This window comes from Trichosurus vulpecula, chromosome 6 (assembly GCF_011100635.1).
Source record: "Trichosurus vulpecula isolate mTriVul1 chromosome 6, mTriVul1.pri, whole genome shotgun sequence".
NCBI classification, from domain to species: Eukaryota; Metazoa; Chordata; class Mammalia; order Diprotodontia; family Phalangeridae; genus Trichosurus; species Trichosurus vulpecula.
Genome location: NC_050578.1, coordinates 90,624 through 162,128, shown reverse-complemented (window position 1 = coordinate 162,128; position 71,505 = coordinate 90,624). Strand labels below are relative to the sequence as shown.

At 47.8% G+C, this 71,505-nt stretch overlaps 1 protein-coding gene across 1 annotated transcript; it reads right to left on the bottom strand.

The window, feature by feature from the left end:
* Window positions 1-11,975: 11,975 nt before the first annotated feature.
* PRAG1 (PEAK1 related, kinase-activating pseudokinase 1) lies at window positions 11,976-61,510 on the bottom strand. The gene is made up of 6 exons (XM_036763962.1): window positions 61,227-61,510; window positions 57,268-57,635; window positions 54,099-55,711; window positions 33,310-33,470; window positions 19,217-19,842; window positions 11,976-13,412 (listed from the first exon to the last, which is right to left on the bottom strand). The coding sequence occupies exons 2-6, from the start codon at window positions 57,565-57,567 to the stop codon at window positions 12,450-12,452; spliced, it is 3,663 nt and encodes a 1,220-aa protein (XP_036619857.1). The 5' UTR covers window positions 57,568-57,635; window positions 61,227-61,510; the 3' UTR covers window positions 11,976-12,449.
* Between the last annotated feature and the right edge of the window lie 9,995 nt (window positions 61,511-71,505).

Genomic DNA, 71,505 nt, shown 5'->3' with positions numbered 1-71,505 from the left:
AACATGACCGGTGATGACCCAGAATGCAGTAAGTGACTTTGGAGTCTTTGACGTCTCACCAAGCTCTGGGCGCTCCACAGTGCCTGCTTCAGCCACCCATGGCCGTTGGAACAGATTGTTCTCATCGGACCATTCTTCAGGAGGAAGTCTTCACATGCTTGGGGTAAACACCCCCCCCCAACTCCCTGGTGGGTTTGAGGCCTGTCTCCCAGATGGTTTATTCCCTCTACCAAGGCAGGCCAGCACCTTCTCTGCAATTTAGAGTGTTGGAGAGCTGCCTCTTATCTTATAAATGTAAATGCACTGTGTGTAATGCAGTATAGGTGGCTATATAACATGTGAGTATCTCTAATACTACCCTATCTCCTCCTTCTGCCTAACTCTGATTCCAACTCTCCATTGCGCCTCTGCTGTCTTCTCACCCACCAAGTTCCCTGCCACTTCTGGCCACCTTACCTCAGAGCATCCTTCTCTGGTCCCTTTGTGCCATTATTGAGTCCTTCCTGGCACCCCCATTTCTTTATTTGGTTTTCAACATTCGCTTCCGTAAGATTTTGAGTTTTAAATTTTCTCTTCATTTCTCTTCCCTTCTTCCTTCCCCCACCCCAAGATGGCATAACCCTAAATGCGCTTTACGTATACATTCATATTAAACATATCTTCACATTAGTCATGTTGTAAACAAGAATTATAACCAATGGGAGAAACCATGAAAAAAAAGAAACAATAAGAACAGAAAGAGAGAACAAATAGACTGCCTTGATCTGCATTCAGACTCCATAGTTGTTTTTTTGTTGTTGTTGTTTTTTTTTTTTTTCTGGATGTGGACATTCTCCATCCTGAGTCTTTTGGAGTTGTCTTAGATCCTTGCATTTCTGAGAAGAGCTAAGTCTATCAAAGTTGGTCACTGCACAACATGGCTATTACTGTGTACAATGTTCTCTTGGTTCTGCTCACTTCATTCAGTATCAGTTCATATAAGTCTTCCATGGTTTTTCTGAAGTCCACCTGCTCATCATGTTATGCCCTGCCCCACCTCCAGTTTCTTCTTCTTGTCCCAGCTCACCCCACTGTTTTCTCTCCCATCTCCACGGACCCCACTGTTTGTGTTCCCTTCTCCACGGAAATAACCCTCCCTCAGCTTCTCCCACTGTTTGTGTTCCCATCTCCACGGAAATCAAATTGTGTTCTTTCCCTCTCTCTTCCCCTGCTCGGGGCTGTTCGATTTGAGTTATTACTCCAAACAGTCATGCACTTGAATAAATCCACATCTAAATTTATATCCGGGTCTGGGGGTGGGGCAGAGTATAACAATCAGTTTTTATGGAACAATAGCATTCCATTACATTTGTATACGACTTGTTCAGCTATTCCCCAGTGGATGGGCATCCCCTCAACTTCTGCTATAAATATTTTTGTGCATGTGGGTCCTTTTCCCATTTTTATGATCTCTTTGGGATACAGGCCTAGTAATGGTATTGCTGGGTCAAAGGGTATGCACCGTTTTGTAGCCCTTTGGACATAGTTCCAAACCACTCTGCAGTTTGGTTGGATCATTTCACAACTCCACCAACAATGCATTAGTGTTCCAATTTTCAGAGCCCCCATTTCTGAGGAAGGGCCCAGGTTAGCCATCCATAACTTCTACTCTGGGCTCGGATTCTGTCATTCTGGCCTTTGCTGGTGCAGCCCCACCCCCACATGAGGGAAAGCTCCTTGAGGACAGGGATGGTTTCTTTTTTGGCTTTTATGTCTATCCCCAGCACCTAGTACAGCAGCTGGCACATGGCAAGTGCTTAACAAATGCTTGTTGGCTTGACTTGACTGCCTGGTGCCTCCCACCCACAGGTGAACAGAGCCCAACTTTAACATAAAGTTCAAAGTCAAGAAATAGACTGGAAAAAATGAGCAAACAACAACAACAAAAAAAAAGAACCTGACTATAAAAAGCTACTAAGGTGGCAGGGAAGACCAAGACATAAACTCAGACAAAACAAATGTGAAAACAGCTACTAGCAAAGCCTCAAAGAAAAATGCAACTTGGGATAAAGTCCAGCAACAATTCCTGGAACAGTTTAAAAAAAAAGATAAGAATAGTAGAGGGAAAATTGGTGGTGGGGGGCAGGGATGATAGTGATGTAAGAAAATTACAGCTTGGTGAAAATTTTAAAGGCACAAAAATATTGTAGAAAGTAACACTTAAAAAAATAAAATTGGCTAATGGTAAAAGGGGCACAAAAATGCACTGAAGAAAAGAACTCCTTAAAAAGCAGATTAGGCCAAATGGAAAAAAGAGGCACAAAAGCTCACTGAAGAAAGTCAATCCTCAAAAATTAGAATTGGGCAACTGGAAGCTAATTACTTTATGAAATAACAATAAAACAAAGTCCAAAGAATGAAAAAAATAGAATAAAATGTGAAATATCTCATCAGAAAAACAATTGACCTGGAAAATATTTCAAGGAGAGACAACTTAAGAATCATCAGACCACCTGAAAGACTTACATGAAAGCCAGGATAAAAGAAGAGACTAGACATCATATTTCAAGAAATTAGAAAGGAAAACTGCCTCAAAAGATGCAGAGGGTAAAATAGAAATTGAAATAATCTACCATTAACCTGAAAGAGATCTCAAAATAAAAACTCCCAAGAATACTATAGCCAAACTCCAGAGCTCCCATGTCAGAGAGAATATATTGCAAGTAACCAAAAAGAAAAAAAAAACCACAATTCAAATATCATGGAGCCACAGTCAGGATCACACAAGATTTAGCAGCTTCCATGTAAAAGGAGTAAAGGGCTTGGAATTTGACATTCTGGAAAACAAAGGAGCTAGGATTATATCCTTGATGAAAAGACTAGAGCTGAATAGAAAATGTGACATTCCAATACCACACTAGAGGTAAACATGAAAGAATAAGGGATTCAATAAAGTTCAACTGTTTTCAGTCTTATATGGGGGAATGATACATGTAACTCCCAAGAACTTCATCATTTTGAGCACTGTTAGTAGGGGTCTACATAGACAGCACAAGTGTGAGTCAATTATGTTGGAAGTATCTCCCTCCCCCCAAAAATTAAGGGGTGAGAATGAGTGATGCACTGGGAAAAGAGGAAAGGGAGAGGTAGAAAAAATTTTATCACAAAAAAAGACATTCAAGGAAGAGCTTTTACAGTGGAGGATCAAATTGGAGGGGGGGGGGCAATACTTGAACTTCATTCTCATCAGAATTGGTTCAAAGAGGGAAGAATGCATATTTATACATTCAGTTGGGTATAGAAATCTACCTGGCTCAATAGGGAAAAAGGTGGGGAAGGGGGTAAGAGATTTGGGAGGGAGATGATGAAAGGGAGTCAATTATTAAGGGAGTCCATGGTTAGAAGCAACACAGACTTTTGAGGAGGGACAGAATAAAAAGAGAAGGATAAACATGAGAAAATAGGGTGGAGGGAAATACACAAGTAGAAACCATAACTGTGGGTAGGATGAGCTCCGCCATAAAACTCAAGCAGAGAGCAGAACGGATTAGAAACCAGAATCCAATAATACATTGTTTACAAGAGACACACTGGAAACAGAAACACAGAATTAAAATAAAGGGCCAGGGCAGAACCTAGCGTTTCAACTGAAATAAAGAAAAAATGGCACGGGTAGCAATAATGGCTTCAGGCAAAGCAAAAGCAAAAGTAGACCTAATTAAAAGGGATAATAAGAGAAATGACATTATGCTAAAAGGTACGGTGAAGTGATATAAAAAAATGCTTATAGCCAGTGTCTCTGATAAAGGCCTCACTTTGCAAATATATAGGGAACTGAGTCAAATGTATAAAAATAATAGCTATTCCCCAATTGATAAAAGGTCAAAGGATATGAATGGGCAGCATTCAGAAGAAATCAAAATTATCTATAGTCATGTGAAAAAACATGCTCTTAATAATTACTCAAAGAAATGCAAATTAAAACAACTCTGAGGGACCAAATCACATCTATCAGAAATGACAAATGCTGGAGGTAAAATAGATATGGTGATAAACTGGTGGAGTTATAAACTAGTCAAATCATTCTGGAGAACAATTTGGAACTATGCCCTGTAGAACTATACATACCTTTTGACTCATTAATATCATTACTAGATCTGTACTCCAAAGAGATCAAAGCAAAAAGAGCTATAGCCACAAAAAATATTTATAGCAACATTTTTTCCTGTGGTGGCAAAAAATTGGAAATTGAAGGGATGCCCATTGATTGGGGAATGGATGGACAAGTTGTGGTATATGACTGCAATGAAATACTACCGTGCTGTAGGAAATGATGGGGGCGGGGGCATGGTTTCAAAAAAACATGGCAAGACCTCTATGAACTGATGCAAAGTGAAGTGAGCAGAACTAGGAGATCATTATACACAGTAACAGCAATGTTGTTATGAGGATGAACTGTGAAAGACTTGCCTGTTCTGATCAATACAACAAGACAGTTCCCAAGGACTTATGATCTTTAAAAAAATGTTATCTGCCTTCAGAGAGGGAACTGATGAACTCTGCAAATGAAGTATAACTTTCTCACTTTTTTAGGCAATATGGTGACTGTGAAAATAGGTTTTGCATGATCTGACATGCATAATGAATATCATTTTGCTTGTTTTCTCAGTGGATTGGGGAGTTGCGGGAAGGAGGGAGAGAATTTAGAATTAAAAATGCAAAAAGAAAAGTATGTTAAAATAAATAATCAATTTCTAAAAAGAAAGGGGAAGAAAATAAACTTTCCAGTGAAGTAAAAGGATTAAATCAACCTGTGAAGGATATAAAGTACTGCCCCATTTATGTAAATGGTTTGATTGGGAAAAGAAACTTTTGCCTTTCCCCCAAGATGTCCTTGAAGGTGAAGAAGGAAGTGGTTGCCCCCCCTCCCCCACCCAGGACAGAAGCCAAGTCCAAGATGTTAGGCCAAGAAGGTGGTGTGGAAGGGTGTCTGTAGCCACAAAAAGATCAGAACATCCCCTGCCTTCTGGTGACCAAAGCACCAAGATTTTGCTGGCAGCTCAAATACCCTCAGAAAAGTGCCCCTCAGAGTAAGTTTCCCTTGCCCACTGAGTCTGTGATGAAGAAGATTGAGGACAACACCCTCATCCTCCTTGTGGATGTCAAGGCCAACAAGCAACAGATCAAGCAGGTAATAAAGAAGCTGTATGACATCATAGTGGCCAGGGTGAGCACATTGATCTGAGCCTGATGGAGAGAAGGCCTATGTCCAACTTGCTCCAGACTATAATGCTTTAGATGTTGCCAACAAAATTGGAATCATCTTAACTGTGTCCAGCTCTCCCACTGCACCTACGGTAAAAACATTTTCCAGTTAAAAAAAAGAAACTTTTGTGTGTGAAAAACTTAGAATCCATGTGTGAAGAAATACAAGTTTTCAGTTAAATGTGAGACCCAGACCAGTAGTAGGATGGTGTAGAGAACTGAGAGCATCTTTCTGAGAACAGAGAAGTGCTTGGAAGCTGAGTTATGGTGCCATAGCTCATTTGCATATGACTTTTTAGAACTTGAGAGGTTAAAACTCTTCCTTTTTCTTTAAAAAAAATCATTGTTTTAAGAGTAGAGGAATATGGGTGGAACTTTGATAATGTAGAAACTGAAGAAATCAGTAATTTACAAAATGTTCTTTGTTAGATTATAAGCTCTGTGAGGGCAGACCTCTTTGTCTTTCTTTGGATCCTCAGTTCATAAGACAGTCTCTAGCACATAATAGGCCTTCAATAAATGTTTATTGACTTGATTAAAAACTTACTTTCAAAAAGTGTGTTGTTGTAGTTGACTGATTCTATGGAAATGGAAAGAACATTAGAGGGGGCTAAGGAATTTCTGGTGAGGGTGAAGTTCATACTTCCCCCCAAGTCGGGTCACACCAAGCACTCTGAGAGAGTTTGAGCTAACGTTGAGTGGTAGATGTCCTTCTCTGGGGAGGTGGGTGGGAGGGGGGCAGAGGAACAAGGGAGTGAGCCCTCCCAGAGCCTCACCTATGCCCCAGGAAGGGTTACAGTGTGGCAGACACATCACACCACAATAAAATACAGGCATGATACAATGTGACTTCCCAAGAGCTGGGCAGTGGGGGCATCAGGAAAATACCTCTTGAAAGAGAGAGTACTTGAGTTGAGCTTCGAAAAGAGGTAGAGAGTTGTGGCATATGACTGTGAAGGGATACAATTATGTTGTAAAAAATGACAACGAGGATGGTTTCAGAGAAACCTGGTGCATTGGTAACTAAGGTGGGACTTTTCTTACTGTTTTAGAATGATAAATTAAGTGTCTTTGATTGAGCCTTACTAGGTGCAAAGCACCAGGCCGAAACCCTTATCTACTAGGTGCTAAGCCGATGTGGTCACGAAGCCCTCAGGGCCCTAAGGGGAGTTGCTAAGATGAGAGCCAATAGTATAAACCTAAGTTCTGGTCGTTCAGATGACATTTGATGATGTCCAAAGACTGTATAAAAAGAGAGAACAGAGCTATTTGCTTGGGGCTCTCACTCTTGGAGGAGTGTTGATGTGGAGACTCTGGGCAGCTGTAGTTAAGAGCCCCCCAGCTCGTGAACCCAGATGTTGATGCCTTCTTGGTAACTATGAATTGTATTTGGTCTGTTTATAATGTATATTTGTAATTTGTTTGTATTTGCTCTGAAGTTCGGGGTGTGGGCTTTTTCTCCTGAAATAAGTGAATGATATACTTGTATGTTGGATTGAAATAAGATTAACCTCTTAACGTTGCTTTCCTTAGTAAAGCAAATCAAAAGAATTTGTGCTGGCAGCATTCTTGTTGTTGGGATTGTGTTGGTCTTTCACCCCCACAGCAGCTGCTAGCTGAATTGTTGCAACACCTGGTAAGACTTGTAAGAACTAATGCAAAGCAAAGGGAGCAGGACCAGAACAATCCACATAGTCACAATGTTACTGTAATGATCATCAACTATGAAAGACTTGGTAACTCTAACCAAGCCAATGATCCACCACAATTCCACAGGACTCATGAAAAATAGTCTCCCGCTCCAGAGAGAGAATTGATGGATTGTAAGTGCAGATTGAAGCAATTTTTTCACTCCATTTTTCTTGCTCCCCTCCCCAACTCCCCCCCCATGACTAATGTGGAAATGTTTTAGATGACTGTATATGTATAACAGGAATCATATTTCTTGCTTTCTCAATGGGTGGGGGAGGAGATAGAGGGAGAGAATTTGGAACTGAAAACAATTTAAAAAAATTTTTTAAGTAAAAGACATAGGGACTCCAAGAGGCAGATGTGAAGAGCGAGGGCATTCCAGGAATGGGGGACAGCTTGGTATGGAGGCAGGATGTAGAGTGTTGTGTACCCAGAACAAGTTGGTTTAAACAAAAGAGGGTGTGATTGGGAGGCAGGTTTGGAAAGTCAGGCTGGAATACCAGATGGGCTGGGGCCTTAAATGCCAAACAGAGGAGTTTGAATTTGTATTGAAGAGGAAGATACGGGCTTCTTGAGTAGGGAAGTGACAAGTCAGTCTTGTCCTTTACTGAGGGCCTAAAGTAGCATGAGTCTTTGGACTGATACCTGAGAGCTTCCTATCAGTCACCCAATCAATCAAAAAGTACCTATTAAGCACGTGGAAGGGAAAATGCGGCTGGAGGAAGGTCATGACTTTGATGCTGTTTTTGTTCCTTTGGATGATTCGAGGTATGGAATCTAATTGGGGGTCTACAGAGCTGCTGCTGAACTGGGATCAGCCTTTGTCTAACCACATAGCCCTAGGAAGGGGCCAGGAACAGGGCTGAGCAGGGGGAGGAACAATGCCCAGATCTCCTGCTCTGATTTTTCCTCACCTTCTCATCATCTACGTGGGGGAATGGAAGAGCTATCCAATGCCTGCAGAAACCCCCACCTCCAGAGCTATTTGGTTATTACCAAAACAACCCGTACATGTCTTATGGTTTAGCTGTGACAGATGGGCTGGGATGTATGAGGAATGTGTACCATGAAATGGCCAGTGGAGGGCCTCTCAGCATTTCCTTGCTTCTCCCTACCCAAGAACCAAGGAGGCCTTTTGCCCAGCCCAGGACAACGGGGTTTCTGTCTTTTCTCTCACAGCTGGGTAAAACCCCGGGGCTGCCAGCTGCCAGTGTGGCCTTCCACACACAGATCCATGGCTCACATGCTGCTGTGGAAGGTCTCAGGTCAGGAGCACCAGTGCTGGGACCCTGCAGCAGACAGCCTCCTCCCTGAGAGGTCCAGCCAGACTTCCAGGTGCCTCAGCCCTAAAGGGAGGCAGCAGCCTCCCAGCTGAGCTTCTGCTCTCAGGTTTGCTCCTTTAGTCTGCATTAGTGCTGGCTGTGGACTTTTTAATTCTTGTGTTGGGGAGTTCAAAGGGTCTGATCCTGTTTGTCTCTTTCTGTCCCCTCCTCAATGAGCTGGGCCCTCCCTCCCCCAGGGGCACCCCAGCACTTCTCCATCTTCTCCCCCTGCATGACTGCTGTGGGTGTGAGTCGTTCCCAGGGGACTTCACCATCAGACTTGGGATTCCTGTGGACCTGACGTTCGATGACCTTCCTTTGCTGGTCAAGCTTCCTTTTGATGGTCCATCTTCTGCTGCTGGGGGCTGTGTAACTTACATGTAACTTACTGGGCTCATGCCCAGTATGTGGCTCTCCACTGACCTCATTCATGGTGCCTCATAGGTAGCATTGTCTCACTTGGCCACCATGCCTGGAGGTGTGACAGGGGTAGCTGCTTTGAGATGAGTTGGGCACATTCTAAAACTCCAGGGTCCCAACCCGATGACAGATGGGGCCTCCAGAGGTCGGGTCACCTGTGTGACTGCTAGAATGGTGTCTCCATGTGGCCTATGTCCTTGGAGACATGGAAGGATGTTTTGGCAGATCCCAGGACAATTAGGGTCTGTTTGTCCGTAGCTTATATGAGTCATTAGGGACCATAGCCTGAGTCAGCAGACCTGCCTGTGACAGTTTGGGCTTGTCTAATGAGCCTGAAACTTCAAGGGCCGCTTGGGTACTTTCTGACCTCCTGCCCCATGTGCTAACATATAAGGTCTGGGGAAAGGCATGTAGCAGACAACGTTTTCTTTGTTCTGATGTGGTTCTAGGAGCCTGGCCCTGGGGAGATGCCTACAAAAGGCTTATGCTTGGGAGCATACTGGATTGTCTACACGTGTACTATGGAGGAAAAGGATGGAGAGGAGAGTAGCAGGCCAGTATTGCAGAACAAAAGCCCTTATGCTGGAGACAAGCCCACAACAGGCTCTTGTGGGGAGGGAGATGCCAACCACCCTTCTGTCCCCAATGGCTGGTCACAACCCACCTTGGGTCAGGCCATGAGGCTTGATATGGATGTCTAAGGTCCCTATGAGGCTCTGCTGGGCTGAGTGACAAAGGGGCCTAGTGGACCACAGGGTGGCTGCCAAAGCTCAGAGCCCAAGAGGTCTAAGTCTGATGAGGGCGAGGACCCCACATTCAGATGAGCCATACCAGAGAGGGAAGAATGAAGCCTTTTTACCCAGGCTGGGGCAAGTGGGGAAGGCTCCCAGAGGCTTCTGGGAATTGCTCAAGCAGACAGGTGTGAGCAGCATAGCCATGATCCCAGGTGCTCAGGCTTAGGGCTAGGGGCAGGGGGTTTTCAGAGGTTCATGAGTGCACCCACCCCCTCACTTTACAGAGGAACTTAGTGGTCAGAAAGGACTTGTTCCTGGTCATCCAGCTACTGAATGTCTGAGGCCAGACTTGAATGCAGTTCTGGTTCTGAGGCAAGATCTGTACTCACCACTCCACGAGCAGAATCAAATGAAGTGAAAACAGCCCTTTAAATAACTCCAAAGAACTATGGTTTCTCCAACTCTTCCTCTGACCCAAACTACCCTTGAGGCACAGGGGCCTAGAAGCTTTTGGATGCCTGGTCACTCGGGCAGCCTGGCTCCTTTCTTTGGCCATCTGGTTGCCATGGTGCTGACTTCCTCCACAGCCCTGGCCCAGGAATATTAAGTATCCCATTCCAAGGACCACCAGGCTCGTAGAGTAGATGTGGGACTGGTCTGGCACTGGTAGCAACCTCAGTGGCCATTAAGGCAGGCCCTCACTGGGGCAGGAATCCCCTGGAGTGGGTCCCACAATGTCTGACTTCCTGGGGGCTTCGGGAAGGAGATCGAGGGGGTGGAGGCCATCTCTCTTTTGCTCTGATTACAAAGTGTTTCCCGGCAGAGCTGAAACCTGCCCTGCAATCTTGAAGAGGCACAAATGAGGACAATCTATGACTTCACTGGTATGGGATAAACTCCCAGATGAGAAAACAGCCAGAGGTACCTAGGGCACAGAGGGAAAAGGACATGCCCAGGGTCCTAGTGAGTTTGTGTTAGAGGCAGGGATTGAAAGCAGGTCTTTATGCTGAAGTGTAGGTGTGTGTTCTGGGAGTGGGGGAGAGAGGTACACATACCCCCACACACAGATGGCTTGGAGGAAGCAGCTGTCCTGGTTGCTTGGTGTGGATTGCAGTGTTAGAGAGAACATGGACATGTGTATGCTTTGGGGAAGGAGTTATGAGGGGAGAGATGTTTTCCCCACCCCACCACCAAGTCTCTGCCCACATTCTTGTCTGTGCTTACTGATCTGGGAACATTTTCATTTACCAATAGAAGGCAAGCACCTTAGGGGCACAGATTTTGCTTTGTACCCCTAGCATCTGGGACACAGTAGGTGCTTAATGAGTGGGTACTAGTTGATTCAATAGTTGATATAGCAGGATGATGTGGGAGGCTAGATGAGGAGCCAGGGACAGGGGACACCAATGGCTGGGAAGGTCTCAGAGGCTTTAAGGCTGGAAAGATGAGGAGCCTGGAGATGGAGGGCCCCCACCTTCTCTGGGAGGCAGCAGACTCCATTGCAGGTGGAGCATAGAACAGGGACCTAGGGCTAGGGCTAGGATTAGAGCAGCTGCTGTGGGGAATGTGGTAGGGAGTTAATCAGTGGCTTCTACAGCTCTTGCCACAGGTGAGGCCCAGCCCAAACTGGGAGTGGTTCCAGTCACTCCAGAGCACTGGGCTGCTTCTGGAGGTAGCAAACTTCCCAGCCTTTGGGGGGCGCTGGTGGTATTCAAGTAGAAGCTGGGGATCCTATAAGAAGGACTTGCCTGATCTTGCTGGTCCATCTTCTCCTTCAGAACTGGACTGTAAATAAAACTTTGCAAGGCTGTCGCCAGCCACTCCACTGGGTCTGGAGCTAGACGGACCCAGGAGGTCCTGTCTCACACATGAGGCCCTTCCTGAGGCTGCCCACCCATTTCTTAAACCAGGACACAGGTGGGGGGGGGAGGGGGCATCCAATCCTTTCATTGTGGAAATGAGGAAACACAGGTGACCCAGCCTTGAGCACAGGCTCAGAGAGAGCTGGGAAGGCAGTCAGAGAACACCTCATCCAAGCCCATATCTATTTTGAAGACAGAGAGGGGACACACACACAGGCTGCTGAGCCAGGATACAGGCCCATTGTTTCTGAAAGCACTTCTAATGTCTTCTGTCCCAACAGAATCAGGCAGAGGGACCCGGAGCTCCCGGAAGGGTAAGGGGCCCAGGTGCTCCTCGGAGCAGAACTTGCTGGGACCCCACCTTCTCCCCCTGCCTGACATCCAAGGCAGGGTAGTGTATTTGAAGTGGAACGGCTTGGGTTTGAATCCCAACTTTGGCCCTTATCACCTGACTGACCTGGGTAAGTCCTTGAAGTTCCCAGCCTCAGTAAAATGAGGGTTTTAATGACTCCAGAGGACCCCAAAGAAGCCCGCTACCCATCAACTCCCCCACCCCAACCTTCACAGAGGACAAAGGGTGATGAGCTAAGCAGAAGAAGCAGCCCCGCCTCCTGGACCCGGCCAATCCTGTTCTAGGCTCGGTCTGACCGTACAGAGTCTCTAGGATTTGGCTTCCTTTCTCTTTTCTCTCTTTTTTTTTTCAATGGGGCAGGAGCAGTGGGGAAAATAAAGGCTCATTAATTTTAAAAGGTAGAATCAAATAAAAGTTCCATTTAAAAACGAACCAACCAAATACTCAAAAGGAGGAGCTGGGCTAGGCCAGAGAGGTCCCTTCTGCTCTGGAAGTCTGCGAGGAGCCCGGCTCCAGCCCTGGCTCTTTGCCGCCCATGACAGACAGTAGGATGGGGTGTAGCCAATCCCAAACCCGCCGCTGGCTTGCTTTGCTGCTTCATGGTGGGCTTACGTGAGGAGAGAGGGCCTGCAGCCCCCAGAGTGGACATTACCTCCAACAGATGCCCCCACCTAGTGACTGACGGGAGGAGGGGCCCCGTGCGGGTCTCTGAGTGTGCATGTGTGTGTGTCCCTCCAGGCGCCCTCTGGCCCCATGCATACGTCTGGCCATGTGTGTCTCTCTATGTGTCCCCTGGCTCCAGGCGCCCTCCTGGCCAGGGTGCTCACAGCGGCTGCAGCAGCCTCAGCGTCTGCAGCAGAGCCGTGGGCTCCGCCGAGGCCAGGTACTGGCAGCAGAGCCAGTCCTCCAGCTCCACGGCAGCCTGGTCGTCCAGCGCCTTCTCCGCCAGCTTCATCATAAGCAGGGCTCGCTTCATGTGCAGCCAGTTCTGCAGTGGGCCCTGCAGCAGCTCGCGCCGAGGTCCCCACAAAAGGCACTGCAGCGCCCGCTTAGCCTCCGCGATGTGCAGCCGTTTGATGGGGTCGGCCTCCAGCAGCCGGTGGGCCAGCCGCTGCAGGCCGGCGGAGTAGAGGGACAGGGTGGGCACTGGGGGCAGGTCGTCAGCCCGGTAGTCCTGCTGCTGCAGCTGGGCCCGCTCCTCGAAAGGGTTGGGCCGGTGCAGCAGCTCGTAGATGAGGATACCCGTCTGGAACTCGTCGACCTTCTTGTACTGGGCGGCCACCAGGATCTCGGGCGCCAGGCGAGCCTGGGTTCTCCTCTGCTGCTCGTCCGCCCCACCGCCCCCACCGCCCCTCGCCTGCTGCTTGGCCTGGAGGAAGTTGCTGATGATGAGGCGGGGCAGTGGCTGGTCCCCCGGGGAGGTGCCCGGGCAGGGCGCCAGCAGCAGGTTCTCCAGGCACAGCGCCCGGTGCGTGATGCCGTGCTCCTTAAGGCTCTCCAGGCCCTGGCACAGCTGCAGCAGCAGCAGGCAGACCCGCCGCTCGTAGGCCTCAGGCTCGGCCCAGTGGCAGGATGCTGAGTCCCGCACGAAGTCGGCGGCCGTCTGGTGGGGCACTTCCCGCGTGATCACGACAGCGCAGTCCTGGTCCTGGGGCTCCTCGGGAGACAGAAGCATGCTGGAGGGCACCGAGGCCACGAAGTGGCCGCAGTCCTGCTGAAGGTTGAAGTGAATAGGCAACGACAGGTCGCAGTAAGATGCCCCCTTGGACACCGGCATTTTGCATATCTATGGGAAGAAGAGGGAGGTGTCAGGGTAGCCAGCTACAGCAGGAAGGGGAGCCAGTCCAGCCTTCAGGTCCTGGTTCTGCCACTGACCACTCCCACCACCTAGGGCAAGCTGCTGTAGGAATCTGTCACTCAGATTCCCCTTCTGAAAGACCCCAAGGTTGGCCTGGCCAACCTCTGAGGGCATTCCTGGCTCTCCCACAACACTTCTCCCAGGACAAATGTCTTCCCCCACCAGCCTTGGTTTGCCCATCACTAAAGGAGGTGCCTGATTTGATGGTCTCTAAACTCTAAGTCTGGGGTCCTAAGATCCTCCCTCCACAAAAATGGTTGTGCAGAGGTCCTCAATCACAATGATTGAGATTCCTGGTCAAATGGACCTCTATGGGCCACTGCCTTGCCTCACCTCCAGCCAGCTGGATCCTGACTCTGAATAGTAGGGCCCAGAGGCTGGACAGGAACCTGCCTCTGCAGCAGACCCCTGAGCATCTGAGGCAAGGGGTCCATCAACTAGGGTTAAGCACCTGCTGCCAATTTGGAGAATTCCTAGTCCCTGCAGCCTCAAGCAGACAGCAGCAGGGCCCCACTTCCCCGAGGCAAGTCTCTGGCTCCTCCTATAAAGCTGTATGCACCCTGTGGAACCTTCTGGGCCATTAGGGAAAAAACTCTAAACCATTTGGAGGCTCCCAATCTCCTCTAGGATAAAGTACAGATTTCTTATTCTGGCGTTCAAGGCCCTTGAATACAATCTGGCTCATGCTTCCTTTTTCAGAGGGATTTCACACTACTTCTTTTCTTGTCCTCTGGGGTCCAGCCAAATGGGTACTTTGGGATACTGGCTAGGTCTCAATGAGTGAAAACAATGGATCCCTTGACATAGTTACAAGTATTCAATTTTGTATTATTTGGATTGATGATTGTGTAAAGTATGGTAAATGGCTGCAGCCCAGTGGAACTAGGCAGTAAGAATCTGAAGAGTGTGACCACTTAGGGTGGGGGCTCAAGTGGGGGTGGCAGAATCCATACTTGTTGGGGCCTGGAGGTGCTGGATAGTCCCAGACTTTTCCTGACCTTTCCTGCCTCCGTTTGTTAGCATAGCATCTGCTAAAATCCTTCTCTAAGAAGGAAAAAGAAAGCCAGGTATAAGCCACCATGTGTAAGGGGCCAAGGGTCGGTGGGCCCCCACATGGAGCAGGATGAAAGATGGTAGTTGGTCCTGTGTGTGCACTCACTGGCACCCCTCCAAAGTAGCTACCGGCTCCCTTCTTTACTGGTTCTCATCCTGTATTCTAAGGCTACCAAGGAGCATGTTCTGATATTTCCCCATGTGTTCGTAGAAATACATAACTCTCAAAACTAATTGATTTGGGAATTGGAGAATGTGGAGAGATCTCTTTTCCCATAAGCTTATCTTGTCGATTCATGAGCAGATGGGTTGCTCCATCTGCCTTGTTCAGTCGTTCAGCTGTGTCTGACTCTGTGACCCCCCTGATTAAAGCCCCCTTTTCCACTTGGTGTTCTTGCCCTTGGAGGTGGAGGCCACTAATGAACAGTATTTGTTTCCTCCTTCTAAACAGGAAGTTGTAGCCAGAAGCCTTCTCCCATGAAACCTAGACTGGGAATGAGGAGAGAAGGGAGACGTCTGGAAGAGACAGAGGCCTGTCACCGAGGCTGTGGAAAGGAGGGATTTGGAATCAAGAGAAAGTCTAGCTTGCCACTCACTGTGTGACCCTGGGCAAGCTGTGCCAGATCTCTGAGCCCGAGTTCTTCTGTAAAGTGCAAATAATAATAACAGCTATATTACCCAGCTATATGGAGGGTTAGGGACAGCGGCGAAACAAATCCTCCTAGAGCGCTTGCTACCAGGCTTACCTGAGATCATGAACGTTAAGTGTTTTGCAAACATTCAAGTATTATGTAAATGTTAATACAGAGACTGTTGTCTCAAGTTTACTAGTCCTAGCCAGCACCATCATTTCCCTAAATGTCCTTGGATCCCTTTGGGAAGCATGCAGGATTTTAGCTGTGCTCATGTTTATGCCTCCTTAACTAACCTCAAAGAGAACCCCGGAAATGGGCCAGCAACAGCCACCCTGGCTATTCCCTTCCAGTTCTCAGGCAGGGGTTGTCCTCTCTCCTTGGGGTGAGGGTGGGGGCTGATGGGCTGCTATGGCAGCTGAGGCTCCTTCCTGTTTGGAGCATCGCTCTGTCCCTTGGAGAGAAGCTGGCCCGGGATGCCTAGGTTCTGTCATTTAAGCCAATAGTAAGTATGTCAGTGATTCCCAATTCAGGTTTTCTGACACACTAACTAGGCTGTCTCTCATTTCTCCAAGGCCTTCATGAGTGTCTCAAAAAAATTACTGGGGAGACAGGAGTCAGAAGAACCTCTCTTCTCAGTATCCCCCTCAAATATGCAACAGAAACATCCAAGAGAAGCCAAACTACCAGAAAGGATGAGAGCTGAAGAGCCAGAGATTTGCATGCCTTATGGATGCTAGAGTTTCCCTTCTCTCACCTTCTTGTTTTACAGATGGGGAATCCAAGGCCCGGGAGGCTAAGTGCTGCCTGCCCAGGGTCACACAGAGAGGTCCCCAGAGGCAAAATTCTGCATTCTTTTTATTACATTCTATTCTTTCTATCACATTCCTTTAAAAATGCTTTTTAAGAAATGAGCAAAAGAATTCTGACCCAATGAAAAAATATGGCTGTGAAGGAGCTGAGGAGAAAATAATGGAAGAAAACCAACAGCAACAACAGAAGTGAGACCAGGACTTTCTCCCAACAAAACCATGGGGAGTCAACCCATGGAAGTGATGAAAGGGAGAAATGGTATCTGCCCAAATGTCCCAAGCACATCCCAAAGAAGGAATGGAGCACGATGAAGAATCAAACGCCGTTTAGACAGATCGATGGAAAAGAGAGAACGATGGACTCGATGAAAACCAGAACTCTTTCCCTAGAAGACTGGCTGAAACAAGAGGCAGAAGATGAACGCCACAGGTTGGAAAATACTTGGCGTGGATAAAGATTAAAAAATGACAGGTCTGGAAGGGAGAGCCCGAATGGGAAATGGACAAACTTCAGGCCTTGCTCCAAACCACACACAAGGATCTAACTATTCTATTTCAGGAAATCAGATAAGAAACATTCCTAGAGATAGTGAAAAATTTCTGAAGTCAGCCCCCCTCAGTTTGGAAGGCAGAGAGGTGGGGTGAGCAGGGCTAGAGATGGTGCTGACCTTCTATCCCCCACCAAAAGAAGAAGAAACAATCAAGGCATTTAATGGGAAAAGCACAAGAGAGAATGCAGGGGATTCAGGAAGGAAGAGGACAGGCAGGAGCAGGCTGAAATTTAACCACTATTAAAGGGGAAAAGACTTGGTGTGCACTATCACTAAGGGCTGCTCTGCTGTTTCCTGTAAATCCTTTCTGTTTTACTCTGGATATGGAAAATCCATTTGTCTGGCTTTGAATACAATTGTTTTTTAAACAAAGAGAGGTCAGGGCCTCCTCACAATGCTTCCCTCTCTCTCATTTTTTTGACAAACACATCCATCCCTTAGAGATCATATGGCAGTGAAAACTGTTACCCACGTAGAGGTACCAAAGCCTGACTTCAATGGTGCCTAATAGATGGGTAGCGGGCCAAAGAACATCAAGAAAAGCAATACAAAATCATATATTTCAAAAACAAAGGAGAGCTGCTGAGTGCCATGAGGGCAGAGGCTGTTGTTGGCTTTTATTCATAGCCCCAGCACCAAGCACAGGGCTTGGCACACAGTGGGGGCTTACTAAATGCAGCTTGACTGGTGAGAAATGCAGAAGGAGACATACACCTTTGGACATGGCCATGAAGGGATGATGTGTATGTCAGCTGGCTGGGAAGCCTCCTTCCCTCCTTTCTCTTTTTCTTGCTCAGTAGAGGTGGGTAGTAGTGGGGAGAAAGAATCAGTACTGGCCAAACCAAACCCTAAATGGCAGGGAATCCAGAACTGAGAGCAGAATCTGAGACTGGTGCTTTTGTCTACAATGTGGGCACTGTTGGCAGGTACCCATGGACCACTGCTCTGTGTGACTTATAGTCCTAGCAAGTGGCCTGGGCCCTGAGATAATGGACCTTGATCAAGGTCACCCTTGGGGTACCGGGAACAAAGGCAGGACTCGAAGGTGTCAGGCTGCCTGTATATTCACTATGTCTGGCTACCTCAAAGGTAAACAATTTCTAAACCAAACAAACCTAAGAGAGAGAGAGAGAGAGGGAGAGAGAGAGAGAGAGAGAGAGAGAGGGAGGGAGGGAGGGAGGGAGGGAGAGAGAGAGAGAGTGAGAGAGAGAGAGAGAGAGAGAGAGAGAGAGAGAGAGGAAGAGAAAGAAAGAGAAAGTTTTGGGTTTCACATAAAATCACCTGGTGAAGGTTTCTCATTTGTTCATTTCAGAAAGCATGCCTGCTGGCTACTACTCTATCATAAATCCTGAATAAGTACATGTCATTTTTTGGTTTTTGGTGACAAGGCGGAAAGTACACCAGGCTGGGGTGAGGGGGCAGCGTGCCTATTCCAGTCCTCCCTTCTCTTGCTTACTCACTGTGTAAGTTGTCATCTCCCTGACTCAGTTTCTCTGTCTGTAAAATCAGGAGTTTAGATGGGATATTTCCTGCAGTCCAGTCATGCTGTGGCATTCTGGAGCTCGGGGGGACATCAGAAAATCAAATCAGTCCCGGCAGTTCAGTGTCACAGAACCTCCCCAGAAATACCACGCCTGCTCTCAGAGCAAGGGTAAGGGCCCTGGGCCAGGGCAGGGAGGGGATGTCTGGAGATGACCTGTCTTCTGAACAAGCCCATTCCTAGCTACAGCATTCAGGGAGACCCTGGGGCATTGCAGGGAGAACCTGGTTCTCACACTCCAGATACAAAGACTCTTTCTCCTGCCAGCTCTAACCTGGCCAGATTCCATGACTCTGGGCAAGGCACTGAAACCCCCTTGTAGAGGCATCTTGGTGCTGTAGGGGAATGTTAGGAAACCCGAAAGCCTGGATTCAAATTGTAGCTTCAACATATCTCAAGAGGCCCTTGGGAAATCCCTAGAGTTAGTTCTTGAAAATGGGGCTGACAATGTTTGCAATGGATCCTGGGATTCCAGATTAGAGCTGAAGAGGACTTCAGAAGCCATCGATTCTAACCCCTTCGTTTAGCAGCAGAGGAAACAGCTCAGGGAGGAGAAGGAACTACCTAGGACACTTACGTGGAAGACCCTAGACCCTGAGTTGTTGGGTTCTCTGAAGTTGGGGAGGGGGCAGATGATCTCAGAGATCCTCGCTTCATGATGAGGATTGGCCTTTTGCCTTTCTTGATCTCAGCTACAGCATAAGCTTCCGGTGGGCAGGAACATGCTTAGTGTAACTTTTCTTCTGCCCCTCTTCCCCCAGGTCCTAAGATTGCCCCCTCCCCTTGCTCCCTCCCTCCCTCCCTCCTAGGCCAGCAGGGACCAGTACCTGGCACCTGTACCTCCACTGCCACTCTCAGGCTCAGGCCCTGGTCCCTTCTGCCCTCTCATGGCCTCTCCTCCCTCCACATGGTCGGTCCTTCATGGCCCTGCCCAAAGGGCTTCCTTTCCTATCTTTTCATTGGCTCCTGATTCCCCAGTACCTACGCCCCACCCTCTCTGTACCCCCTACCAGCACCACCTCTAGCCTTCCTGGACCAGGAAGACTCTAAATTTAGAGCTGAATGGAGCGGCCTCAGAACCAGAGTCCTATCCCTCATTTGATAGGATCCTTGCGTGGTCCCAAGGGAGCACAAGGGAAGGTACCTTCACCGCATAAGGCCGGGAGGGATCCTCCGAGCAGGTGGCGCAGTAGTAGATGGCATCTCCAGCCTCACAGCAAGGTTTGTTGCATGTCAGCTTGAAGAGAGACCAGCTGTTCTCACTGAAGTGTGGCTCTGATCCCTGGCTGCCCATGAAGTGGCGCTCACACCTGGCAGCCAGGCGCACCAGAGACTGGGCATAGAGGCCACTGAGCTTGGCATACGTGGCCTCCTTGCTGGTGATGCTGGTGAGGAGGCTGGGGAGCTGCTGCTGGCTGCTGGAGGCAGAAGTCTGGCTGGATACACTCAGCTGAGAAGAAGATGGGGAGAAGCCCTGGAACTCTTGCAGCTGGGCCTCAGGGACCCTAGTGCGGCCCCCCAGCCTGGGCCCAGGGAAGCGAGAGTCCTCAGGATGGCAGATATTTGTTTCAGAGTGGCTGGGGTTCAGCCGGGGGCTTGAGGCTCGGCGGCCAGAGGAGCCCTGGGCCAGAAAGAGGCCGTCGGGAGAAGATGCGGCTCGGCTAACAGTCTTCTTCTGGGGCAGCGGAGGGGGCTGCAGGGGCCCGCATGGAGAGCCATGGTCTGAAGGGCACCCAGGGGAGGGGCAGGGGGCTGGCTCGCAGGCAAGCCCTGAAACAGAAGAGCAAAGCATCAACCTGAGTACCTACTGGCTTTCCAGGGCTGACCCTGCTGAGTCCTGGCACTGGGCACCAGGTCACCAGGCAGTCAGCAGGGAGGGGTTGGCAGGGTTCAAGCTGAACTAGAATCAACCAGTCATGGGCTCTGGCAGTGGGAGGGGGGCCCTGCCTCTCTCTCTACCTCCCTAACAAGGGAAAGGACTGGGAGGGAGCACAGAGGACTTAGTCGAACCCTCTCATTTTCCACAGGAGAAGACCTGGGGAGGGAAGTGACTTCAACAGGTCACAAATAGGATCTCAGGTCTTAGGCAGAAAGGGATCTTGGGAGCCATCTCAAGCCATCCCTTCTTCACTGATGAGGACACAGGAAGTATGTAACTTACCTAAGGTCAAACAGTAGGAATGGGAGGCTGGATTTGAACTCAGGTCCTCCAATGTCAGAGCCCCGGGGAGGGGGGCTAGGTGCCCCTCAAGATCCCTGCCTAGGGAGGGGACCCAACTAGGGAGCTAGAGGAGAGGATGCCCCAGGAAGAGAACAGGGACCCCCGACTGCCAAAGACCACTAGTGTCCTAGCTGTAAGAAACTTCCTGCTCAGCTGGGGTTCAGAAAACCTTCCTCCCCTTAACCCCCACCAGCTACTGTAAGCTCCCTGAGGGCAGCGCACTTGGATTTGGATGCCCTCCCTTGGCACAGAGCCTGGCACAAACAAGTTGCCTACTAAAAGTTTGTGGTCTGGCTGGGTGGCATTCAGACAAGGAGGGGTTTGGATTTGATTCCAAAGGTGAGGGACCACTGAATTTCCTGGGGGGGGCAGGGGGGTGACTTGGTCGTACCTCTTGGGGAGGATGGATTGGAGAGGGGAGAGATGCACGTGAAGGGGACTGTGAGCACTGCCATGCCAGGGTAAGGTGGTGGTCATGGGCATGGAGTGAGGACCAAGGGGCAGGTGAGAAATGTTGGGAAATAGAACCTCAAGGCTTGATGACTGGACAGAGTGGGGAGAAATCAGGGATGATGCGTCTGAGCTTGTGCTCTTGGTTGGCAGCAAAGGATGGTGAAAGAAATAGGGCAGTAAGGAAGAAGGGTTTGTGATTTAAACAATTAACACATTTTGGGACAGGGTGAGTTGGAGACCTTTGGGAGACAACCACTGAAATCTATGGGGCAGGTGATGCTGCAGGCCCGGAGAGAGGGAGTAGGGAGCTGGGAGTCAGCCACCTGAGGAATATGGAGCAGAGGAGGGGGACTAAGACTGATCATATTGTTCATAAAAAATATCATACTGGTTCAGTCCAACCCTGGGTGATTAAAGGTGTTATTGTCCACACTTAAAATGTTGCCTGACCCCAGGAACTCCCTAGGGATGCTGGGGAAGGCTACAAGGTATTCTAGGTTCCCCCTGGTCCTGGATGCACCCAAATCCTTCTGGTTTGGGGTTACCTCACCCAGAACTTGTGACGCACCCACATTTGGGTTTTGGGTCTCCTTGTGCTTTGGTCAAGTTGCCCTCTTGGCAACTTTGCTTACCTGGGTAAATCCTATATGCTGTAGACATTCCAAAGGCACACCCCCTTTCCTTTCTCGTGGGTTCACTAATGAACTCGTAAATTCCTTTCCAAAACTATTTCAGATTTTGGGGTCTCTTCTCATGAACAACAGTATCAAGGAAGGTTAGGGCGGGGAGCAGGCCCTTTGGAGGAAGAGTCAGAAGGGCAAAGTAGAAAAGCAGTTAACAAGATGAGGCAAAGGAAGTCAGAGAAGGGACGTGATGCTGCCAGAGGGTAGGCAAACCAGGCCAATGGATGGGGGCTGCTGAATGATGAAGGTTGTGAAGCAGCAGAGAAGGAAGAGAGGTGACTGAGACTCTTGGGAAGTAATAATTGGCTCTAAAGGACTTAATCAGGGGGCTGGGTCACAAAGACAGCACAAGGCTGAGAATTTCAACCATATAGAAAATACTATGTCTGCTAATTATCTGTTTATGTTCAAGGTCTTTGAGATTTCTTCTTCCAGAAGAAGAAGTGGTGCTTTCTATCCCACCCCCCCCCCCACTTCTTATCACTCACTTCTAAACTCCTTCCCCTCTGATTGTGGTTTCCTTGGGGGCTGGATTTCAAAGCATCAGAGCCAGAGGCAAGTGACAAGGAAAGGTGGAAGAAAGTGAAGAGACTCTGAGGATGGCTCTTCACTCTCAACATTGTTAGGGGAAATGAAGGATCCCTAAAACAAACAGAGATGGGCTGGGGTGGGAAAAGAAAGGACAGAGAGTAGAGGAAGGGAGGCCTGGACTTTGCTGTTCATAGGAGAAAGGGAAGGAAAGGTCAGCTGGACACTCAGAGCTGACAGAGAGATCTAAAGCCCAGTTCTGAAGAGGAGAAAGCAGGATTTGCTGAGGAGGAGGAAGCAGCTGGGAGAGGCCCCCCCCCCCAAAGGACAGAGGAGGAAGAGGAGAGCCTTGGCAGGTAGCCCAGCTCCTGTTCTAGAAGCAACTCCTGGTGACCTGCTAACAACACCAGAGGAAAGAGCCTCACAGGTCTACACACAAATGCCTGAAGTTTAGGCATAAATAAGAACTGGAGATCCTAATCCTAACGCATAGAGTAAAGTTTGGCCCTGTGAGGTCTCCCTGAGAATTAGTAGAATGAAAACTATGACTGGAACATGGCACACTACATAGGCACATGCTCTTCAAAATAATCAGAATGACTACAAAGAGGTGGGAGCTGGACATCACTGTGTATGAAGAGGAGCTCATGAGAGGAGATCCAGGACCCTGAAGAGGGAAGCAGGCAGGAGATCAGTGAACAAAGTGATTGGTCAAGGGAGTGCACTACAGATCCCCCAGGCAAAAAGAAGAAAGAGAAGAGATATTTGGGTAAAAAGATTATAAGACTAGCACAGACAGTGATGTAATAGAGATAGGGGCCTCAATTATCTAGACATTGGCTGGACATTTCTCTTTATCGAAAACGAATTATGTATTATGTATCCCTAGCACCTAACACAGTGTCTGGCAAATAGTAGGTGCTTAATAAATGTTTGTTGGATAACTAATAACTTCTTGACTTGTCTTAAGGATAACTTCATCCTTCAAATGGTGGAGGAACCTACAATGAGAGATTTTCTTCAGGATCTGATTCTCATTAACAGGAAGGAGTTGGTTACTATAGTAGAAAGAACAGGAACCAACTTCCAGGTCACATGAGCAATGAGATGGAGGACTAGATATTTTCTCTGATCTCTTCAACCTCTCAGACCTCTCCAAAATTGAAATTATGAGCCAAAGATAAGGCAACTTTAGTTGTCTCCATGGTCTAGGATATCCAGAAGGCTTAAAAAAAAGGACAAATCCTAAACCTTGAACGAATACTGACCCTGAGTTCATGGGTAGAAAGGCTGTACTAGCAGATCCAAGGACCCAAACCATGGGTAAGAGCTTTTAGCGAAACCTACTCCCAAACCCTGATCACCTCTGCTTCCTTCCAGTGCCATGGAGACCTGGCTTAAAGTAATCAGTCTGCTCAGGTTGTGGCAGAGAGCCAGCATAAGCCCTGCAGCAATCTGAACTGTCAGTTCTGGGATGGGCAACCCTGTGATGACAGTGCTGCAAAGCTACCAGGGCCAGGTATATCATGTGTGTGTCTGTGCATCTGTGTGTCTGTGTGTGTTCAGCCTGAGGGAAGAGCACAGTACAGCTAGGGCCATTTCTGACCACAAAAAAAGTCAGTTGGGGCAATGAGGTAGGCTGGTGAACCATGAATCTCCCAATGTGGGGGGAAGAGGCTCAGATGCTTTAAGATCCAGCCCCCAAGGAAACCATAATCAGAGGGAAGGGAGTTAAGAAGTGAGTGATAAGGAATATAAGGAGGGGGGGGTGAGGAGAGATGGAAAGCACCACAAATTCCAGGAAGAAATCTCAAAGACCTTGAACATAAACAGGTAATTAACAAGTCATGATAGAAGGAAATATGCCTGATAAACAAGTCCAGGTATCTATAAATAAATACTGAAATAAAAGAAAAGTAATCCAACACTCACCAAGACAGAAGACCTGTGAGATTTGAGAAGAACATGGAAAACACACTTTTTCTGAGTGTTTTAAAAGACAAATGGGAATCATGACAGCAGAATTTGTCTTGCACCAGTAAAAATAATGGGCAGAGTAGAAAAACTTCACTCTTTAATGGTAAGCCTCACCAAAGAAAGAAAAGAGAGAATAAGAGGTTGGGAATGAAAATGTAAAAAGTGAAGCAGGAAAGAAGGGAAGCAAAAACAATATTAAAAAAAAATCTGTTCACTAAGCAAGTTAAATATTCTGATCTCAAAGATAAGATGTGCAGAGACAACCTAAGGGGTCGTAGGTCTCCAAGAAGAACAAGATAAAAAAACCTTAATTCCACACAGCAGGAAATAATGCAAGAGAACTGCCCCGAACTTCTGAACATAGAAAATGAAATTCCAACTGAAAAAATTTGCAGATTCCCCCACCCCCAAACAAAGAAAAGAAAACAAAACCCCAAGGCTGCAAAACTCCAAGACACATAGTGAATAGATTAAACAATTAATTCAGAAATAAGGTCTATAGGCCACCAGGAGAAAGATCTTCAAATATAAAGGAAAGGAAATTTGAATGACACAAGCCTATTCTGAACCCACCAGAAAATGCAGGAGGGAAAGGAAGAAGGTGTTGAAGAGGAATAAAGCTCAAGATGCAGCCCAGGGTGACCAGATAAAAGCAGAAGACAGAAAACAAAATCCCAAAGGCAAAGAGGCAACAAATGAGAATAGGGAGTTAGCGGTGAAGAAGAAGCATGCTGGGGAGCAGGAAGGCAGCAGTCAAAAGCAAAACTTTGTTGAGGAGTGGAAGGGGAAAGGGAGAAATAAAAGCATAAACTGGGGAAATAGGATGGAGTAAAAGACACAGAGAGTAATCATAACTGTGAATGTGAATGAGATGAACTCTCCCATAAAACAGAAGTGGATAGCAGAATGGATTAAAAACCATAATCCTACAATATGCTGTTTACAAGAAACACATTTGAAATAGGGGAATACACACAGGGTAAAGGAAAAAGACTGGAGTAAAATATATTGCACTTCAGCTGAAGTAAAAAAAAAAAAAGTAGGGGTAGCAATCCTAATCTCAGACAAAGCAAAAGTAAAGATAGATCTAATTAAAAGAGATAAAGAAGGATGCTATATCCTGCTAAAAGGCACCATAAACAATGAAGCAATATCATTGTTTAACATATATGCATCAAGTGGTATAGCATGCAAATTCCTAGAGGAGAGGTTAAGGGAGTTATAGGAAGAAATAGACAGCAAAACTATAATAATGGGAGACCTCAACCTTCCCCTCTCTGAACTTGATAAATCTAACCTCAAAATAAACAAGAAAGAAGTTAAGGAGGTAAACAAAATTTTAGAAAAGGCAGATATGATAGCCCTCTGGAGAAAACTGAATGGGGATAAAAAGGAATATACTTTTTTATCAGCAGTACATGGCATGTACTCAAAAACTGACCATGTACTAGGGCATAAAAACCTCACAATCCAGTGCAGAAAGGCAGAAGTAGTCAAAGCATCCTTTTCAGATCATGATGCAATAAAAATTATTTGTAATAAAGAACCATGGAAAAATAAGCTAAAAATTAATTGGAAACTAAATAATCTAATTCTAAAGAATGAGTGGGCCAAAGAACAAATCACAGAAACAATTAATAACTTCATTCAAGAGAACAACAATAACGAGACAATATACCAAAACTTATGGGATGGACCAAAAGCAGTACTTAGGGGAAGTTTTATATCTCTAAATGCTTACATGAATAAAACAGAGAGAAAGGAGATCAACGAAATGGGCATGCAACTGAAAAAGCTAGAAAAAGAACAAATTGAACATCCCCAATTAGATACCAAATTAGAAATACTGAAAATCAAAGGAGAGATTAATAAAATTGAAATCAAGAAAACTATTGAATTTAGAAATAAAACCAAGGGCTGGCTTTATGAAAAAACCAATAAAATTGATAAACCTTTGGTCAATTTGATTAAAAAAAAGAAAAAAGAAAATCAAATCACCAGTTTCAAAAACAAAAAGGGTGAATTCACCTCCAATGTAGAGGAAATTAAAACAATAATTAAGAATTATTTTGCCCAATTGTATGCCCATAAATTTGACAACCTTAGGGATATGGATGAATATCTACAGGAATATAAATTGCCCAGGTTAACAGAAGAGGAAGTATAATTCCTAAATAACCCCATCTCAGAAAAAGAAATTGAGCAAGCTATCAATGAACTCCCTAGGAAAAAATCTCCAGGGCCAAATTGTTTTACATGTGAATTTTATCAAACATTTAAAGAACAATTAAGTCCTACACTTTATAGACTATTTGGGAAAATGGGTGAAGGAGTCCTACCAAATTCTTTTTATGACACAAATATGGTACTAATACCCAAACCAGGAAGAGTCAAAACAGAGAAAGAACATTATAGACCAATTTCCCTAATGAATATTGGTGCAAAAATTTTAAATAAAATATTAGCAAAAAGATTGCAGCAACTTATCACAAGAATAATAAATGACAACCAGGTAAGATTTACTCCAGGAATGCAAGGCTGGTTCAATATTAGAAAAACTATCAGCATAATTGATCATATCAACCACAAAACTAGAAGAAACCATATGATCATCTCAATAGATGCAGAAAAAGCCTTTGACAAAATACAACACCCATTCCTATTAAAAAACACTAGAAAACATAGGAATAAATGGAGCCTTCCTTAAAATTATAAATAGCATCTACTTAAAACCATCAGCAAGCATTATATGTAATGGGGATAAGCTAGATGCATTACCAATAAGATCAGGGGTGAAACAAGGATGTCCATTATCACCCCTATTATTCATTTTGGTACTAAAAATGTCAGCTGTGGCAATAAGAGAAGAAAAAGAAATTGAAGGAATTGGAATAGGCAAAGAAGAAACTAAATGATCACTTTTTGCAGGTGATATGATGATTTCCTTAGAGAATCCTAAAGAATCAAGTAAAAAACTACTTAATAAACAATTTTAGCAAAGTTGCAGGATATAACGTAAACCCACATAAATTCTCAGCATTCCTATAAATTACTAACAAAGCCCAACAGCAAGAGATAGAAAGAGAAATTCCATTCAAAGTTACTGTAGATGCCATAAAATATTTGGGAGTCTATCTGCCAAGACAAGCTCAGGGCCTACGTGAACATAATTATGAAACACTTTTCACGTGAATAAAGTCAGATCTAAATAAATGGAAAAAATATCAGTCGCTCATGGTTAGGCCGAGCTAGTATAATAAAAATGACAACTTTACCTAAATTTACTTATTCAGTGCGATACCAATCTAACTACCAAAAAATTATTTTACAGAGCTGGATAAAATAATAAAGGTCCAGAATATTAAGGGAATTAATGAAAAGACATGCTAGGGATACCAGACATGCTAGCCATACCAGATATCAAACTGTACTACAAAGCAGCAGTCATCAAAACTACCTGTTACTGGCTAAGAAACAGAGGGGTAGATCAATGGAATAGGATAGGTACACAAGACGCAGAGGTCAAAGCCTATAGCAATCTACTCTTTGATAAACCCAAAGAATCCAGGTTCTGGGCTAAGAATTCACTCTTCCACACAAACTGCTGGGAAAATTGGAAAATGGTAGGGCAGAAACTGGACATAGACCAATATCTTACACTGTATATCAAAATAAAGTCAGAAGGAGTTCACGATTTAGAAATAAAGGCTGATACTGTAAGCAATTTGGGAGAACAGGGAATAGTTTACCTATCAGATCTATAGGAAAGGGAAGAATTCATGACCGAATAAGAGATAGAGAGCATTACAAAATGCAAAATGGATAATTTGATTATGTTAAACTGAAAAGTTTTTGTATAAACAAAGCCAATGCAACAAAGATTAGTAGGGAAAAATTGGGAGAAAATCTTTATATCCAAAGTCTCTGATAAAGGCCTCATATCTAAAATATACAGGGAACTGAGCCAAATTTAGAGGAGTAAAAGCCATTCCCCAATTGAGAAATGGTCAAAGGATATGAACAGGCAGTTGTCAGAGGAAGAAATTAAAGATATCTATAGGCATATGAAAAAATGCTCTAAATCACTACTGATTAGAGAAATGCAAATCAAAACAACTCTTAGGTACCACGTCTCTCCTGTCAGATTGGCTAAAATGACAAAACAGGAAAATGATAAACGCTGGAGAGGATGTGGGAAAATTGGAACATTGTTACATTGCTAGTTGAGTTGTAAACTGATCCAACCATTCTGGAGAGCAATTTGGAACTATGCCCAAAGGGCTATAAATACATCCATACCCTTTAACCCAGCAATACCACTCCTAGGGCTATATCCCAAAGGGATCACACAAGTGGGAAAGGGACCTGTATGTGCAAAAATATTTATAGTAGCTCTTTTTGTGGTGGCAAAGAATTGGAAATCAAGGGGATGCCCATCAATTGGGGATTGACTGAAAAAGTTGTGGCATATGAAGGTAACGGAATACTATCGTGCTATAAGAAATGGGAGAGATATGGACTTCATAACAACTTAAAAGACCTACAATGATATGATGCTGAGCGATAGGAGCAGAACCAGGAGAACATTATACACAACCACAGACATATTGATTCTGTAATAACTAACTTTGATAGACTTGGTTCTCCTCAGCAATACAAGGCTCGAAGATGGCTCCAAAGGACCCTTGATGGAAAAAACTAGCTACATCCAGAGAAAGAGCTGTCGAGTCTGAATGCAGATTGAGGCACACTATTTGCTCTCTTTTTTTCCTCATGACTCATTCCATTGGTCATCATTCTTCTTTGTACCTTGACTATTGTATAAATAAGTTTAATGCGAAAGTTTATGTAGAATCTATATTGGATTGCATGCCATCTTGGGGAGAGGGGGGAGGGGAGGGAAGGGAAGAAAATTTGAAACTCAAGAACATGTAGAACTGAGTGTTGTAAACTAAAAATAAAAAATCTAATTAAAAAAAAGATTTAAAGAAAGTGTATGGGAAAGTTAACTGGGGGAAAAAATCTTTGCTGCATGTTTCTGTGATAAAGGTCTCATTTCCAGGAGGCACTGGCTCAAATACATAAGCCTGAAAACTATTGTTCCAATTGGTAAATAAATAGGATGATATGAAAGGCAGCTCCCAAAGGAAGAAATCCAAGCTCTCAACAACTGTAAGAAAAAACAAGCTTTTTTAAAAAAAAGGATAGAGGAGGGACTATGGATAGTGTTGCCAAAATACATTTAAAAAAAGGAAGATAAGGGAGTGATTGAAATATTTTTACAAATGAATTGAAGAGAACAGACGGAAAGTGAATAAAAACCAGTCCCGCCACACAGGACAGCTGTAAAATATCATGTTGATTTTGTTGTCTGTTTGGAGGGTGCAGAAGAGGGACAGACCATCTGTCCTCTGTTCTGGCTCTGCTTTTTATGTGGAGATCCTTATCCTATTTGGCATTTGATATTTGGAATTTTTAAAGGAAATTAAACCAAAAGATCGAGGGTGTTAAATTTGGGGAGTCTGGAGGCTTTGCACAGGAGCCTGAACTTTGCTCATTCAGGAGATCTACATACATGCCAGCTCTGTGCCCTCCAGCCCAGAGTGAGCCCCCAAGGAGCCTGGATGCCAGCTCCTCCCCCCTTCCCCTTTCAGCTGGAAGTCACACAATGTCCTGCATTGTTACTCAGCTATTTCCTGTGTATAGGTCGTCCCTCTCCCAATAGAGGGGACCAAGGGTGTACAGTTCTTCTGTATCACCCTCCAAGATTTTCACAGTCCTATGGGCCAGCAGGCATTTGTAATTACATATTCACCTAAATAAATACTTGAAGTGAATGAATGAATGAGAGTATGGATGAACAACTGAACAAATGTGTGAGTGGAGTCATGATCTGGAGGGAAAATGTTTAATTGGCTAATTAACCAACTTGCAAAGCTGCTACCAAAGGAGACAGAAGCAAGGCCAGGTAAGAGAGGGAATGGGTGAGCATGGTCCTGCTGCGTAGAGAAGCCAATGGCAGGGAATGGTATTTCCCAGTTATGCTGGGGCCAGAGGAGGAACAAGGAAGGGCCAGGAGCTGGGCTTTGGCCTGCTGCGATAGATGACAATTTACTAACTGGCCAAAGGGAGAAGGCCAAGCCGCTCAACTCGAACATGGCCCCTGAAGCAGCCCTGATGGGAGCTGATGCCCAGTGGGGAGCCCTCAGAGCTGCCCGTCCTTTCTGGCCCTGATGACCCACATTCTTGGGCTCTGAAAGAATTGGGATGGCTGATTCACTCTCAGGGACCTGCGAAAAGTCATGGAAAAAGGAAAAGACACCATGGGCCTGCTGAAGGGCAAATGTGGCCCTTTTCAGAAAAGGAAGAGAAGGAGACAGTCTTTGAAAAGCACTTAGCCCAGTGCCTGGTACCTAGGAGGCTCGATATGAATGTTATTGAGTGGAGTCTGCAAAGGACAGGCCAGTGAGCTTGTCTGGGAATAGAGGCAACATTCCAGATCAATCACTAAAGAAATTACTGGAGAAGATCTATGAAAGAAATGGGGATGACCAGGGGCCAGTCTGCCTTCATCAAGCATGTGGCATGCCACCCAGATGCCTCTCCTTCCTGGGCCAGGATTAAAAATAGCTAATGTTAATAGCTAGCATTTCTATAGCACTTAAAAGGTTTGCAAAACTCGTGTGTGGTGTGTGTGTGTGTGTGTGTGTGTGTGTGTGTGTGTGTTCATTCTCATTTGGTCCTCACAATACACTCTGGAAGGGAAGTGCTATCATTAAACCCATTTTAGAGAAAAGGAAACTGAGGCAAACAATAGTGAAATGATTTACCCAAGGTCACACAGCTTGTAAATATCTAAGGCAGGATCTGAACTTGGGTTTTCCTGACTCCAAGAGTGATGCTCCACCTAGTATGCCACTCAGATGTTAAATTTATTATACCTGGATTACTCAATGAGTAGTTGAGGGGAATGCTGTGGATAAGATGACCTAGAATTTAGTAAAGCTTTTGATAAGAACCTTATGTGACCCTTACAGAGAAGGGGGTTAGAAGACAGAACAATTAGAAGGGTCCAGAGGTCTGTGTTAAGGCTTCCATGTTATTGAGGCAAGAAGTCTCCAACAGAGTGCCCCAGGGATCTGTACTTGCTCCTTTCTAGTCTGAGGCTTTTTCTCAATGGCTTGGTTAAGGGACAGAGTGGCATGCCTGTGGGATGTGTGGATGACACGAGGTTAGTAAGGTGAGCTAACAAAGTAGATGGAAGAAGCAGGAGAGAAAATGATCTTACTTGATAGGCAAGTACATTGAGCTGAAACTAAGAAGATGAAATTAAATTGGGAAAAATGTAAAGTTTCCCACTTGGATTCAAAAATTTAAGAACACAAAATATAAGATGGCGGCGGTGTGGACAGACGTATGGTTCTGAAAAAGATTTGGGACAATTCTGGAGAGCAATGTGGAACTCGGCTCCAAGGGCTATAAAACTCTGTGTACCCAATGCCACAGCAATACCAGTACGCAGTCTATATCCCAAAGAGAACAAGGAAAGGGGAAAAGAACCTATTTGTACAAAAATATCTGTAGCAGCTCTTTCTGGCATGGCAAAGAACCGGAAATTTAGAGGATGCCCATTAATTGAGGAATGACCGAACAAGTTACGGAACATGATTGTGATGGAATACTGCTGTACTATAAGAAATGACAAGCAGGATGATTTCAGAAAAACCTGGAGGGACTTACATATGAACAGATGCAAAGTGAAGTGAGCAGAACCAGGAAAACATTGTACACAGCAACAGCAGTAATACCCAGTGATCAACTGTGAAGGTCTTAACTACTATTCTCATCCAGAGAGAAGCCTGTAGAATGCTGAGTACAGACTGAAACACATTTTTTTTTGCTTTCTTTATTTTTCTTGCCTTTTTTTGGGGGGGGGCAACATGGCTAATATGAAAATATGTATTTTCACATCTACAATTGATATCATATTCCTTGCCTTCTCAATAGACTGGGGAGGGGCAAGAGGGAATTTGGAATTCAAAATTTAAAAAAAAATTAATGCTAAAATTATTAAATTAGAATTTTTAAAAATTTGAGACTTTTAGCAGACTGCAGTCTTAAAGTGAATCAGCTGTCTGAATGTGATTTGGCAGCCCCCCCAAAAAATGTATTAAGGGAGGTCTCCCAGGAATGGGGATGTGACAATCGTGCTGTCCTTTGCCCTCATCAGATCTTATCTGGAGAATGGGTTCAGTTCTGTGTGCCACCTGTCAGGCAAAGCTGCTGGGGGGGTTGAGTCCACTTCAAGTGAGTGACTGGGCATGTTTAGCCGAAGAAGAGACATCATGGGGAGGAGGGACCAGCCTGGCTACAGAGAACAGAGCTAGGAGCAGTGGGGACAAGTCACAAAGACGCCAATGTAGGCCAGATGTCAGGAAAACCTTTATAGCTTAGAGTCGGCCCAATGTGGAGTGGGCCACCAGAGGAGGGGGAGGAGGGATCCCCATACTTGGGGGATTTTAAGCAGTCATTTGTCAGGTGTGTTCTCCCTCCTCTCCTCCATTGCTAGCTGGACATTATAAGGCAGTCCCTTTTCCAGACAGAGTTGGCTGCTGTCAGGGGGAACCCTTTTTTTCCTTCTTCCTTGGAACCCGTGATAAGATGGGCCAGTAAGGCCAGACCACTTTGCTTCCTCTACCTACCATCCCACAAGCAGCCAAGGGCACATTGGTCAAGCTTGTTCTGGGAGCAGCCAGTCTGTCCACTCTGGAGGGCTGCCTGGCCTAGGAGGAAGTGAGGGGCTGATCAGGACCCAGCCAACTGGCCTCTTCGTGAGCAACCACCAAAACCTTATTGGTGTTTGGAGGGGAACAGCTGAGCCTGGTGCCCTTCTCAGCTCCGGCTTGGCCCACTGGCCTGTTTTCTTTAAGCCTGACCATTCTCTGACCACCTTCCCCACAACCTCTCTAGGACATAAGCAGCATTATATATGTTTTATACAGAAAGAAACAAGCCCAGAGAAGACAAGTGACTTATCCAGTCGCCCAGGTGGTAAACATCAAGGGAGGATTTGAACTCAGGTTCTTGGACTCCAGAAACAGAGCTTCCCAGACCTTTCCTAAGTGTCCTCAGAGGCCCTTGAGTCCTACCCTGCACTTGCAGAGGCAGACCCTGACTCTCAGATAGGGAGAGGCGGTTAAGTAAACCCACCCAGCCATCATGCCACAGGGCTCCCACTTCTCCTGTGCGCTTCCTGTCCTCTGGAAGTGCGCTGCAAAGGCCAGCTTCCCATGCCTCCTTCCTCCCTCTGTAAGGCACAGTGCAGTCAGAGGTGCCCCCCGTGGAGGAGAGAACCAAGCCCGTGTAGACACTCACCTCCGTCGCTGCAGGTCTGGGAGTCAGAGGTCAGGCTGTCCGTGGAGCCAGCGCTGAAGTGAACGCGAATGCCGCTGAACCCAGTGGGGCTGAGGCTTTCTGCCAAGCTGAGGCTGGCCCGTTCCAGATCAGAACTACTTTTGTTCATTCTTAGAAGATGCCTGAAAAGGAAAAGCCGGTGGAATGAGTCTGAGAAGAAGGAGCCGGGATGGAATCATGGAATCAGAGTGGAAGAAGGGACTTATGCCCACTCACATTGTCCGTCCCCACAAGTGGACCGTCACCCGGTCTCTATCTGGAGACCTCCCCTCCCGAGGCAGCCCCCTCCCCACTCCAGGCAGCCCCTCCCCACCCGAGGCAGCCCCCTCCCCACTCCAGGCAGCCCCCTCCCCTCCTGAGGCAGCCCCCTCCCCACTCCAGGCAGCCCCTTCCCTCCTGAAGCAGCCCCCTCCCCACCCGAGGCACCTCCTTCCCCTCCTGAGAAAGCCTCCTTGTTGGGAACTTGTTAGGGTTTTTTCCCTGGGCATCAGACCCAAGCTTACCCCTTGGCCACTCTAAGCTATTGTTCTAGATGCTGCCAAACAGAACAAGTGAAACCCCTTCTCTGCATGACAGCCCTCCAGACATCTGAAGACAGCTCCCCTTCTACAAGAATCCTGAAATATCCAAAGCTTTGCTGAAACAGGCAAGCTTTCTTCACAGCAGCCCTCCCCTCTAAGAGCAGGAACACTGTCCTCAAAAGAAACTGAGGTGAATTTGGCATGACCTGTGCCAGACTAAGCCAGGTCAGCTCTTTGGAAGTGCTGCTTCCCTTTCTCAATACTAATGAAGCATTCCTATAATGATCCTTCCTAGAATTCTGCCAGGAATCAAAGTTAAGCTCACTGGCTCCTGGTCACCAAACTCCGCTTTCTTCCCTTTTCTGAAAAGTGAGCTTCCATTTGCCTTCTTCCCATGTGTGTGCTACTGTTCCCATGTTCAGGTATCCCTGGTGGCGGTAGGGCAACCACACTGGCTAATTCGTTCAGGACAGAGTCCATGGGGGCCAATTTCTCAGGCTGCCTGTTTCACTGTTACACGCTTGCATTGGTCTGACTGGGTTGGGCCCTGAACAGTCAGCCTCCAAGGCTCTGGACCCTGAATTGTTCTGTTTGAAGTCCTATGGGTCTTAGCAGTATAGGGAGAAAAAGTCAGGAAGTGTGTGACCATTCCAGGGCAATCACTTTAAGTCCCTCATCTATATAAAGGGGGAATAACCAGGGCGCCCAGGCCCCAGACTTTGCTATGTGACTGTCAGTCCTTGTGATCATCATTATCTCGATCATCTGGTCCTCCCAAGCTATGCTGGTGGAGTGTTAGACTGGTAGGTGCCAGCAGCTTAGGAAGCCAGGGTCCAGTTAGTGGCAGTAAATTGAGCCAGTTTGCTTAGGGTCATCCTCACAAGTGACTGGGAAGCTGGCCCTTGGGTGATAAGCTCCCTACCCACCAAAGCCCATGGTCCAAAGACAAATACCAGCCGGCCCTCAAGCCTGAGACCCCGCTCCTCCAGGCAAAAGATGCTAAGAGCCACAAGATGGACAACATCAATGACAGATCCTTGTCTAACAGCCCCCCAAGTGACTAGAGAAGGAGATCACTGATTGAGGGCTAGAGGCAACTGAGTCTAACCTCCACATCTTAATGATGAGAAAGCAGGCTTGGCGCGGTGAACAAGCTGGATTCAAACCCAGGACTTTCTGAGGCCAGTGCCCTGTCGATGCCTCCAAGGGACATCCTGGGGTAGGAACTACATCATGTCCTTGACATTTTAACAATAAACCATATCAGAAGAAAGGAGCTGGAGGAAGTGGACACAGGACTCACAGAAGGACTTGGGCATCCCCTCTGGCCACCCCCATGCCTGGAGCGCTCTCCTCCTTCACATCTCAGCCCTCAACTCCCTTCACATCCACCTTCTAGAAGGAGCCTTTCCTGATCCTGGCCCCCCACCCCACTGAGACCCTCCTGTTTCTCCTGTACTTGGCTGGTTCATACATAGCTGTTGACATGTTTCCTCCCTGTTAGTCTGTTAAAACAAAGACCAAAACTACTACAAATCTCACAGAAAGAATTAAAAAATGAAGACAAGTTCCAGCATGCCGCTAAAGCAGCTGCACCTGACCTATTGGAACAAGAAATTGGATGTGGATGCAGAAAGGATATCAATGCCAAACAACAGTTCCATACAGAAGTTTAAACTGACAGACATGCTCTGGAGACCCAAGATCCTCGAATGTGCGCTACCCAGCAGACACTTGGCTCACTTTCCAGGTGGAAAGAGATGACCTCCAGAGGCATCACTGGTTTAGAACAGACACATTTGTGAGGTCTTCTTGTGAAGGATGGTGAGGGATTCTGAGAAGCATCACCTCTTAAAGCAGATGGGAGCAGCAGAAGCAGAGGAGAAAATGAGTTTCCAGAAGTCCTGAGGAGAGACCCAGATCTGTCTTCAAAGGTGGTGGTGGAAGGAGGACATCAAACCGAAGAGAAATGGAAAGATCTGGAAAAACTTTTCCCAAAAACAATGTCTGTTTCCCCACCCAGGAGAAGACAGGCATCATCCCTTGTATGACCCCTGGGGTTGACCCTGCCTGGCATTATCCTTGGTGTTTGCCCCTTGTCATCATCCCTGGTATCACACCTGGCATTGACCATTGGCCATCACCCTGCCTGGCATCACCCCTGGTGCTGCCTGTCGGCTTCACCTCTGATATCACCCAACACTGACCACCTGGAAACAGTTGCAAAGGTAGCAGTGAGCACCTCAGAGGGGAGGCAGCCAGATGAGGCTTTAACTCAGCCCCAACAAAAAGCAAATAAACCAAAAGGAATCAAACTCAACTGAAACCAAGTAACTGACCCAACGATGGAATGGCCAGGAATGCAGCAGGAAACTCACTGGTGTCTCTCTGAAGGAGTCATTCCAATAGCGGTCTCTGGCCAGTCACACAGCTTCCCTCTTGGGATGGGCCCTGACAACAGAGGAAGGGCCTCCTCCAGCCTCCCACCACTTCCCTGGCTCTCACCTATACTTCCTTCCCTGCCTCTCAGCCACTAGTCGGACCTTAGAACAAGTGAGAGGTAGAAATCCCCTGGCCCAGGCAGCCAGCATCCTCTTCCTCTGGGCTACTTGCTGCAGCTGCTATGTCGATGCCTTGAATGGGGTTTTCCCCCATTGTGCTTCGGAGGGATGGCTCTGAGCTGCCCGCCCCCAGACTGGAAGCTGGCTGCTGAGAAAACCAGAAAAAGCTGAGGCCGGCAGGAAGAAGGGCCATCTGCTCCACTTCCTCATTCATTCTCAGGAACAAACCACAGCTAAAAATACTGCTGAGCCTGGGGAGGGACCCAGGCTCCAGTGAACAGGGCTTTCCAGTCCCATCTGAGAATGCTGGGCATGCACCCTAAAGCTGGGCTGGGGCCATGGGGCACCGCCTTCTCAGGGCACATTCTCCCCCTCACTGTCCACCTCCTGCTTCTCTCCCGCATGTTGGGCTGATGCTTCCTGCCTCTAGGGGCAGAGCCAGGAGCCCCAAATCAAGATCACAGGATTCACACCACATCCATGCCCATGGGCGCACAGCCTCAGTCTCAGCGTGTGTGTGTGCATGCATGTGTGCGCACATGGCCAAAGAAAGTCTGGTGCCAAGCAAGAAGTCTTTTTTTTTCCCTTTGTATTTATGAAAGAGGAACCAGCCATGCCAGCACCCAGCCCCTTCCCCCATAGGAGCCACAGTGCCCCCCTCCCCCAGGAGCTGCAGCCCGCTTACCATCCTAGCCCAGAGGGCTCCAGGCAGCTCTGCTCTCCCGCCCCTGCTGCACCCCAGCCACCAGCCCAGAGTGGGGGGCACAGGGCTGCCTGGCCAGCCCTCCCACTGCCTCTCGGGTCCGTTCGCTGCCAGCCACTGGAAGGTGACAAGTAATTCCTATGCTGGCTCTTTCTATAGAATGCACTTCCTTTGCCTGAGTGACCCACGCAGCTCCCTATGGGGCTGGTGCACTCAGCTAAGCCTGCCTGACACTCCCCCCATCGTCATCATCTGCCCCAGACATCCTTGCTCCTCAACCAGTGAACAAGGAAGGCCACCCCATCTGACAGGGGCTGAATGCTTACGGATGCTATTCATTCATTCATTCATTCTTAGCTCATCTTCTGCCTGGTTTAGTGGGACTGCCTCCAGACCCTCCCCCTCCAGGATAATTCTAGGCGTGCTCAGTGCCTACCCTGTGCCATGCCCTTCAGTTAAAGGCCACAACCTGCCGTCCCTCCCCTGCTCTAGACTCTGCAACAGCTGCCTGTGGGGAAGCTCTGGGAGGCTGTATAGAATCTCTGCCATCCCTCATCATTTAATTCCATCCTTTTATTCAAATACCCTACTGATCCCAAAGCTCTTCAGCTCCATTCACTCTGGCCAACACAGTTTAAATGCTCACTCCCCTCATCCCAGGTGGAGCTCTCAGCTCAGTCTTCCTTTCCTTCTAGCAGCTTCTTAGAGGGGTGTTCCTCATCTGCCTTAACTATAGTCATGTCCAGGCCAGATTAGGGTGAAATTTGGACAGCATTGTTTCCAAAAAGATTCCTGACTTGGCCTCCATAAGCTGCAGGGCTGAGAAAGCATCATCTTCTCCACTTGTGCACTGAAAGTGATTGGAGGCCTGAGATTGCCTGGGGTGGGGGTGGGGGCTGTCTTGGTTTCACCCTCTGGGAATGTCCATGCTCCTTTCCCTCCTTGGGCCATATCTATTCTTTCCGGCTCAGCTCAACTATCTCCTCCTTCCCTCATCTTTCTTAGACCTTGGTCTGGGCCTATCAGATCTCTGCAACCCTTCGATGGCTGCCAATGATGGGCCTCTACCAGTGAGGGCCCTCTACCTCTCCAGTCTTATCTTGGCTTCCTCCCCAACACAAACTGGACAAAGCTAACCCCAAAGTGCTTGCTTGCCCACTACTGTGCATGCCTCTCTTCATACTTTCTGAGAATGCCTTTCTTTCCCTGCTCTGATGCCCCAATTCCCACCCATCCTCTGGGGAACTCTGGCTGGCCTTCCCCTTTGGGCTGCTACTGTTCTCAGCATGGAGTTCTGCGTGTCCCACATCTGGGGCTCTGTCCAGGACCTGGCACAGTTCCTACCACAGGATAAGTGCTTAATAATGCTTATCTACCAATTGGTAGGCCCATGACTTAGCTCACAAATGAACCAGGCCTCATAGGTAGACAGCATGACCACCCTGGGGCATCTCGGCACATACATGTGTGCCAGACTTTGCTAAGTCATTGCTACCATCCATGTGACCTCCTCCAACTCCCCCTTGTCTAGGCCACTTTGTATTTACTCTGAATGATACATTGTATCACTGCCAAACTGCTATTCTTAAAACATATTTTGGACTGGGTCACACCTCAAGAAGTTTCAAGATGGTGAACTGGGAGCAACCTAGTTCCCACCACTTCTCTCCAAACAACTTTAACACCTCAAATCAAATTTTGGAATGGCAGAGCCAACAAATGGTCCAAGTGAGACATTTTCCAAACTTAGGAGCTCAATAGGAGACATCTGTGATACTGGGTTTGGGGCTGGCCTAGAGCATACCCACAGCACCACTGTGGCCTTGGAGACAGTAGCCACATAAGCTTTGGGAGCTGCTAGCCCAGAGATGGTGAGGGGACTGGACAACTGGTCAGAAAGAGATTACAAGGGACCTTTTGCTGGCACTGGGTGCAGCTGGCACTGATTGGCAACTCTGTGGCCCACAAGTGAGTCCAGGTCACAGTTCCAGGGTGGAGAGGAACCCTGGGGTTAGTTATAAGAGAGCAGAGACCCTGGTCACAGTTCCATGGCTAAGGCAGCAGAGGATCTTCCTGGGTAAAGACCAGAGCACAGACCAGGAGAGCAGGGACAACACTTCTCCCAGGACCACATCACCCTGGAAGTACCAAAAAACTTGCAGATCCTCAGACCTAGCTCTGAAAACATCAGCATGATAAAGCCTGAAGCTTGGGACAGTGCCTCCCCACCCCCAGGTAAGCAGAGCCCAGCTTTAATATAAAGCTAAAGTAAAAGAATAGATTAAAACAACAACAAAAAAGAATTTTCAATAAAAAGTTACTAAGGTAGCAGGGAAGACAAAGACACAAACTCAAAAGACAATGTGAAAACTGTTACATATAAAGCCTCAAAGAAAAAATGCTAATTGGACCAAACCCAATAAGAATTCCTGGAAGAGTAAAAGAAAGAAGAATGGTGGAGGAAAAATTGGGAAAATATGTGAGTCATGCAAGGAAATTATGAAAAGAGAACTAAGAGCTTACTTTAAAAAAAAGGCCCCAAAAATACTGTAGAAAAGAACTCCTTAAAGAGTAGAATAGGCCAAATGGAAAAAGGTACAAAAGCTCACCAAAGAAAATAATTCCTTAAAAGTTAGAATTGGGCAACTGGAAGCTAATGATTTCACAAAACGTAAATAAACAATAAAACAAAATCAAAAGAGAAAATGTGAACTACCTCAGCAGGAAAACAGTTGACCAGGAAAATAGACCAAGAGGGGATAATTAAAAAATTACTGGATTACCTGAAAGCCATGATCAAAGAAAGAGCATAGACATCATATTTCAAGAAACCATACAGGAAAACTAACCTGATATCTTGGATGCAGAGGGTAAAATAGAAGTTGAAAGAATCCACTGCTCACCACTTGAAAGAGATCTCAAAATGAAAACTCTCAGGAATATCATAGTCAAATTTCATAGCCCCTAGGTCAGAGAGAAAATATCGCAAACAACCAGAAAGAAACAATTCAAATATTATGGAGCTACAGGCAAGATCACACAAGATTTAGTGGCTTCCATGTTAAAGGAGTGGAGGACTTGAAATATGATATTTCAGAAGGCAAAGGTGCTAGGATTACAGTCAAGAATAACCAACTCAGCAAAACTAAATAAAATCCTTTGGGGGAAAAATAGACATTTAACGAAAGAGAGGACTTTCCAACATGCCTGACGAAAAGAGCAGAGCTGAATAAAAAAATCTGACATTCAAACATGAGACTCAAGAGAAGCAAAAAAAGGAAAAAGGAAAGAGAAATCACAGGGGACTTAATATATCCAAACTGCTTATATTCCCACAGGGGATGTGACTCCTAAGAATGTTCTCATTATTAGGGTAGTTAGGAGTCTACATAAATAGAGGGCATAAGTAAGCCAACTATGTTGGAATGATCTCCAGAAAAAAAGTGAAGGGGTGAGAAAGAGGAATGTACTGGGAGAAGGGGGAAGAGAGAGGTAGAATGGGGAAAATTTTCTCACAGGAAAGAGGCTTACAAGGAAGACCATTTACAGTCAAGGGGAAATGGTGGGTGGTTTAAACCTCACTCTCATTAGAATTGGCTCAAAGAGGGAAGACTATATACACACTCAGTTGGATATAGAAGTCTATCTTACCCAATAGGGAGATAAGAGGGAAAGGAGATAAGAGAAGAGGGGTGTGGAGTATCAGTGACAAAGGGGAAGGTGGATTGAGGGAGGCAGTGGTCAGAAGCAAAACAGACTTTTGAGGAGGGACAGGATAAAAAGAGAAAGAGAGAAGAAACAGAAGAAAATGGGATGGAGGGAAATATACAGTAATCATAACCGTGAATGTAAAGGGGATAAACTCACTCATTAAATGGAAGCAGAGAGCAGAATGGATTAGGAACCAGAATCCTACAATATGTTATTTGCAAGAGACACACTTGAAACAGAAAGACACACAGAGTTAAAATAAGGGGCTAGCGCAGAATCTAATTAATATACTTCAGCTGACCTAAAAAGACAGGAGTAGCAACACGATCTTAGATAAAGCAAAAGCAAAAATGGACCTAATTAAAAGAGATAATCAGGGAAACTGTATTTTACCACAAGGTGCCATAGACAATGAAGTAATATGAAAATTTTTTTACAGAAGTATCTCTGGTAAGGGCCTCACTTTTCAAATATATAGGAATCTGAGTCAAATTTATAAAAATAATAGCCATTCCCCAATTGATAAATGTTCAAAGGATATGAACAGGCAGCTTTCAGAAGAAGAAATCAAAGCTATCTATAGTAATTTGAAAAAATACTCTAAGTCACTATTGATTAGAGAAATGCAAATTAAAATAACTCTGAGATACCATCTCAGACCTTTCAGACTGGCTAAAATGACAGAAAAAGAAAATGACAAATGTTGAAGGGGATGTAGGAAAATTGAGACACTGATGCATTGTTGACTAGAGTTGAGAACTGATCCAGCCATTCTGGAGAGCAATTTGTAACTATGCCCAAAAGGCTATAAAAATGTGCCTGCTCTTTGACCCAGCAATACCACTACTAGGTCTGTATCCCAAAGAAATTAAAATAAACAAAGGAAAAGGAAAAAAGACCTATATGTACAAAAATATTCATAGCATTTCTGTGGTGGCAAAGAATTAGAAATTGAGGAGGTTCCATCAACTGGAGAATGGCTGAAGAAGTTGTGATATATGATTCTGATGGAATATTACTGGGCCATAAGAAATGATGAGGGGGATGGTTCTAGAAAAAAAAAACATGGCAAGACCTATACGAACTGATGCAAAGTGAAGTGAGAAGAACCAGGAGATCATTATACACAGTAACAGCAATGTTGTCATGAGTATGAACTGTGAAAGACTTGGCTGTTCTGATCAATACAATGATTTGAGACAACTCCAAAAGACTCATGAAAAATGTCATCCACCTCCAGAGAGAGAACTGATGGACTCTGAGAGAAAATCAAAATGCAATTTTCTTACTTTCTTTTTTTTAATTTTTTGCAACATAGATAATATAGAAATGTTTTACATGATTTCACATGTATAATTAGTTATCATATTGCTTGCCTTCTTAGTGGGTGAGGAAGGGGAAGGAAGGAGAGAGAATTTAGAACTCAAAATTTAAAAAGAAAAGAATGTTTAAAATAATTTTTTTTAAAGTTAAAAACAAAAGTCATTTCAAGAGCTTCCTGTTATCTTTAGGATTAAATACAAAGCCATCAGTCAGTGAGCATGTATTTAGGTCTTACTGTGTGCAGACACAATGTTGGGCTAAGACACAAATGCCCCAGCCTCTGCTGTCAGGGAGCTTATGTTCAAAGGGGGCGTTGACATGAAGGCACATCCAGACAAGACAAGATAAATGAGGGTAGGTATAGAGGTTGAGAGTAGGGTAAGGATAGGCTCCATGTAGAAGGTAGTGTTTGAGTGAAGGAAATAAGGGAGCCCATAAGGTAGATACACAAGGAGTGTATTTTAGGCATGGGGGTAGGGACAGCCAATACAAAAGCACCGAGGCAGGAGATGAGTGTCATGTGGGAAGAATAGCAAATTGTCAGTCTGGCTGGACTGTGGAGCACAGAAGTGGGAGGAGGTGGAGAATGTGTGGCAAGGCAGGGTTATAATGGTTAGAAAGGACTTTAAAGGCCAAACAAAGTAGTGTGTATTTCATCCATAAGGTAATAGGGAGCTATTGATTAGGGGAGTGATGTCAGACTGGTGCTTTGAGAAAATGACTTTGGTAGACAGGTGGAGGATGCAGGGGAGAGGGGACATACTAGAGTCAGGGAGACCCGATTAGGAGGCCACTGCAAGAAAGCTATCTATAGTCATATAAAAAAATGCTCTAAATCACTATTGATTAGAGAAATGAAAACTAAAACAACTCTGAGGTACCACATCACACCTATCAGAGTAGTTAACATGACAAAACAGGAAAATGATAAATATTGGAGAAGATGTGGGAAAATTGGAAAACTAATACAGTGTTGGTGGAGTTGTGAACTGATTCAACCATTCTGGAGGGCAATTTGGAGCTATGTCCAAAGAGCTCTAAAACCAAAAAGAGCTCTAAACCCTAACCCTTTGATCTAGCAATACCACTACCAGGTCTGTATCCCAAAGAGATTATAAAAGAGGGGAATGGATCCACATGTATGAAAAAAAAAATTATAGCAGTTCCTTCTGTGGTGGCAAAGAAGTGGAAATTGAGGGGATACCCATCAATTGAGGTGTGGCTGAACAAGTTGTGGTATATGAATGTAATGGAACAGTATTGTTCCATAAGAAATGACGAGCAAGCAGATTTTAGAAAAACTTGGAAAGACTTCCATGAACTGATGATGAGTGAAGTGAGCAGAACCAGGAGAATATCGTACACAGTTACAGCTATATCGTGTGATGAGCAATTTTGATAGACTTATCTCTTGTCAGCAATGCAAGGATCAATCAACTCCAAAAGACTCAGGATGGAAAATGTGATCCACATCCAGAGAAAGAACTATGGAGTCTCAATGCAGATTGAAGCAGACTATTTTCTCTTTTTTGTTTGTGCTTTTTTCTTTCGTGTGGTTTTTCCATTTTGTTCTGATTCTTCTTCACAACATGACTAAAGCGGAAATATGTTTAATGTGATTGTACATGTATGGCCTATATCAGATTGCATGCCATCTTGGAGAGGTGGGGGGTATGTAGAATTCAAAATCTTATAAAAGCATATGTTGAAAACTAAAAATAAATTAATCTAAGAAAAAAGAAGCCTCTGCAAGAGTTCAGGCCAGAGGGGATCAGTGAGAGCCAGAGCAAGGGGAAAGCCTGGGGAAATACTGAGGAGTGAGGAACTGGAGGGCACCATGAGGGCAAAGAGCAGGGTGAAGAGTGGAGACCTAGGCAGAGGGGGAGAAGGAGCAGGAATGGTCAGAGATCTGATCAAAGATGTGGAACCCTCGTGGATGACAGTGAGACCTAGGGTGGGGCAAGGGGGTTATAAACCCTGTGTGGGGTGAAAATGGAAGTGAAGGATGCAGAAGTCAGATCATCTGAGGAGCTGGGGCAGGGGGGGGCAGTGGTCAGGGGATCTTAGGCAGCACCCACATGAATGGTAAAGGGTCATCTGGGGGAAACTAGGCAGCTCTGCGAAGGCCAGAAACCCAAAGGATCGCGAAGAACATGAAAGGAAAAAGTCTGAAGAAAAGGGGAAAAATGATGGATGAATAACTAATGAACTTAATAAGAACCACATACATCATCAGCGTCTCCATATCTTACTAATAAAACCCAGCAGCAGGAGAAGGAAAGAACAGTTCAATTTAAAGTAACTACAGGCAGTATAAAACACTTGGGCATCTACCTGAGGATATACACACAGGAACTATATGAACACAATTACAGAGCGCTCTTTACACAAATAAAGTCAGAACTACATTACTGGAGAAATATTCATTGTTTATGGGTAGGTTAAGCCAACATGATAAAATGACATTATCAAAACTAATTTACTTATTGACTGACAGAGATGGAGCCAGAAAAAATAATTACAAAATTCATCTATGGGAACCAAAGGTCAAGAATCTCAAGAGAAATAATGAAAAAGTGGGCAGTACCAGCTTTCCAATGATAACACAAAGCAATAATCATCAAAATGTGACTTGGTTCCTGGGGTGGCTCAGCAGAACAGACTGGGCACACAACATAAACAAATGAATCTAGTCGCCTAATGTTTGATAAGCCCAAAGGACTCAGGTCCTGGGGTCAAAACTTACCACCTGATAAAACCTGTAGAGAGAACTGGAAAACAGTCTGGCAGAAATCACATTCAGACCAGCCACTCCCACCACACACCAGATAAACTCCAAATGATACATGACGGATATAAAAAAGGTCACGTCCTAAACAAATTAGAGGAATAAGGAAGAAAATACCTTTCACATCTATGGACAAGGGAAGAGTTCTTGACCAATCAAGGGATGTAAAGGCTTAAAAAAGATGATAAGGACAATTTTGATTACATAAAATCAAAAAGGTTTTGAATAAAAAAATCCACTCCACAAAATTAGAAGGGAAGCAGTTAATGGGGGAGGGGGGAGAGGGGAAGGGCAATCTCATTTTCAAGTAATACAAGGACTTGATTCAAATGTATAAGAACAAGAGTTTTTTCCCAATTGATAAATGCTCTAAGGATATAAACAGGCAGTTCTCAAGGGATGTAACCCAGGCTATCTAAAACCTAAAAAGAAGGGTAAGAATCACTAATAATTGAAGATAAAAACGAAGCAACTCTCAGACTCTACCTCACACTCTTCAGTTTGGCAAAGATGACAAAAAGGAAAAAGATAAATGTCAGTGTTGGAGTAGCCATGACCAGGTCCGGTCATTCTGGAAAGCAATTGAGAATACCACCAAAGCTACTGTGCATGCCTCTGGATCCAGGGAAGCCACTACAAGGTTTACGCCACAAAGAAATCAAAGAAAGAAGAGGTCCTGTATGTACAAAAATATTTATAGAAGCTCATTTTGTGGTGGCAAAAAACTGGAAGCTAAGGGGCATGCATCATTTGAGGACTGACTGAACAAACTGTGGTGTATAAATATAACTGAATACTCTTGTGCTATAAGAAATGGTGAAGGCGAAGGTTTCAGAGCAACCTGGGGAAGATTTGTATGAACTGATGCAGACAGAAGTGAGAAGCAGAAGAACCATTACACCAGTATTGTAAAAACAGCTTTGAAAAACTTAAGAACTCAGATTAACACGACAACCAACCACGATTGGTATTCATCAAGACTGGTAAAGAGCACTGCCTGCCTCATGCCAGGTAGGTTTTATGCAGGAGAATTGCATTTTTGAACATGGTCAGCATGGCCATTGGCTTTGCTTGGCTAGGCTTATATCATAAAATGGGTCTTGCATTTCTTCTGTTCTTTTTTTCCCCCCAGTGAAGGGGATGGGGTGAGGTTGAAGGGGGAAAATAAATGCTTGATAATGAAAAAGAAGATAGAAATGTGTTTTAAAAATAAGCAAAATAAAAGGAAGTATATTAGTTATGAAAGAGAAATTACAGAGGGCACAGTGGAAGGGGTGTACAGAGTTGTAGTGTCACATGAGAGGGGTAGGGATGAGGAAGAATGGAAGGCTGGTGTTAGGTGTGGCATTTTCTGCTAGGCAGCTGTTAATTAAGTATCAGGATTGGAAGAGCAGCAAATGGTGGGAGATTTCTAGTCACAGGGTTTAGCAGTCAGTGGTAGATGATTGGAAAATGGAAACAGAGCTTTGGGCTCCAAGTTCCAAGCAAGGGGCTCCACCAAGGGTCTGTTTGGTGGTAGTGGGGCGCAGGTCTCTGTCCATCTTCCTTGAGGGAGCAGGCTCCCACCTACAGAACATTTTATCTTGTCTCTCTGCCTTGACCTAGGATGATCCTCCCCTCAGAATTCCCAGCTTCCTTCCCTCAAGACTGCACTCAAGGCCACCTCCCATCCAAGCCTTGGGGTTCTTTCTGATTCCCTCTGGTGAGCTGCTCTTCTAACCACCTTCGTCTTACCCCAGAACCCTCTCTGTAATAACTTGGTATTTTGTATTCACCTATTTGTGTACACATGGGGCCCCCAGTGAATGAATGAACCTAGCTTTTCTTGGAGCTTCTTAAGTGCCAAACGCTGGGGAGACAAACCAAACAGACAGTCTCTCTTCCCTCTCCAGGAGCCCTTGATGGTTTATTTTCATGTTTGTATGCCTTATGCCAGCTGTCCTCTGTTGTGAAGAGATGAGCTCTCTTTTCTTCATGGCCAAACTCCTCCGAAAGGCCATCTACACTTGATGGCCTCCTTCTGTTTATGCTCTTGGCTCAGTCCTCAGCAACTTGACTTCTGACCTCATCACTCCACCGAAACTGCCCTCTCCAAAGTCACCAAGGATCTCTTGCTCACCAGATCAAATGGCCTGCTCTCAATCCTCATCTTCTTGGCTTTCTTGGTAGCTCACCTAGCACAGTGGATCGGTGCAGAGTCAGGGAGTCTGAGTTCAAATCTAGCCTCAGATACTTACTGACCACACTCCTTCCATTGGATATACTCATCACCATGGAGATTGCTTCCATTTTGTTCCTCCTCTGCCTGGAGGGTGAGATGAAACCCTCATCCCATAACTTCCCTTTACAAAGGGCTCAAAATCCCAGGCATTTCATCCCTGGGTACCAGGATCCTCTGGCAGGAAGCACTCCTTACCCCTCCCCTTTTCCAGCTTTCCTCTGTACGTGGGCTTCCCCCATTAGCCCGTAAACTCCTTGAGGGCAGGGGCTGTCTTTTCTTTTTTCTTTTCAATATTCCCACTGCTTAGCACAGTGCCTGGAGCATAGTAGGTACCTAATAAATGTTTATCACATGGTGTGACCTTGGGGAAGTCATTTAACATGTTAGTCTCAGTTTCCTCAACTGTAAAATGAGGACAGTAATCTCACCTCCCTCTCCTCCTCCTCTCCTCTCTCTATCTGACCTTACCAGGTCCATGAGTTCAATGATAATCTCCAAGTAAATGATTCCCAGATCTCTAAATCCAGCCCTATGTCTTAACCTGTCTCATGACCTCTGGCCCGATATCACTAGCTGCCTGTTGAACATTAACCAACCAATAAACATTTATTAATGCTTACCATGTGATTAATTGCCTGAATAGACACTCTTCCAACCTCCCTTGAATTACCATGTCCAGCTTCATTGCTTATCGATTGATAAAAGAGCTCTTTGGCCCATCCGGAGGTGTGCCCATCGAGGGCAGCAGCCTGACCACCTCTCTCCCTGAGAGTGACCTCCCCTGGGCTGCCCAGCCAGACCCTTGCCAGTCGATGTTGTAGAGACTGCCCCCCCAATATGTACACTCTAAAATTGATGACCCCATGAAAACACCACAGGCGGCCTGGGGTTACCCGGAGGAAAGGGGGAGACAATTGGATCAGAACATGGTTGTGCTTCTGAGCAGTCAAACTCATAATGTAGAAGATTAAAATAAGAGGAAAGGGGCCCAAAGGGTGATGAGACAAGAGGAGACCCTAGGGAGGTGGGGGGCATGACAGGGAAGGGGAGGGGAGGGAGAGTATTTGGGCACAACCTACTATGCTCCGGGCACTGCACTAAGGCCTTTTTACAAATAGTCTCAGCTTTGGCACGTCTCCTCCATCTGCCCACCATCCATCTTCCAAATGCCCAGGTAAGAGTCAGTGGGAAGGCAGCCTCCCGCCTCCCCATGCCCAAAGACATGGCAGCTATGTGGTGACTTGGGCTTCCCATCAATGGTTGGGGTCACATGTCTGAGTGGCCCCGCTCTGGTCCCAGCACCCACAGGGACCTCAGACTAACTCCTCACAGAGCCACCAGATCAGCTTGGAGCTCTGGGGAAGCAGGCAGTATTTTACTTTGCACAGAAGGCACATTTTCATACTTTCACTCACGGGGACAGGAAGATCACAGCAGAGACATGACCTGAGGCCCCTTTCTTAGCCTGGACCCAAATCCCCGCTCTGCCTCAGGATAGCTGGGTGGGCTTGACTGATCCTCCCTTCCTAAGTCAGTGGCCACCTGTATAAATGAACGGGTGGGACTTGAGGTCCTCTGACAAGCCTCAAAAAGGCACCCTTGCTATGAAGATCAAGCAAGATAGTTTTGGTAAAGCACTTAGCAGAATGCCTGACACATAGTAGGTACTATAGAAATGTTCCCCACTACTGTGTGGACCTCACTTCTCAGGCCTCAGTTTCCCTTCTATAAAATGAGGGGATGACCTAGATGGCTTCTGAGGACTCTTTCATCTCTGACAGTCTATGAGCCCAGGATCTCTCCAATGCAAGAATGTTAAAGTGCACTGGCGTCACTCATGTGGCAGACAGTGGGGTATGGCACCAAGGAAGCAGATCAGATAATTTCCTAATCATTGTCCTTTTGAGTCAAAGCTGACACCATGAATGATGACCGAGCAGTGCAAAGCCACCACGAGCCCACCATCCTCTGCCCTCCCACCAGGAGCTGTCCATTCTGCCCTCCCACCAGCTCCAACTGCCACCTCCACCACCCTCATTCTCTTCTCCTTGTGGTCAGTTTACTCCCTCCTTCCAACCTGACACTTTCTTCTTCATCACTAAGGTTCATCCATACCTTGGTCCTCCTTGCTCTTCACCCCACACCACATCCCCATAGCTGGTCAGTTGCCAGACTTTGTTGATGATCTCCCCAACTGTCTTTTTTCACCTCTGTCCTGTTTTCAGCTCACATACGGCCACCATGAAGGTCTACAGCTTCACCCTCTCTTGTCTAAAGGATTGCAATAACCCCTTAACAGTCCTGTCTGCTTCCAGTCCCTCGGCACTCCAAACCATCCTCCACATGGCTGCCAAGATAACCTTCCCTAGCCCATAGGCCTGACCACCTCACGCCTCTGCCCAACAGCTTCCCTATTGCCTGGAGGATCAGGTCCGACATTCCAGTTTGATGTTGACATCCTCCTAAACTGGCTCCAGACTTCCTTCAAAACTGGCTGACAGCCCTGAATTCAGCCAGACACGGGACACAGAGGGCTTTCTTTCTCATGGTGATGTCTTCCAAAAGGCCACTCAGACAAACAGCCCCCTTCTCTACTATGGTTGGTCTGGAGGTGACACCCGCAGTACCTGTCTGTACTAGAAGAGACCCAGATCTGGGGATGGCACATACAGGAGCACCTGGGGGGGGCCTCTGATGATCCCATCAGCTGAGGCATGAAGAGGACCAGCCAGAGGAGCCCAAACTGGGGCTAGGAAAGTTATCTGGAGGCAGCAAACATTTACTAAGGTCCTAACCATGTGTCAGGCACCTTGCAAAGTGCAAAAGAGGAGGCCTACAGTTTATTCGTTTGACTACAGCAGGCAGAATTGGGAAAAGCTGGAGAAACAGATTGACAGCTCAGCTCCCGATCAGAAAAGCCAATCAAGAGGCTGGCCAGTTTCTCCAGATACAGCAGAGAAGACCCAAGCCAAGAAGCCTTAGGGGTGTTCCTGGAACCAGGGAGCTGCCTACTCAGAAGGCAGCCATCACCCCTGCTCTCCAGGATGGGGCTCTCCATCCCTGGAGGTCTCCAAGCTAGGGCCATACAGTCACTTGTCAAGAATGTCCTAGAGGGAATCCCTCTGTTCCAGTACCAATCAGACTACATGGCTCTGACCATCTGGAAAAGGGAACAGGGGATGCTAAAGGGAAAATCAGGAAAGCGGCATGTCTCGCTGCCCTTTGTGTGTCCTACTCCCACTTCTCTCTATGACCATCCCATTTCCCACTCCCCCATTCTGCCTCCCAGCCAATGCCTCCATTTCTACTGTGGCTCCCACCTCTGTCTCTCTCATCCCATTTCCAAATTCAGCCATCACCACTGAAGTGTGAGTGCTTGGTCATATGTACAAATCAGTCCATTATGATGCTACAGTTTTCTCTGGCTAAGAGAAGGATCCTTGAACTGGAAAAGGAGAAACAGCAAAGGTCAAGAGTGAGTTGAGCAGGAAGGAAGGATAGAGCTAATAGGAGAACACCTGGCTGAGTGCAAAGAATCTGAGTCACCTGGCCCAGGTGAACATCCTTGCGCTCTGAAAGATGTGTCCCACAAAATGGTCCAGGCATTGCCCATGATGTTTGGAACACCACAGGGGATGGGAGAAAGGGAAAGGCTGTTTGAATTGTCAGAAAAAGACAGAGCAACTGTCTACAATAGGCCAGTGAGCTGGACTTCAATTCCTGGTAAAACTCTGGAGCTAATTCTGAAAGCGATGGTTAGAGGATGGCTGGAAAGGGAGGCAGTGATGACACACCTGGGCCTCACCCAGACCAGCTCGTGCCAGGCTGACTTCATTTCCTTTTCTGGCAGGGAAACCGAATGACTGGATCATGGGGAGTGATCATCCCCCTGAAGAGCACACAGAGACAAGAGCAGAGGACTATGTCCCAGTCCTTGGACAAGGAGCTTTTCTGGAGATTTCCACAGGTGTCACTGTGCCAAGCAAGGCTGTAGGGCACAGGGTGACTTGGAAAGGGAGAAAGTCAGCCCTGCAGCTCAGAGGGTCTGGGACCTCTCAAGGGTCCCCAGTTCTTTGCCCAATTCCTTCTGCACGAGTCCTGAGTCCTAGGAGAGTGCTGTGCTCAGGGCCCTAACCTGTTTGCTCTCGAGTCTCTAGCCTGGCTGGCATTCAGGTCCAGAGAGGCCCAATCAATGTGTTATAAGACTAGGAGCCTGGGCCTGCAGCCCCTCCATGATACTATGACCTCTCACAGCAACAGTGAGGGAAAGGAGTCTGGCCAGGTTTCCACAGCTAGCAATGTGTCTGAGGCAGGATTGGAATGCAGATCTTCCTATTTCCAAGCCCAGCACTCTGACCTGTACTACCCTGCCTCAAGCCGATGCCACTGCAGACAGAAACTCTTCAAAGAAAGCTGGCAGTGCCCTGATGGCCTCGTCTCCATGGCCAGAGATGGGCCTTGGGTAGGTGTGTATAGCACTAGGCCTCTCAGTCTGAGAGCTCAGCTTGAGAAAGCCTGGTCATATACACCTGAGCCCAACAAAACCTGCTCTCTGATTCAGTTCCTAATTGGGCATTGCCCTAGCTGGGTTTCTTTGGCAACTTGGATTCTGTCCCCAAGGCTGGGATTCTCAGACTGGTCAGCTTTAACTGCAGCTGCTGCCAGGGTTCAAGTACTCTCATGGGACTGGACCAGGCTGGACCCTATAAAGGGAGGAGGGGAGGAGAGCAAGCAAGTTCATTTGTCCAATATGACCCCTTTCTAGCCTCACCTGAGGCTACACGGGTCCCTCCTGCCCAACTTGGCCCCAGGCAGGCACTGAGCCTTCCATTCAGTGACTGACAGGGTGGTGGGGCCTGAAGCCAGAAAGGCCTGGCTTCCAATCCCTCTCAGATGCATGCTGCCTTTTGGATCCTGGGCTAAGTCATGGCTTCTCTGAGATGCCATTTCCTATCTGTACAATGGAGATAATAAAAGCCCCTTCCTTATAAAACTGGGAAGAGGACCTGACTGCAATGGACACACCACAAAGACTTGTGGAAATGTCTTGCTGGCTCCTGTTCCCTTCCCAAGCCTGAGCAGAGCAGTGGGACTTCTCCTTGGAGAAAGCCCAACGGTTCAGCCACCCAGAAGACTGCCATCAAGAAACAGCATGATTTCTCATGTGGGGGAAAAACCCCAAACTGATCTGGTGAAGAGAAACGTTCCCCAGAATTTAAATTCCATGGGCAAGCTTAAAAGGGTCTGTATCTCCACTATTCCTTCAGAAGCCCTACATTACTGCAGAGCAAAGTGCAGGGCAGGGGAGACCCCCTCCTCCATCATGCCCTAGGGAGCATTGTACATGACCTGTACATGTGCATGACCCGCCCGCCCTCCTACAGTCCAGGCCTGGCTGTGGGAGCTGAGATCTCAGGCTGTAAGGCCCTCAGAGGCCCAGGGAGGGCCAGGGACTCACCCAAGGTCACTCAGGCGGTTAAGTGCTGGGGACAGGATTCCCATCCAGGGCTCTCCTGGCCCTAACACCAGCCCCTCGTCCGGTGGGCCACACTCTCTTTCCCCTTTACTTCCAAGGCTACTCCCCATTAGTATAAATGGCCCCCAAAAGCATGCTGTCCAAGGGGACGGGAACACGCTAACCCTGGACTCTTACTTGCTGGCAACACTGTTGCTGTTGAGCACAGTCTATACCACATGGCCTCCAGCCTAGCCCCAGTCACCTAGGGTCCCCTTTGGCCTGTTTCTCTAAGGCACAAAAAACATTAGGTGACTTAGGAAGCATTGAGCCTGGGCCCACAAGGAATGGTCACAATCACATGGCAACCATAGGGGCAGCAGGCACCTTAGTGAGAGAGGAGGCCCTGAGGACCAGACCACGGCCACCAACTCCCTTAGGTCCTGACAGAGCCCTCAGCGGGGCAGCACCCCCAGACTGCCCACCCCGCCCAAGCCTGGCCCTGCTGCCATTATCTAGAGAGCAACCCCTGGAAAGGGACCAGCTACCCCTAAGACTGACCGCCAACCAGCTGCCACCCGCACGGTGGGCAAGCCAAGCTGGCAAAGGCAGCAGGCACCACTCATTCGCGGGTACCAAACACAGAAGCAGACTGAAAAGGCAGCCTGCCAGACAGCCCCAAAACTTTCAAAGCTGAGGGTGACGTGTCCCCTGCCACCCTGAGACCACACATGGAAAGCCCACAGCAAGGCAACTGGAGTAGGGACCTCAGAAGCCACTGAGGCCAGTGCCCCTGAGGTCCAGGGAGGAGAAGGGACTGGTCCAGAGTCACACGATCTGGACCTGGAGCCTCTAAATCCAGGAGTGAGGCTCCTTCCCTTGAAGTATCCTGGCTCCAGGAGCTTGGCCAGAGGACTCTGTTCTCTAAGCACATGGAGGGAGTGGGACCCTCACGCAGGGTCCAGAATGGACCACGAGGGGTTTTGTGGAAGAGATGTGGCATGCCGAAGGACACCCCCACACACACTGACATGTGCAACACACACCCCAACACCTCCAAGTGTGTGCGTACACACACATCCAACACCCGCATGCACATACAAACACACGCACGCACACACGCACACACACTCCTACCTGTCCTACTTGAGGAAGGCAAGCTGGGATAAAGATTACTGAGTGCCCAAGTGCAGGGATACCCTCAGGGAAAGTTTGGGGCCACAGCAAGTCATGAAACCATCAACTAAAATCCAGAGAGGCTGAGAGCGCATTTAGGGGGCAATGTAGCCCAGAGGCAAGGGCAAAGGTTTTTGAGGAAGAAGGCTTTACTTGTGTGACTGGTGGACAACAAATCCCTCCCCCTCCAGGCCTCTGTCAAAGGAGAGGCTGGCCCTCGATGCTCTCAGAGATCTAGCCCAGCTACCAAGCTAAGGTGCCGGCCTCTCCGTGCCCTGATATGCCACCTACCTTGACTTTGGAGGAGGGGGTGGAGGTGAGAAGTCCTCTGCTTTGCTCCGGTCCTTGGGGAATTCAAAGGCAAAGGAGGCTGACTTGCTCATGCCAGGCCCAGCTCCTCCCTCGGCTCGGCTGGATTGCTCAGAGATGCTCTCTGCCCGGGAGCGCTGGCTGCAGCTGGATGACTCCACCTCCCTGGCCATTCCTGGGCTGGCTGGCCCTGAATCCAGCTCCGCATCTTCCTCTTCTATCCTACCCTGGTAGCTCCTGGCCCCCACCTGGAAGCGGGGCCTTCTCTGGTCCCAGGAGGAAGACTGAGCTGGTATGAGGCACCGGCTGAGCTCTCTAGCACTGGAGGAGAAAGAGGAGGAAGAGGACAAAGTGTCTGTGGGACCTGGGACAGCTGGCTGGCTCCAGCACCCATCCTTGAGCTGGGCTAGCGGAGAGCCCTCCGGGGACCCATGAGACCCGCCGGGGCTCCCCTTGCAGACCTTGGCGGGGATGGCCAGGCATCTTCTTCCCAGGTCCTCACCCCTTGGGGCAGGCAGGCAGTTGTGGAATGGCTGCTCCTGTGGACTAGTCTCTAATGGTCGCATGGGGGTGTCCTCCAGACCTGGCCCAATGTGCCCACAAGCCCACTGCACACCCACTCCTGAGTCAGGACTGCTCAGGTAGACGGTGTGCTGGTCATCCTCCATGTGAGCAGCCACGATGGTCACCTTGGCCGCTACCTGGGGTGCCACGTCAGGCTTGGGCCTCCCCCAGCCCCAGCTTCCCCCTGCTGGGTCCTGGCCTGGGCTATGCCCAGTCCACTCACTTGTGCCTAGCAGGGTGGAAGAGGCTGGGCATGGTTTTTTCCTCTTGGTGATCTCAGCATAGATAGGCTCTGGCGGGTTGCATTCTGGGGAGTGGGCCAGAGACCCTGGGGATTTGTCAGGGCTCCCCCCATTTGGGCCTGCGCCATGGGGTCTCCTCAGTTCAGGCTGCCTTGAGAGGGAGCAGTAGTCACTGTCTGCATGCCTGGCAAGGGGGCTGGACAGGCCATCAGACAGACTGGCTGCCTCCAAGGCCTGGGGTAGTTTCCTGTGGGCCAAGGTGAAGGGGCAGCTGTTCTCTGGAGGCTCCTGACAGCAGTATTCCCTGCTCAGGCTGGCACCCCAGCCCTCCTCACTGGCCAATGCAGTCTCATCTGCACCCCTGGGCACAGGTTTGGCTTTCCTGTGTCCACCTCTGGGGCATGGCGCACTGGCAGGACACCAATCAGTGATAGAGCAGTACTCTCCCCCGTCGAGGTCCCCGCCAGGTGAGGGCTGCAGATCCTTGCCCCTGGAAGCAGCAGGCAGGCCTTCAAGGTGGGGTGAGTTGCTGCTCCCCGCCCTCTCTAAGAAAGTGGCCAGTTTCTGGTGGAAGCTCTGGTGGCCGGTGGGTGGTGATTCCTGATAGGGAGGGGTGGCACAGTCCTCGAGGCCCCCTTTGTCCTTGCTCCCCTGCCTCGCCAGGCTGGGCAGACCTAGCCGGGAGCCGGCAGCGAGGCTGTGAGGGCTGAGGCTGCTGCTGGAGAAGGTTCTCGTGGTGTCTTGGTGCTCCGGGAAGGGAAGCTTGCTGGGCGTGGGCCTCCAGAGCACCTGGGCAAGTCCAAGGGTCAGAGATACCATTAGGAAGGGAGAGAATTGTTTATGGGAGAGGAAGGAGAGCCCAGGTGGGCCCCCAGCCCACCCCTGCCCACCCCTTGTCTCTGGGGATCCCTGGCCAGACTCCTTTCCCCCACTGTTGCTGTGAGAAGGGATAGTATCATGTAGGGGGCAACAGTCTCCTCACCGCCCTGAACCCAAGTTACCTCCTCTGCCAAATGAGGGGGATACCCAGTGCCCGCCTCCACTCCAGGCTGGCCACCAGGACTTGGAGCCTGCAGGGACCTCTCCGGCCAAACCAGTCATTAGACAGAAGAGGAAGCAGGCTGCCTAAGGAGACGAAGTGACCCACCCAAGGTGGCTCAGTCAGAGGCAGGACTTGAACCCAGTGCTTGTGACTCCAGAAGCAGTGCCCTGACCATTCTACCACAGTGCCTCCTCCCTTTTTAGTGCAGAGAGCAAAATGGATGGGGCAAAGAGGAAGAAGGGAATAGGCTAAGCCTAAGCATTTATGCAGCACCTATTGTATACAACGCGCTGCACTGAGCACGTTACAAATATCTCATCTGTTCCTCACCAACAACCCTGGGAGGGAAGGGCTATGGTTATATTCATTTTACAGATGGAGAAACCGAGGCAGGCAAAGGCTGAGTCATCTGCACAGGGTCCCACAGCTGCCGAGTGTCTGGGGCTGGATCTGAACTCGGGTCTTCCTGCCTCCAGGCCCAGCGCTCAGTGCATTGTGGTGCCCCAGTGGCCTCTAAGGAGGCCTGGCCAGCCCCTGCTCACCTTGCCCTTGGGCCTGCTTTACTCCATTGAGGGGCTGGGGAGACAACAAGTCAGGTTTACTATCTGATAGCTGGGCACTTGGCCTTAGCTGGGCCAAGGGGGCTCTGCTTCCCTGGGCCTCAGTTTTCACATCTGTAATGGGGATCTGGATGACCTCGAGGGTCCGTTTCTAACCCCATGTCCTGGGCCAGCCCAGGACCCATGCCTCTGGTTGCAGGGTAGGGTGGGTGGGGCAGAGACCCCTCCCCACAACTCCAGCCACTTTATGCCTGGTCCCATGAAGGCCGGGCCTGGGAAGGCTGGTATGGTGTCATCTCTAGGAGTCAGACAGACTCACAGAGGTGAGAGAGGCCAGAGAGGGCAAGCCCGAGGAGGGGGCTGCAGAGTCCATGATCTGGACCAACGGGAGCTCCTCAGGAGAGATCAAGGAGCCCAGAGCTGGAAGGGACCTCAGGGGTGCTGAGGCCAAGCCCACCCATTGCACAGATGTGGGAACAAGGCCCATGGAGGGAAGGGAAGAGAAGGCCACAGCCAGAGTGTCTGGGGCATGATTCCAAACCAGCTTTCCCTGACTCCTGTGGAGGGAGAGCTCAGCTCTGGGAGAGAACTCTTAGACATAGGCCATCTGCCCTTCACCCTCTCTGGGTCTTAGTCTCCTTGGATGTAGGATGCAGGGCTTGGACCAGCAGGGCCTGATGACAGGATGTCAGGCCTTAGCTGTGGGGGCCAGCAGACCCTGGTGCCATGACACTAGGCCTCACCTGTGGGGCCTCAGGGCACGCCTCCATCCCAGCCCAGGCGTCCGTGTTCTCTGTACTCATCATGGTGGGCTTCACTGCGATGGTGGGCTTGGTGCAGAGAGAAGGGCCACAGCTCTCCTCCTCTGGGGGGCCCCTCCAGGGGGCCCCAGGCTGGACTGTCGAGGATGACCACTGCAGCTGGTGGTCGCTCTGCAAGCAGAAGCAATTCTTGCAGGATCCTGGCTTCCAGATGTGCTCCACAAACTCATTGCAGGCAGACATCTTCGGAAGCCCAGAGGTCAGAGGGGCAGCCTGGTGCATCTTGGGCAGGAGGTGCCCGAATTCATCCTGGGCCACACACACTTCTATGTCCTTCCTTGATGTGCTCCCTGCAAAGAAAGGCCAAACATGGACCTGGTCAGAGACCGTTAACCCCCAGCACGGATGCAGCGTGGCTTTCCTCAGATACTGACTGAATGCTGAGGGAAGCTTGCAGCTGTGTCCTTAATCCAAGGGCCTGGGCTCCAACTCTGCTCCCTCCCTGGGCCTCTGAGGTCTGTGCCACTTCTAGGATACTGGTGTGGCCATGGGCCGCTCCCTTCCTCTCTCTGGGTCTGTTTCCCCCCCTCTAGAATGAGACAGTTGAAGGTTCCTCGGCACTCTCAGCCCAACCCTGCCAGCCCACAGACACTGAACCCAGCTGGGCCAGATACCTGGCACTCCAGTCCACCCAGGTGCCAAAAGGCCAGTGAGCCTCTGGACAGCAGCTGCCATGACACCCACTTCGCAGGTGGCCAAACCGCCTCCAGGAAGCATCTTCGGGCTAGCCCAGGCCCCCCAGGGAGGGAGGAGGGACCAGCCAGCTCCCAGCCCTGCCCACCCTGCCAGTCATTGCATGTTATTTGTAGCACAAGGGTCCCCTGGGGGCCCAGAGCCCCCTCCTCTGGCCAGCTGGGCTGAGTCTGAAGTGGATGGGATTAGGGACTGTTGATTAAAGTCAGTGGGCTGTGTGGGCAAGGCATGAAGAGTGTGTGTGTGTGTGTGTGTGTGTGTATATGCATGTGATGGTGGGGTGGTTACAAAGGGTCCCTGAGCTGGAGGAATGCACAGTCCAGTGGGGGACACAGAGCCTGCCAACACCTGTGCCCCCATGAGATCTGCACAGGATGAACTCCATCTGACAGGTAGGGAGAACTGGAAAAGGCTTCTTCTGCCAGGAACTCTAAGGAGATGAGGAGGCTGGCATCCCTGGCATCAGGCCCAGCCAGGGCAAAGGTGTTGGGTCAGGAGATGGAGTGTGCTGGCAGTGTCACTGGATCCTACAGCTAAGGGGAGGACCAGAGGGGAAGAAGATTGGAGGGGGGTGGGGAATGGGTCACGAAGGGCTTTGAATGCCGAGCAGAGGATTTCGTCCTTGATCCTAGAGGTGACAGAGAGCCCCTGGGAGGAGGGAGGAGTGACAAGGTCAGTCTTTGGTACATTTGCCTTCATCACCCAGTCCTCAGCAAGCCCCTGGGCCAGCGAGCCCAGGTGGTGCTGCAGTGGATATAGCATTGGACCTGGATTCAGGCAGTCCTGAGTTCAAATGCTGCCAATACTAGCTATATGACCTAGGGCAAGTCACTTGACCTGTTCGCCTATTTCCTCCTCTGAAAATTGGTATAATTGAGATCCTGTGGGTCAGGTGCTTAGCACACAGTAGACACTACATAAATGCACGCTATCATGAATCTTCACAGCCACAGAGGCACAGCAAGCAGCTCAGCAGAGAAAGAGGCCTTTCTCCCAGGGGGGGGGGGCACACAGCAGAGGAGGGCCAGGACGAGCAGCCTTCCTAACCGAGCCTGGCTCCCTCTCCAAGGAAGGGTCTCTGCCCAAGTGCCAGCTTTCCTGAGACTCGATCCTGCCTCCCTACAATCCTTTCTTCAGACTCTCCTGGCACCCAGGCTCCTCCAGGGTAACCACACCTCAGACATCTGCTACTTGGTGACTCAGTTTCCTCACACATAACATGGGAAGCCTGCTCCACAGATGCTAATCCTAGTGGCCTTCCCCAGAACAGCCTGGGTTCCGGGCTCACCCTCACCCTGCTCCAGTTAACCTGTGAAGGCCGGCACCTTGCCAGCCCACATTCCATACCTCTGAGGAGAGAGGAGCCCTCAGGATGACTCAAGGGCCCCTCGTCAGTGGGAGGAGGCCAGGGAGGCCGCAGAGTAAGATTAGTTCTTCAGGTCTGTAGTTCTGATAAGAGGTTATCAGGGTCTGGGTCAACTTCCGCAGGACGGCTCTCGGTATGGACCGCACATTTCTAGCCCTAGTGAAGTCAGTGGGAATCACTCAGGCTGTCCCGTGTGAGAGTGGCGCAGGTACGGTCACAAAGGAACCTTGGGCAGGGACAGGCAGCACCCAACCAAGTACCCCAGGCCCCAAACCCCAATCCACCACAAACTGAAGTGCCAGGGTCCCCTAGCCAGGTCAGGCCAAGCCAGGCATGTCTGACCAGGAAAGATCTGGGGGAAGTAAGTGTGTGTGTGTGTGTGTGTGTGTGTGTGTGTGTGTGTCTGCCTTTCCACACCCCCCAGCTGGCCTGGGTGAGTTATGGAGGAAGTGACAGCTTGGGGGAGGGACAAGTCAAGTCATGATGGTCCCACGGGGCTGCAGAGGCTTTTTTCTACCCTGGGTAATCTAATCTCCAGGCAGGAATGCCGTGGAACACCCCCTGCAATCTAACCCAGCAGGATCCCCGCCCCCCATTCACACACCAAAAATAAACGAAAAATCCTCAAGGTCTCTTGTGGCAAATCTCTGGGGCTCAGGAAAAAAACCCAACCCCCAGAGGGTTTCTTGGCAGCTAAAAGCATGTGGCTGGGCCAGTGAGGTCTGGGGACAAGGCCCCCAATAGCCCTGGACTTTGGTGGCCTGCTGGCTGCCAGACCAGGGACCAGTCACTGAACCTTCCACCTTGGTGAAATCGGGTAGACCCGAAGTACAGAGCAGGACTAGCTCAGGAGCTGTGGCCAGGAAGGCACCAGAGGTGAAAGAGCTACTTAGGGACTGGTCCCACACTCCATCCCAGGATCCTGTCACCAGGCAAAGGAAGCCAGGGGACTGGGACATTCTTGCTGAGGCCACCCTTCCCCCCGGCTGGAGGGAGCCAAAGGTTCCATACAGGGTGTGGGCTTCCCACTCCCATGAGACCTGATCTCAAGCTATTTCCCCTGGGTCCCTCCCTACTCTTACGAAAATAGAGCAGCCAGGGCTCAGAGGTAGTTTCCCACTTCCACCCCTTTGCTCCCATGGTCTGCCATGCTCTCCAGAACCCCCAGCCCTCCAATCTTTCCCCATCCAGTAAAGCCCTCCTCCAGAGGTCTGCTTCTTCCATGAAGCCTTCCTACCCTAATTCCCCTGAGATCCAGCCTGGACCTCATGATTCCGTACTCTGAGGGGGCCCTCCTGGGTTATTTTCATTACTTGTGTGTCTCATTCTATGGGTTTCTGAATCTTCCTCCCGGAGGCGGAGCTCGGGCTTCTGGCAGTTCTCCAGGGCTAGGGGCTCAGTGCACCCCAGGCTGGTCTCAGTGTTGGCAGAACAGACAGGGGACCACTGAGGCCCAGGGAGGGGCGTGGTGGAAAGGCTATACAGCGCCTGGTTTGGATGGGGCGGGGGGAGGGAACTTGGTTCAAATTCTACCGCAGATATTTCCCAGCTGTGAGATTCGGCCCCTCCCCTTAATTCTCCTCCACTCTCGGAGGGGGCGGGCCTCGGGTCCCGCCCCCGCCCCAGGCCTCTGAGGGTGGGTGTCAGCGCCAGGACCGGAGCCCCGATCTTTGCAGCTGCTGCGGCCACCGCGCCTGTGCCCCCTTGGTGCGCTCCTCCCGCCCCAGCTCCCTCGTTCCCCACTGTGAGGAGCTCCGCAGCTGCCTCAGTTTCCCCGCCTGTGCTGGGAGTTCCCCTCGCCCCCGTAAGCCCGGAGACTCACCTGCTGCCGTCCCCGGACCCCGGGGATCAGCCGAGTCGAGCCAGGACCCCAGCCCCACAGAGCCCCCGGCCGGGACACCGGGGGCATTGTTCCCGGGGCGCGCAGGCGCGCGTGTGCCCGCGTGAATGTGAGTGCGTGTGTATGCCCGCGTGTGAGTGTGAGCGCCCCGGAGGGGGTGGGGGGGGGGGGAAGGCAGCCTCTCCGCGACCGCTGCAGCCGCCACCGCCGCGTGCACTCGCGCCGGGCCGGAGCCCCAGCCTCGCCGGCCAGCCTGTGTCCCGCCCCACCCCCTAGGACCCTCCCCGTCCCCGCCTCTGGACCGCCCCCCACTGTCCCCGCCCTCGGACCGCCCCGCTCGCCCCAGCCCCTCCCCCTCGGCCCCGCCAGACAGCCCCGGACAGCGTCCCCCTCTCCCCCCGTCGTTCTCGCTCCCTCGGACCCCTCCCGGACCTCCCCAGCCTCCTAGACAGTCCCCCGCGCCAGCAGCCGGGCAGGGATCTAGAAGCACGCCTGACAGCCCAAACATTGTCCCAGGACACCCCCACCTCACTCCAGGCTGACCCCCCCTGGCCCCCGGGGCCGAGGTCGTGGCTCCCCGGTAACTTGGTGCCAGAGTCAACAAGATTCCTCGCTGGCCTCCGCAGAAAGTCAGGGTGGCCTGGGGAGGTCCAATTTGGGGGTGAGGGGCGGGGGGCGTGGCTTCTTGGAGGCTCTGAGGCCTCCCTCGACTCCGCCGTCCTGGAAGCCTGGGACCCCTCACTCATTCTCTGGCTCCATCATCCCCAGAGACCTAAGGAAGAGCTCCCAGGACCCAAAGGGGCTAAAGCAGACCTTCCCCACCCCCCGCAGGGCTCCGCGATTAACAGGCTGCCCCCCAATTTGCGGGAGGCTCATCATTCCGGTGAGGGCATGGGGCTCCATGGCCTTCAAGAAGGTCCCCTCCACCTCTGGCCCTGGGATCCTCGGATCCCTCACGGAACATGTCTACTGGGGGAGGTGGGGGGTGGAGTGGGGAGTAAATGCTCTGAGCGCTCAACAAAAGGGCGGTAGTTATAGCGCGATGGGACAAAGGAGACACCTAAACTAGGCCAGCATCACAGCCTCACAGAGCTAGGGCCTGAAGGGTCCTCAACAGCCCCGGAGACTGAGCCTCTCCCTTTACAGATGGGGAAACCATCTTCGAAATCGAAGGTGGCTTGTCCAAGGTCACACACAGGATATTAGTTCTAGGGCTGGGAGCGGTGGCAGGTGCTGCTGAGTCCAACCTCCTCACTTTACAGAGGAAGAATCCGAAGACCAGGGAAAGCTGTCTTGCTGTCACACAGACGGTATGAGAGGCAGGATTTGCATCCAAACCAAGAGAAGAAAAATAAAAGCAACTTTTAGCATGAGGGGTTTACATGAGATGTTCCCAGTCCTGACTCAGCCTTCATCTGCAGCAAAGACTCAGGCACTGGTGAGCAGTCCTTCTGGGTTTAGGGGCTGCCTGCCTCACCCCACCCCCCACCCCCAAGCCACAGAGGGCTAGCAGAGGGAGGTGAGCCTCTTCTCCTTGCTCCCCTCTTGGGTCCCTGCCCCTCCTCCATCTGCCCTCTGGATTGCCACTAACAACCCTCCATCTTGGGCCACTCCCTTTTCCTGGTGCACATGAAGACCTGGCTCCATAGCTGGCCAGCCTCTCCAAGTTGCAGCTTTGCAAGACTGTTGGCTGGTCCTGGGCCCTTGTGGGCTCCCTCTGTCACTCTCGCTCCTTGAAGCTTCATTCCATCCTTGTCCAGACCTTGTCACGTCCATCAGCTGGTGGCCACAACCCTCTCCTCCCCGACTGCTGCCTTTGGGCTTGGAGACTTCAGTATCCATGTTGCCCTCCTCATCCTCACCGGCATCCCTGCAATTCTGAGCCCACAGCAGCTCACCACCTCCTAGTGCCCACTCACTTCTTGGCTCCTGCCTGAAGGAGGGCCCCCCTCTCAGTCCCTTTGTTCAATCTCCATCTGTCTCCATGCCCCCAAGCGCACCGGTCTGGGCTCACCTTTCTCTCCACCCCTCTGTCCATTGTCTTCTTTCACAATACGACTAATATGGAATTATGTTTTACGTGACTGCACATATATAGCGCATATCAAACTGCTGACCATTTTATTGGGGAAGCGGGGGTTAGTGAGGAAGGCAGGGAGATGTTAAAAAAATGAATGTTAAAAATTGTCTTTATGTGTAATTGGAAATAAACAAGATACTATTAAAATAAAAACAAGATGGCACCTAAAAAGAGTAAAAAATAAAAGGCATGGATGTCGGATTAATGATAGATTAAATCAAACTCGTTTGTTGGTTTTTCTTCTGGCAGACAGAGCACAGTACTAGTTTAGGATTTTTTGACAGTACACAATTTGCATTCCATTTTCTATGGTCGTGATGTTTCCCTTATAGCGGATGGTGCAGTGGAGAGAGCTCTGGGTCCCGAGTCAGGAAAACCTGAGTTCGAATCCTGCCCAGAAGCTTATTTGTTGTGTTTACAGGGCAAATCACTTAACCTTTGTCCGACTCAGGTTTCTCCACTGTAAAATGGGTGTAGTAATAGTAACTACCTCCCAGGGTGGTTGTGAGGAGCAAATGGAGGTAAAATGAACAAGCAGAGTGCTGCCAGGCACATAGTAGGTGCCACATGAATGCTTGTTCTCTGGCTCCTTGAAGGCAGGGATTGTTTCATTTTTTTGTCTTTGTATTCCCAAAACCTAGCCCAGTGCTTAGCACATAGTATGTATTTAATAAGTATTTTTAATTGAATTAAATATCATTCCTCTACTAAAAAACATTCAGATGTTCTCCCATTGCCTAATGAAAGGAAGAAAATAAGCATTTATCAAGTACCCACTATGTGCCAAGCACTGTGCTGACTATTTTTACAAATATTAGCAAACATTGATACAACAATCTTTGGGAGGTAGGCATTATTATTACACTCATTTCACAACTGGGGAAACTGAGGCTGACAGAAGTTAAGTGACATGTCAAAGGTCACACAGCTAGGGAGTAGTTAGGTGGCTCAATGAGTACAGCACTGGCCCCAGAGTCACCTGGAGAGTCTGGCCTCAGACACTTGACATACGTACTAGCTGTGTGACCTTTTTTTTTTTTTTTGGCAGGGTAATTGGGGTTAAGTGACTTGCCCAAGGTCACACAGCTAGTACCTGTGTCAAGTGACTGAGGCTAGATTTGAGCTCAGGTCCTCCTGACTCCAGGCCTAGTATTCTATCTATTGGGCCAGAAAGATAAACTTTTGATTTTGGCATTCCCTTGTTTAAGCCTAACCTTTTTCCAGCTTTATCTGTAACTACTCCGCTTTACTTTAGGCTCCCCACTTAACTGGATTACTCTCTATCCCAAATTCTTGTCCTGTCCTTCCCAACACCAGTCCCTTACCTCATGCCGTCCTCCATCTTGGAATGGACTTACCCACAAGTTACCTCGGCAGGAGATTCCCTTCCTTGGACTTTCAACTGCAGAATGAAATTCTGAAGACACTAGAAAACAATTCCGACGAGGAGAAAAAATGGGATTTGTCTGAACAGACCCATGTGGATGCGCAGGGAGCTCACCAAATCACATAGACTTTATTTATCTTTAATTTTTTAAAAATTCTTTCCCCCAAAACCACTAATTTGTTTTAAACATTTTTAGTTCCACATTGTCTCTCTCCGTCTAGCCCATTGAGAAGGCAAACAATATGGTACCCATTCATTATATATGAAAAGTCATGAAAAATATATTTCCTTATTAGCCACATTAGCGATAACCCTGATCCCCCTCCTCCAAAAAAAAAAAAAACAAAACACACACACACACACACAAGAAAAAAAAATGCTTCAATTTGCACTCAGAGTTCATCAGTTCTCTCTATGGAAGTGGATTACATTTTTTTCATCATGAGTGCTTCAGAATTATCGTGGATCATATTGTTCATACTTGTTCATTGTTATAATATTACTGTTACTGTGTACAATGTTCTCCTGGTTCTGCTTACTTCACTCTGTATCAGTTCACGTAAGTCTTTCCAGATTTTTCTGAAACCATCCCCCTTGTCATTTCTCATAGTACAATAGTATTCCATCAGGATCATATACCACAACACATTTAGTCATTCCCCAATTTACGGGCAACCCTTCAGTTTCTAATTCTTTGCCACCACAAAAAGAGCTGCAATAAAAATTTTTGTAGACATAGGGTCTTTCTCTTTTTCTTTGATGTCTTTGGGGTATAGCCCTAGTAGTGGTCTTGCTAGGTCAAAAGGTATGCATGGTTTTATAGCCCTTGGGCAGAGTCCCAAATTGTTCCATGGAATGGTTGAATCAGTTTACAACTCCACCAACAATGCATTAGTCCACCCATTTCCCTCATCTCCTCCAACATTAGTCTTTTATTTTGACACCTTTGTCATTCTGATGGGTATGGGGTGGTACCTCAGAGTTGTTTTAATAGTGATTTAGAGCATTTTTTTAAAACAGTATTGATAGCTTAGTTTTTTTTTTTTTCCCATGAAAATCACCTGTTCATATCCTCTGACCATTTTATCAATTGAGGAATGGCTTTTATTTTTTATAAATTTAAGTAACTTCCCTCTATATTTGAGAAATGAGATCTTTATCAGAGGAAGTTATTATAAAAATTTTCTCTGTCAGCTTTCTGATTCCCTTCTGATTGGTTTTGTTTGTACAAAACAATTTTAATTTCTTGAAAACAAAAGACTCCATTTTACTTGCTGTGATGCTCGCTTTCTCTTGTTTGGTCATCAACTTTTCCCTTATCCATAGATCTGGCAGCTAAAATTCTCCATGTTCCCCTAATTCACTTATGATACCACCCTTTTTGTCTAAATCATGTACCCATTTTGACCGTTTCTTGGCACGTGGTATGAGATGTTGATTTAGGCCTACTTTCTGCTAGACTGCTTTCCAGTTTTATCAGCAGTTTTGACTGAATAGTGAGTTCTTGCTCCCAAAGCTTGGATCTACCATATTTCTTATCCAATACCAGATGGTTCTGATGAGTACTGCTTTGTTATATAGTTTGAAACTTGGTAGTGCTAAGCCCCTTTACTTCACTTTCCCCACCCATTGATTCCTGTCATATTCCTGGCCTTTTGTTCTTTCAGATGAATTTTGTTATTATTTTTTCTAGATCAGTAAAACAGTCCTTTGCTAGTTTAATTGGTATGGCACCAGATAAGTGTAGCCAGAATGGACTTTGTTTTCTTTGAATGACTCAGCTTGCCTCGTTGAGCTTCCCTGGACGCTAGGGCTTGCTCTTCCAGGGCAGGACCAGAGCTTCCTGTGTGATGAGTCATGGGGCTGGCTGAGGGGAGGTGTGTTAACGTGGTCTACGCTGGGGGAGGGGCCAAGTCAAGAACCAATCGGCCCTGGTCGTTCAGGCGGCGCTTGATGATGTCAAAAACTCTATAAGAGGGGAGAGGACAGCTTGAAGATCCTCCTTTCCTTTTCCGGTTGGAGCCAGAGACGCCTACAGCCGAAGCTGAGCTGCCGGTAGCAGAGCTGACTAGAGGCTAGTGGGTAATCTTCTTACCGTAGAGGGGAACCATGTATACGATTTTGCCTTATACCATCTCGCTTCTCTGTGGCCTCCTGGTTACCCTTGTAAGGCCGCCTTATTGGGCTTGGAAGCTTTTGATGAAAATATCAAAATGGGGACCCTGGTTTGTGGGCTTGTTATTGTGGAGTGTAAATACATGCTTTAGTTCTCCTGCCTTCTGCCCAGAGAGTTCCTTATATCCTGCGGTTCCGGACCTTTTAGGCACATATGAGATTCTCTTTGAAATCATAAATTCTGCCTTCCTAATATATTTGGCGATGAGGTGGATGGGATCGCTAGATATAAGATCTCTGTTCAGAAGCAGAAGAACTTCAGAGGAAGAGATGAATATCCCAGGGTGGGAGGATCCATTTTATTCCTCCTTAGCAAAGGAATTGGCTAAAAAAGCCGGACCCTGTGAAAACTGGGAACCAAGGCTACAGAGAGCAGATCCTAAGGATTTGGAAAGGTGTTTACAAGAGGTTGGGATTCAGTCAGGGGCATCACTATCTAGGCAAAGCTGGATAGTGTTATCAGCCTACCGGCTAGTATATGAAAGATTGAGATTAAGTGAAAGAGATGGGGGCACTCCTATCCCACAGCAAGAAGGGAATCTCAGATAGCAGGAGAGCAATTTGCTGCTCAAGAACCCACTGCCTCAGATGAGAACTTTTCTATTAACGTGGCTAGGAGCAACAGGAGGCCAAATAAGCCAAGAGTGCATCCCAACTCAGCCCAGATCAAGCCTGACTGCCTGCTTTGTCCTTGCCATGGTGGCAGGGGAAGCGAGTCGGGGGAAAATGAGACAGTGTTAGGGGCTGAGACAGAAAACGCTACTAGGGTTCAGGACATCCCTCGCACAGAGAATGGGAGATGGTTAAATACTCAGACAAGCGTTCGTCCCGTAGAGAGGAGGAAGACAGAAACCAGAGGTGGCAATTTAGTTACGAGGGAATTTCAGGAAGATTTCTCACCACAAGAGGTCACAGATATTTTGAGTAGATTCAGCCAAAGAGTAGGAGAACCATTAATATCTTGGATGGTAAAGCTCAGTGATCAAGGGGCCGGTGGAATATTAGTAGATAAGAGGGACTGTATGAGATTCATAGATATGAGCCACGATCCTCTAGTTCAGCAAGCTTTTAGGGAACATCATCAGCAAGGAGATGATGCTAGCAGGACTACTCTGTTGGCATTAGCTGCTGCTGGATGCAATAAGAGATATACTAATGATTCTATGTGGCCCACTGAGCACAGACCCTGGTATTCACTTAAAGATTGTATCATGAGACTAAAGGAGGAGGTAATGAAGACTGCTATTATGACAGGAACTGCAGACAAATATTACAATGATCCCATAGGAATCCCTCATAGGAATTTAATAATTAGGACAGCTCCCCCTGCTTATAAACAACTAATTTTGAATCTGTTACTTGAGGAAGTAGGGACACATCTTACAGAGGTGATAAATAAGATTTTACAGTTACATGACTTAGGAGACTGGGGAAGGGATAGATCTCGAGAGAGAAGGGTGAACAGCCAGCAAACTTGGCGCCAAAATGGAGTGACAAGAAAAGAAATGTTCACTGCTCTATTGAGAGCAGGGGTAGGTTTTGAAATGATAGATGGCATTCCAACCAATGAATTGTACAGGATGTACCAAGATAAAGGACTCGATAACAGGAGAGACAGGGAAATAAGAACTGCTTCTGCAAATGCTACAGATGGTGAACCTTCATACCCAAGTGAATCACATGCTAGGGAATACTAGGAAACAGGCCAGGCCCCAGCCCAAATTAAGGAAATACGTAAGCTGGATTGCAGACCTCACATTAACTTGACCATATATTGGAAAAATGGGTCAAGTACAGTAACTAGGGCATTGATAGACACTGGGGACGAGGCCACCCTTATCTATGGGAATCCAGACAAATTCAGCCATGGAACTCCTATTACCATCACAGGACTAGGAGGGACTGAAATATCAGCCAGACAAGTTAAATTGATGATGAAAATTGGACAGTTGCCCAAGAAAGAATATAGTGTGGTTATTGTGCCTATTCCTGAATACATCATTGGAATAGACATTTTGAAGGGTATGACCTTAAATTTACCTGAAGAGAAATACCAATTTGCTGTGAGGAAAATAGGCATTAATGCAGTCTTAGTGGGGAAAATCAAGATGGATCCAATCACTTTGCCCGAATCTTCTGAAGTAATTACTTTGAGGCAATATCGTGTGCCAGGTGGGCAAGATGAAATTGCCAACACTATAAGAGAATGTGTTGAGGCAGGAGTGTTAGTCCCTACAACTACTCAATGGAACAACCCTGTCTGGCTAGTCTGAAAGTCAGATGGGACATGGAGGATGACTGTAGATTATAGACAGCTGAACAAAGTGACTCCTCCCTTGTATGCTGCTGTTCCAGACACGGTTACTTTAATAGAGAGAATACAAAAACATGAAGGGACTTGGTATGCAGTTATTGATTTGGCCAATGCCTTCTTTACGATCCCAATAGACCCCCAAGCAATGGAACCAGTTTGCTTTTACTTGGCAAGGCTGACAGTATACATTTACACACCTGCCACAAGGATATATTCATAGCCCAACTATTTGCCACAGGATTGTAGCTGAGCATTTGGATGAATTAAAGCTACCTGGTGTACAGCTTACACATTACATAGATGACATCATGATACAGGGAAAGAATATAAAAGAAGTGGAGGAGAGTTTAGCATTATTAATTGACCATATGAAAAGCAAAGGATGGGAAATCAACCCCGCAAAGGTTCAGGGGCCAGCTCAAACTGTAAAATTCTTGGGGATACAGTAGAATAGAGGACTGTGAGAAATTCTCCCACAAGCTCGACAAAAAATTCAAGATTTTCCCACCCCTGCTAATAAGAAAGAGGCCCAAAAGTTCATAGGGCTATTTGGTTATTGGAGACACCACATCCCACATTTGGGACAGATTTTAAAACCCTTGTATAAAGTCACCAGAAAGAAATATGAATTCGATTGGGGCCTTGAACAAAGTAGAGCTTTTGAGGAAGCAAAGGCTGCTATACAATTAGCTCTGGACTTATGGCCTATGCAAAATGGGCCAGTGGAGTTACAAGTGACTGTAGAAGATGACTATGCAAATTGGAGTCTGTGGCAAAAACAACAGAGCCGAAGTGTACCTTTAGGCTTTTGGTCAAGGAAACTGCCCTCATCTGGAGTGCAGTATACACCTTTTGAGAAGCAGCTGTTAGCTGCATATTGGGCTTTAGTAGAAACTGAGCAACTAACCCTGGGTCATGAAGTGATATTAAGCCCTGGAATTCCAATTATGACTTGGGTAATGAGTACCCCAGCTTCTCACAGAATTGGACATGCACAAGAGGCGAGCATAATCAAATGGAAGTGGTATATTCAGAATAGGTCCAGAGCAGGAAAAAGTGGAGTTTCTGCTTTACATGAATCGGTGGCGAACATTGGCACTGAGAGAAATGAAAAACCCATTGAATCTAAGCAACAGATGGTGCCATCCTTAGTGAAATGGAATAATGTGTATGGTAGACTAAGTGTAGAACAGAAGAAACACGCTTGGTTTACTGACAGGACAGCAAAATATGTAGGACAGAAGAGACATCGGAAAGCAGTAACCTATAACCCCTGTACTAGGTGAACTCTGGAAAGTTCTGGGATAGGGGGAAGTAACTAATATGCTGAACTGATGGCAGTACATCAGGCCATCAGAATGGAGAAGGGAGGACAGTGTCATATATTTACTGATTCATGGGCGGTAGCTAATGGATTAGCTACTTGGATGCCTATATGGAGGAATCAGAATTGGGAGATTCATGGCAAACAAGTTTGGGGTAAAGAGTTATGGGAAAATATATGGGACATGTCTTTGCTTACGGATTTGTCAGTTTTTCATGTTGATGCTCACGTGACCCTGACCAAACCAGAGCGTGAGTACAATGCACACGTGGATCGACTAGCAAAGATTGCCACTGAATGTATTGTCCCTACTCCAACTCCAACTGATGACTCAGCCTTAGCAAGATGGGTCCACCAGACCTCCGGCCATTTAGGGGTCCAGGCCACCCACCGATGGGCACAGGATCAGGGTATCAGTATCTCTCATGCGTTGTTAAAACAAATAACAGAGGGGTGTTGTATATGTCAATTAGAAAAAGAACGAACTCTTCCTAGGATAGTAACTGGAGAAATAGCAAGGGGAAAAGTTCCAGCCCAAATTTGGCAGATAGATTATATTGGCCCACTACCCCAGGATAAAGGATGTAAATATGTATGTACGTGTGTTGACACCTATTCAGGTGTACTAGTGGCTTGTCCTTATAAGGACACAACTCAGAAAAACACCTGTAAAACCCTAGATATTGTAAGTTTATACTATGGAACCCCAATGCAGATTCAAAGTGACAATGGGTCACATTTGAAGGGCAAAGAAGTGAAGAGATATTGTGTGTTGAACAATATAGAATGGATATATCATATTCCACATTACCCACAAGCATCTGGGCTGATTGAAAGAATGAATGGATTGTTGAAAGAACAGCTGAGAAAATTAAGCTCTAATAATTCATATCGACATTGGAAGGATAATTTGTCTATTGTCTTACGTAATTTGAATAATAGGCCCTTAGGGGGGAGTACACCTCTAGCCAGAATGATGAC

What these genes read in the sequence shown, in the direction of transcription:
- PRAG1 (XM_036763962.1), bottom strand. Translation starts at nt 57,567, where the DNA reads ATGCACCAGGCTGCCCCTCTGACCTCTGGGCTTCCGAAGATGTCTGCC. An exon ending in CGTGCCCTGAGGCCCCACAG is followed by an intron (nt 55,712 to 57,267) that starts GTGAGGCCTAGT and finishes GGACTTGCCCAG; the next exon opens with GTGCTCTGGAGGCCCACGCC. An exon ending in CCAGACCTGCAGCGACGGAG is followed by an intron (nt 19,843 to 33,309) that starts GTGAGTGTCTAC and finishes CTTCTGTTTCAG; the next exon opens with GGCTTGCCTGCGAGCCAGCC.